This window comes from Desmodus rotundus, unplaced genomic scaffold (assembly GCF_022682495.2).
Source record: "Desmodus rotundus isolate HL8 unplaced genomic scaffold, HLdesRot8A.1 manual_scaffold_249, whole genome shotgun sequence".
Classification (NCBI taxonomy): Eukaryota; Metazoa; Chordata; class Mammalia; order Chiroptera; family Phyllostomidae; genus Desmodus; species Desmodus rotundus.
In genome coordinates, this window is record NW_026527312.1 from 13890 (window position 1) to 80049 (window position 66160).

The 66160-nt window shown below is 49.9% G+C and overlaps 1 protein-coding gene and 1 long non-coding RNA gene across 2 annotated transcripts; both read right to left on the bottom strand.

Moving 5' to 3' along the window:
- Window positions 1–2554: 2554 nt before the first annotated feature.
- LOC128780082 (calcium-binding protein 5) lies at window positions 2555–10913 on the bottom strand. The gene is made up of 6 exons (XM_053917777.2): window positions 10695–10913; window positions 9043–9073; window positions 8382–8525; window positions 7339–7448; window positions 5053–5200; window positions 2555–3100 (listed from the first exon to the last, which is right to left on the bottom strand). Exons 1-6 carry the CDS (start codon window positions 10755–10757, stop codon window positions 3075–3077), a joined length of 522 nt encoding a protein of 173 aa, XP_053773752.1. The 5' UTR covers window positions 10758–10913; the 3' UTR covers window positions 2555–3074.
- A 23163-nt stretch (window positions 10914–34076) lies between these two features.
- LOC128780081 (uncharacterized) lies at window positions 34077–37348 on the bottom strand. Its single transcript, XR_008426065.1, has 3 exons — window positions 37316–37348; window positions 34461–34601; window positions 34077–34194 (listed from the first exon to the last, which is right to left on the bottom strand). It is a non-coding gene; the product is annotated as an uncharacterized lncRNA (long non-coding RNA).
- Window positions 37349–66160: the final 28812 nt, after the last annotated feature.

The window sequence follows — 66160 nt, forward strand, 5'->3', positions numbered from 1 at the left end:
GGAATCAGCTGACCTAATCACTCTGTAATTCTGACATTTATTTTACTTACTTTGTAAAGATTTTATTTATTTATTTTTAGAGGGAGGGGGAGGGAGGGAGAGAGGGAGAGAAACATCAGTGTGTGGTTGTCTCTTGCGCACCCCCTACTGGGGACCTGGCCCACAACCCAGGCATGTGCCCTGACTGGGAGTTGAACCAGCAACCCTTTGATTCATAGGCCAGCATTCAAGCCACTGAGCCACAGCAGCCAGGGCTGAAATTCTGGCATTTACACATAGAGAGAAGCCCTTTCATCAGATGTGTGCACAAAACTCCCCCGGCCCTTCCTTCCAGGGTGGAAAACTCTGGCAGTATTTCCCCTTCTCCCCATAAAGCATGTGGCTTATGGATGACGCCAAAATCAGTGGCCATTCTTCAGTTTTGGCTTGGCTGTGAAAAGGCTCTCCCCTGCGTGGCGGAGAGGCAATGAGATGGGTTTGGAACTCCGGGTGCGATCTGAACAGGGTGGACATTCGAAAACACCCGCAGTGGGCCCCAGTCTGCGTCTGGGACTAAGAGCATTTTTAGGGCCATCCTCCAACTTCCACCCGCCAGAGCAGAACTCTCCTCTTGCAGGTCCCTCTCCCGCCAAACCCTTGTCAACGGAGGGGAGGTGGAGGCACTCACTGCTCATTGGCTGACTGGCTCCCATGAGTCAGGTGACAGGCGGGGGGTGTCTAAACCCTTATTGAGACTCAGGTGCTTGTGACGGAGTCTCGAAAATCAATACAATTGATATCACGCAGACCTACTGCTTCATCGCTGGCTTTTGATTTTCTTTTCAAGGAGACAAGAAACGTCTTCAGAGCAAGACGGACCCGTGGAGGCTGGAACCAGCCTCGTCTCTTTAATGGCCTCTTTCGAGCTTGGATGATTGATCCCCTTTCGAAATACCCTGTCCACAATCTTGCTTAAGCACGTGGTCACTTGTGAAACGCAGAGGGAGCATGGGGCCTAGCCACCAATAAAGGAGCCCCCAATTTACTCGGGCTGCCCTTCCGGCCTCCTGGAATGAGAGAGATGGTGAGGGGTGTGCGTGCGCGGGGACAGAAACGCTGGTGACGGTGACGGCGTTGGGGAGACTCCCGGTGGGCAGATCAGACTGGCAGCCCCGGGGCCCTGGGAAGGAAGTACAGCCTTCTACAACCACGCGGGGCTCCTCCCCCAAATCTCGTGGTACCTCACCACCCCACTTTGTCTTCCTCATAGTATCTTCCTGATCTGGGCTGCTCCCTCTCTCCTTTTTAAAGATTTTATTTATTTATTTAGAGAGGGGGAGGGAGGAGGAAGAGAGGGAGCGAAATATCAATGTGTGTGCAGAGCTAGCAGCTCCTAGGACGCGGTTGAAGGAACGAAGGGTGGACGGAGGGGAAAGGGAAGGGGAAAGGGAATGCTGGTAGGAAGCTTGACATGAAATGGACTCGGGATGGTGACGGTGACAATAAGGAGAGGCCACAGTAAGGGGCCAGGATGTACATTGGTCTGATCCCATCTTCTTTAAACTGAAGCTTTGAGTCTGTGGAACGCAGCCGTTGAACCCGATGAGCCACCCTATACATCTACCTCAGGGGTTTCAAAAGTGAGAAAACCTTGGAGGAAGGCATGAACTGAACTCTTGATTTGGGGGACCTTGGCATTGCTGAGGTGGCCTGCTCCCAGGTAGAGGTGAGGAGGAAGGTGGCCTCCAGTTGTGCAGCGCAGTCATTGGGGATGGAGTCGACTCCCAGGGACCAGGAGGAATCTCTCCCCATCCCCTCCTCTGCCCCGCCCCATGGCCCAGGCAGACAGCGTGAGGGCAGGGGGCTTCCAGCAAGGGCTTCGGGGAACCTGGCTGAGCCCAGGATTTGCATGCTCCCATCCCCTCTCTCTCTCTCTCTCTCTCTCTCTCTCCCTCTCTGCACAATGACATTTTGCAGGGGATTAATTCCCTGGGGATCAGCTTGTCCTAAACCTTGATAATCCCGATTTGTGGTTTAATTCAGTGGCCTGAGTATCTTACACGGGGAGAAGGAGGTAGGAAGCCAGAGGGGAAAGAGCAGACTGAGCCTCCAGGAAATCAAGGAGGAGCGGGGTGAGCTCCCTCTCATGCCTGTTGAATGAACCGTTTCCAAGCACAGTCTCACCCAGTACCCTGTGGCTCACCCCCTGGCTGGTGCACCTCCCTGCTGCCCAGAGAAGGAAACAGAGGGAGGTGTTTGAGGCAGATGGAGTAGGAAGGGGGGAGGTAGAACTATGTTTGGCTTTAAAAAAAAAAATCCTCACCCGAGGATATGTTTATTGATTTTAGAGAGAGAGGACAGGGGAGAGAGAGAGTGAAACATCGATGGGTGCCTCCTCGTGTGCGCCCTGACCAGGGATGGAACCCACAGTTTAGGTAGGTGCCCGGACTGGGATTGAACCTGCAACACTTTGGTGTAGGGGACGACGCTCCAGCCAACCGGCCCACCTGGCCAGGGCTGTGATGAACTTTTTTTTTTTTTAAGATTTCTTTCTTTATTTATTTTTAGACAGAGGAGAAGGGAGGGAGAAAGAGAGGGAGAGAAACATTGATGCGTGGTTGCCTCTTGTGCGCCCCCTACTGGGGACCTGGTCTGCAACCCAGGCATGTGCCCTGACTGGGAATGAACCAGTGAGCCTTTGGTTCTCAGGCCTGCGCTCCTTCCACTGAGCCAAACCAGCCAGGGCTGATGAACTTTTTGAATCTAACAGAATAGACTATTTTAATGCAAGAGGAAGCTGGGGAAGAGATGGACTGGTCATAGGGACTTACGATTACATGAACTCAAAAGATGCTGTGAGTCTTCGGGATTTTTGCAACAGCAACTGGACCCCAGTCCCATTCCCATTTCCATATGTAGATTCTTCCTCCTTAATCTAGTTCTAGAGATGTAATGCCCTTCCCCCGCCCCAATCCTGGCAAAGCTCTGTCAGCCTAACCTCTCCAGTCCCCACACCCCTCCCCCCTTTTAGGGGTTCAGTCCTCCACAAACGCTTGATCCACCAGGTGGGGAGAGACTGGGGTTTCCGAACCTCCTCAGCGAGACATCATCTTCACAAACTCTGTGAAGAAAAGCCCCTGGTGAGGTGTCTGTTCGTAACAGCAGCGACCTTACCTTTTTGTGTCTCTCCTACGTGTCGGGAAGGGCGGGTGATCCTTGGGAAATTACTCGGCTTCTCGGTGCCTTGATTTCTTCATCGATACAATGAGAAGCCACCTCATATGGTTTGTGAGATGGTTAAACAATATAATGCTTATAAGTCACAGTAAGTGCTCAGTAAATAATAATGACAAGTGCCTCATTTCACCATTGCAACCCATCCTAGAGGGGTAGGCACCACGTCGCAGATGAGCAAGCCAAGGCCAGTGAGGCTGACCAATGAGGTCGAGTGGGGGATGAATGGCGAGCCCCGGAATGAACGCAGGTTGTTCTGACTTTGCTGGGACCCCGCGTCCCCTGAACTTACTGGTCCCGCCCAGCTCTTGAGGTCGGTCTGTCCTTCCCCTGCCCGTGGTGGGCCTGAGGCTCTGTCTCCGCTACGGTCTATGTCCTGCCTCTTCCAGAGCTTCACTGATGCCCACGGCACCGCCGAGCCTGGCCAGACCCAGCAGCACCCACAACGCTGGCTACGTCGCAGCGATGCAACAAATGTGGACTAAGCATTGGGAGTTCTCGAGCAGAGACGGTTCAGGGAAGACCCCTCACGTCCCACCTCCCAGGATTTCACAGCCTAGGAGGCAGACACAGCCGACACACCCAGGCCTGCAGCGGTAGCTTCCTTGGGGGGAGGAAGAGGAAGATCTGTACGACCCCAGCGCTGGGACTAATACACCCAGCTAAGGACGAAGGGGCGCTTCTCAGCAGAGGGCTCACTGGCATCAATTCCCGAGGGATGGATAAGGTCCCGATGGCCTGGGAAGGGTGTGGTGTGTGGAAGGGACACACCGGGTAGAAGGGGACAGAAGCTGGGGAGAGCAGAGCACGTGCCCAGGGTGCACCAGAATGTGGGAGTTCACAGGGTGGTCACAGAAGATACGGTGAAGGGACGGGGTCGGGTCTCTGATGTACTTGAACCTCAGACTAAGAATCTGGACTTGGGTCTTCAGGCAGCCGTCAGATGCTACGATTTTTGGACCAGAGAGTGTCTTAAGGAGAACTTGATGTGCCCACCTTGTCTCCCACAAAAACGGCCTCCGCCCCCACCCACCTGGGTCTCCAGGCTTTTTCATTCCTCCAGTCACTCAATCCAGTTACTCTGGGCTGGGGACTGGGGACATGGTGAAAGACTGAGTCGGTGGCCCAGGAGGAAACAGGCTATAAACTAACATAAGCCATCGTGACGCCGTGGGTCAGGATTACTGCAGAGGCCTGCACGGGGGTTATGGGGTCACCGAGCCCGGTCTGCGAGGTGGGGACGCCTTCCAGGAGCACAGCTAAGAGTTAGCCAGCAGAAAGAGAAAAGGGTGCTCCAGACAGAATGGCGACAGGAGTGAGGACAAGGAGAGGTGGCATATGATTCCTTTCAACTTCTTCCAGAACTTCCGGAGAAAGGTATCGTCATTACCCCATTTTGCAGATGTGAAAACCAACAGTTACAGTGAACAAGCCATAGGTCAAGGCCACGGAGTTAGTAAGAGACTGAATTTGAACCCCGTGAATCTGACCCCAGAGTCTCAGCTACTAACCAGTATGATCTTCTGATGGGACATTTTGTTCCAATGACAAAGGTGCCTAGTGAACACAAAGGGACCAGGGGAGGTGGACGTGAGTCCTGCCCCAGCACGCACAGGATTGTGGTCCTGGACACGGTGTTCCCAGCAGCAGCCAGGGGCAGGAACAAGGCAGGGAGAGACCCTGAGGTCTTTGAAATGACGTGGGCAGAAAGGGCTGCAATAAAAACCCTTCCCAACCCTGCTGCCCTCCCGCCCCCCTCCCAACCTAAAACTGGAGGACAGGTGAGAAGGGACAGCCGACTTGGAAAGTCACACGGGGTGTTGGAGTGGAAAGCGTCACCTTCAAAGTTGACAGTGCCGTCCCCATTCACATCGGCTTCCTGGACAACCTCGGCGATCTCCCGGGCGGTCAGCCGCTCCCCCAGAAGTCTTTGCATGGCCTGCCGCAGCTCTCCCAGGGTGATCTCCCCGTCGCCGTTGGTGTCAAACTGAACAGGGGCAGAAGGGGGATGATGCGGTTGACCCTCGAATGACTCGGAGGCAAGGGGCGTCAACCCCCTGTGCAGTCAAAAATTAACCTATAACTTTTGACAACCCCCCCCAAACTCAACGATGAACTGCCTACTGCTGACCAGAAGCCTCACTGATAACATACACCAGTCCATTAACACGCATTTTCCATGTTGCGTGTGTTTTGCACTGTGTTCTTACCACGGAGCAGACCAGAGGGAAGAAAGTGGGTATGCAGAAAATCACAAGGTTCATCTGTGAGGTTTTCAAATTGTCACAAATCACCAAAAACTTTTCCAATATGTTTATTGAAGAAAAGTCGCATATAAGTGGACTCGTGCTGTTCAAACTCATGTTGTCCAAGGGTCAACTGTATTAGCAATAATGAATAATAATAATAACAATAATAATAATAATAATACGCCCTGGCCAGGCGGCTCGGTCAGTTGGAGCACCATCCCATACACGAGAGGACTGCAGGTTCCAGCCCCAGCTGGGGCACGGGTGGGAGGCAACCAATCGATGTTTCCCTCTCTCCCTCCCTGCTTTTCTTTATAAAGTCAATAAACATATCTCTGGATGAGTGTTTTAAAAAACAATTTTTTTAAGTTAAAAGGAACAAACGAAATTAATTTTAATCATTGATTTTATTTAACCCCATATTTCAAAAATATTACCACTTCAGCATGCAATCAGTTGTAAAATTATGAGTGAGTTGTGTTACCTTCTCTTCCCACAGACTGGGTTTCTCAGGCTCAGCGCACTTCCACACCGAGGGCGTACGCAGTGCAGTACGTACTTAACGTGCTTAGTCACCCAACTCGGCCCACAGGGCCTCCTGAGCTAAGGAGACTGAGCTGCCTCTGGAGTGTGCTGGGCGCTTATAGCCTTTCTCAGTTCAGACACCAAATGTTGTCAGAAACACCTAGTCTGTGCGTAGGCTTCACAAAATTTGTACTCAGAAGGGAGACGCGCACACCCAAGTTGTTCTCCGCAAATGTTTGCCAGTAATTGCATCGAGTATTCTTTTAAAATTGAAACAAATTGAATGTATAGTCAACTGAATCTACATGGGAATTAAATAAATGACAAGTGAAATTAATCAAAAGTAGATAAAATTAAAATTTCAGGTCCTCAGTCATACTCGTCATATTTCAAAGGCTCGATTGCCACAGTGAAGTGGCCGGCGGCTACCGGCTAGGACGGAGCGTTTCCATGACCACAGGAAGTTCGGTGGGATGCTGCCGCTCCAGGCCTTTCTGTGGAACTGGGAGAGCCGATCCCACAGCCAGTAGGTGGAGATCTCCTGGTTTCAGACCCATGTTTCCCTGGCTCCAAGGTCTTTCTTTCCAAACTCTGTCCTATTCTTTCTTTTTGTCTCACAGAGTTGGAAGCTCTCTGAGTGAGCAAAGCATTTTATCAGGGGATAGAAGTGAACCTCAGCAAGTCTCCCATCCCGCACTGCCTGGATCTCACTTTTTTTTAAGATTTCATTTATTTCGTTTTAGAGAGAGGGGAAGGGAGGGAGAAAGAGAGGGAGAAAAGCATCAGTGTGCGGTTGCCTATTGCATGCCCCCAGCTGAGGGGCCTGGCCCGCAACCCAGGCATGTGTCCTGACTGGGAATTGAACCGACGACCCTTTGGTTCACAGGCTGGCAATCAATCCACTGAGCCACACCAGCCAGGGCTGGATCTCATTTTTAAAGCATGTCTTCAACAAGTGTGTTAAACCACATGATCTTTGAGTTCCCACCTGGGATCTCACGTTTGGATTCCGTCTTCTTATTACAGGCTGGAAGGTGTGTGGCCCTAATGTGTTCTGGAGACTGCAGAATCTTGGGTGAGATCTGTAATCTCTGTGAGCCTCAGTTTCTTCATGTATGAGGGTCAGGTCAGTGAACACTAACCCCTACCCTCACTTGTGAGGGTCACATTGGATAAAATAGGGGGAGGACCCCGTCCATTGCAAGAGCTTGGCATAGGTTCTTTTCCTTTCCTACGAATGCCACCAGAGTGAGGAAATAAAGCTGGTTTGGGTGGGTGCTGCCCATGACTAATCAGGGACCTCTGGGTCTCCGTCAGCCCCCACCAGCATTGTGAAACTCTCTCAACTCACTTCCTTAAAGGCCTCGCGCATCTCCTGGACGCCGATCATCCCCGCCGTTTCCGCAAGCAGTTTGGGGGCCATCAGCTCCACAAAGTCGTCAAAGTCCACACGGCCCCCCACTGAGGAGGGGGAAGGAGGTCTAGTGAGATTCTGTAGGTCCCTACCCTCCATTCCCTCACTCTGCCCATCACGTCTGCTCAAGACATAGCTCTTCTCCAGGCTCTGCCTTCTGGGGCTTTCCCTCTCGGCCACCTCAAGCCCTCTCGTCTCCCGAATCTGAACGGGAGCGAGCACACGGGCGGCAGTACCTAACTGTCCGAGTAACCTGGAATCAATCCCGTCATTGGCTCACACCTACGCTCCCTCACTGTAGGTCTATAGAAGGAAGGGTATGAACTAAATGAGCACCAGCGTCTCTTCCAGATACGAATCCTACCCCGTCCTTGCATTCAGCCTTGTTCCCTCAGTAACAGGCCCAGAAGCAAACCCAATACAAATGTTATCCCAAATTTCATCTCAAAATCAGCTCTGGTTGCCGCTAAGAAGACCCATCCTCTGCAACATGACTCACCAACGTTACCCCCAAGGCCAAGTTTGTTTCCTGCATCAACAGCAGGTCTTGTGGTCCTGGTGAGTCTGAGCGGTGATGTTACGACCAACCTTTAACACGCATTTACTGGAGGCTAAGCCTTGACCTGCGTGAGCGCCTTTATCCCTTCCTTCCCACAATCCCCTTCAGTAAGGAGTGATATCGTTTTCACTCGACAGATGGGGAAGTTGAGACTCGAGAGTGGGTGTTAACGCCACTTTTTCAAAATGACCACAATTAGCAAATAATAGACCTGGGACTTGAACCCAATCTACCTCTGAGTCACCGTTTCAACCTCTTCAAATGCTGCCTCCCTACGTATATGCTGATCCGTTTCCTTCCAGACCTCTAGTCCCTCTCACCCTCCTCCCTGTCTCCACCTCTACTCTCAGCCTGTGTATCCTCACCAATTATACTCTTCGCCTTCCCCTGCCCCAGTGCTTCCTCCCACTCCCCGGCTCACGGTTCATGCGGATTTGCTGGCCCAGTTCAGCCAGCTCCATCTCTGTGGGCATGTAGCCCATTGTCCTCATGAGATTTCCCAGATCCTTACAAGAGATGAACCCATCTCGGTCCTTGTCGAACTCAAGAAACGCCTCCCGAAGCTCTGAAAGTTAGGAGAGAGCTATGGAGGAACTTGAAACCGTCAATGGGGAAGAGTGGCATCCCTTGAAACCACCGGTGAGGCACAGACTAGAGATTACTCACAGGAGAACACATTTTTTAAAATCAAAATTTCAATAAGGAATGATGTACGAAATGTGTTAGAAGACAAATGATTCCTGAGGCCTCCAAACAACAGCATTGAAGTCCTTCAAAGTGTTGGGTGAAAATAAGTTATGGGAAATGCCCAAACCATCGACAGAAAAACCAATAATCTTGGATTCATCTTAAAACTAACGTGTCCCTCCTGGGTCTCTGAGACACTCGGGGGTGGGCATGCCTTCTAAAGACTGGGAAGTGCCTACACCGCCATGAGAAAGAGTTCCGCAAAATCACGGTTGAGCGAAAAGAGAGCGATGTGAAATTTTCAGGTCAGGGGACTCACACTGAGATGCACAAAGGGGCAGAGACAGCGAGCGGGTGGGTGGTGATGTGGGGGCATTTGGGGAGGAGAGTGTTACCTTCGATCTCATCTTGTCCCAGCGGTCGTTCCTGGCGGGGAATGCGCGGGAGATGGAATTTGGAGAGGGGTCAGGGGTCCAACGTGCAGTTAGTTCTCCAAACATGTCCCCACGTTCTCCCACCCTTTCCTCTTCCTCCTCCAATCCTTGCTCCCCCGTACGCCTCTCACTTCCTCTCTCCCATCCCTGAGCCTTGATCCCTCTCCTCTGCCATCCAATCCACCCCCTCCTGCTGCAGAGGAAGAAAGTGAACCTCACAATCCCAGCGACAGGTTCAGAGCGCTGACCGAGCCGGGCAGCTTCCATAATCTTTCTGTTTAAACCTCAGCACCGCTCTGTGATGTCAATCCGAACACCATTCCCGTCTCATTTAAGAGGAAGCTGAGGAGCAGGAAGGCTAAGGAACCTGCCCAAGGTCACACAGCTCACAGTGCATGCAGCAAGCCAGCTGCAGCGGGTGCTGTGATTTGAACTCAGGGCCCCTGACTCCCAGGTCAGAATTCTCTCCACCACGGACGGAGCCCATGGAGTCTTTCTCCCAAGAGCTGGCGTCGCCCTTGTGTGGGGGCCAGTGTCAGCCGCATCCGGAGGGGTGGTTGGGGCCACACGACCAATTCCTAAAAGCTTTAAGAAGTTGCAATCATTTTTGCTGCCACCCACTCGTGGCATACCTGAAGGGACAGGCTTGGCTATGAGGCCCCACACCTGGGGAATTCCACCAACCTCCGGCCTCTTTCACCCGTTTCCCTTTACCCTTGGAGCCCTTCCCTAGCCTCTTTTCTTATTATCCCCGTCCCCCTATAGCTCCTCCCTCTATTGCTATAATTATTATTATTTAAAGATTGTAGTTATTTATTTTTAGAGAGGGGAAGGAAGGGAGAAAGAAGGGGAAAGAAACATCAGTATATGGAAACATCAATGTGTGGTTGCCTGGGGCGCCCTCTACTGGGGACCTGGCCTGAAACCCAGGCATGTGCCCTCATTGGGAATCCAACCCATGAACCTTTAGTTTACAGGCCTGTGCTCAATCTAAGCCGCACCAGCCAGGGCTAATTATTATTATTTGATTTAAAGACGGACAAAGATGCCCATTGCAACCAAACAGATCTGGCTCTGCCACTGACTAATCACATACGCTTAAAGCAAGCGACTGCATGGCTCACAGCCTCCGTGTCCTCATCTGTAACATGGGAATGACAGTGTTCCCGACTCGCGAGCAGTTCTGAGGGTTAAATGACATCAGAGCCCTTTGCCCAGGGCTGGGCGCACAGCAATGACTTCGTAAGTGGCAGCCATCATCGTCATCATCCCATCATCATCATCACCATCACCATCGTCACCACCGCCAGTACGGGTGGCTGTCCATGTAGAAAACTGATGACGGTCGCCCGTACTGATATCACCCCAGTTCCTCCTTCATTTTTTCACCCCCTTCACCTCCCTCCTTTAGCGCCTGACTCCCAATTTCACCCTCACCCGTTTGGCGGAGCCGCCAAGTCCCCACCGCGCTCCCCAGATTCTCCTGCCTTCCTAACTTACGCTCCCCCAGCCTGTTCCCCTCGTTCCCTGCGCCCATCCCGCCCCTTCTCTTCCTCACGGGTCCAGCTCCCCTGGCCCTGCCCGCCACCCGTCCCCAGTGTCCCCCACCTCACCCGCTGTTTCTCAGCGATGCCTTTCCGCAGAAAGATGCAGGCGGGGCCCATGGGGAACTGCATAGAGGGGCCGGGCAGCACGCACTGATCTCTAGATGGGTCCCCTCCTTCTCAGCCCCCTCGGTGGCTCAGCCTCCTTATCTCCTTCTCTTACCACTTTTCTGCCAACCCTTCCTGCCTCTCCTGGCCTCTCCCTCGGTCCCTGTGTCCCAGAGCTGTGACAGCTGGGCGGGAAATCTCTCCTCGGGACGGGAGGGACGGGGAGGGGTCACAGGGGTTCCTGCCTCCCCATCTGGCTTGAGCGAGCCGGGAGGGGCAGCCGGTGTCAGGCTCTGACGTTTTATTAGCAGCATGGAATTGGAAAGAGTTTAAAGAGTGGGGATTAGAGCGGAGGGCGTCCGTTCCTTCACTCGGCGCTCCAGCAAGGGTGACGAGGGCTCACTCGAGACCCGGCCTCTGCTGGCCTCTGCGGGCCTCTGCGGGCCTCTGCGCGCGCGGACACCGCGAGGACGTCCCACGGCAGTGACTTCGCAGAGCTTGCTGCGCGCCCTGCCCTGTGCAAAGGGCTCTGCGTTCCTGATGCCATTTAATCCTCAGAACTGCTCGCGAGGTCGGGATCACTGTCATTCCCATGTTACAGATGAGGACACGGAGGCTGTGAGCCGTGAAGTCGCTTGCTTTAAGCTTTTGGAATTAGGCAGCGGCAGGGCCAGGGCTGTTTGGTTCCAGTGGGCACCTTTAGTTAGGTCTCAAGGAGCTGTTGAGGAAGTCAGGAAAGTGCACCAATGAGCAGGCCGTGGGAATTAGGTGACAGTCTGACCCCAGGAAGGAGGCGTGTGTAGCGGCTAAGAGGTTGGTATTTGCACATCCCTGCTCATCTCTTCCCTTCCTTTCATCCCGAATGATCTGGGGTCAGGGGAGGGGAGAGGTGGGAGCAAGGCAGGCAGCTATGCTGGTGCGGGGGTCACGTGAGAGGCCATGCTGGTGTCAGAGCCCAAGGAGGGCCTGAGGGTGGGAGAGGACTGGGCGGGGGCAACATTGCGGCCAGCCAGAGCTCACATCAGGTTTGGAGTGAGGGAGGTGTCCCCACAGAGGGGCAGCCCGGCCCGCGGGTTGTGGCCTGGGAAGGATGAACCAAGGGCGGGTGGGCGGGCAGCCTGGGGTGCACACTGGGGCAGGAGCTGAGTGAGGGGGGCGCGACGCAGGTGTCCTCGCCTGGCATGGGGGTGTGTACGAGGACGTCCACTCGTGGGGGTGGCACGGTGGAGGGCGCTGAAGCCAGGTCAGGGCGAGAAAGGTGTCCCCGCAGAGGGGATGGCGATGGAGAAGGGAGGCTGGCTCCACGCGCGGATTGTGTTAAGGACAATGAAGTCCGTGTTCTCAGTTGGAACGGGAAGTCAGGAGCAGGGAAGGGGGGAGCTCCATGGTGCTGGGAGGTGAGGGTCAGGGATTCCCGGCCGCTGTGTGTGCAGGCAACTTGGACGTCTGACCTCCAGCTGTCAGAGGACACAGCATCCTGCTGTTGATGACCTCTCTCCTCCAGGTCTTGACCCCTGAACCCCACTCTCTGCTAGAAGGAAGCCAGACTCCTGGGAGAAACCTCAGATCAGGCATCTGGAGCAGGAAGTGGGAGGTGAGCCCAGAACACCCCGTCCTGCCATAAAGCGGGAATGCTGTTTCGGGGACAGAGGGCAGCTCGAAGGAGTGCCATTGGGCACGTCAGGGGCGGTTTGAAAGTCAAAGTAATATCAAATTATACCGGGTAAGGTAGGAAACCAGGAGTCCACACGGATTGTTTTAAAAATCAGTGGAAAGTGTGATGATATCTGCATAGCTCAAATACCCCCTTACAAAATACCAATTTCAAAGGAGAGTTGCTTCATAGTGGGGAAACCAGGCGGACGCTACCTGAATCAGGTGATCGAAATGAACACCATCAGCAACGTGTCATGTGGAAAGCGACTTCATTTATATGCACGTGTGGACTGCAGACACCGCCCCAGAGCCTGCGCCAAGCATCATCACCCTGGACTGGTTTCAACAATTTCTTTTCCTTTTTTTTAAAAAAAAGATTTTATTTATCTATTTTTAGAGAGACAGGAAGGGAAGGAGAGAGGGAGAGAAACATCGATGTGTGTTCACTTCTTGTGCGCTGCCAGCTGGGGACCTGGCCCGCACCCCAGGCGTGTGCCCAGACTGGGAATTGGACTGGTGACCCCTCGGTTTGAAAGCAGGCACTCAATCCACTGAGCCCCACCAGCCAGGGCACCGGCCACATTTCAAGTGCTCACCAGCTGCCGCTGGCTGCTGGCTGTCACACTGCACAGCCGGACGGAAGATATTTCCGTCCCTGCAGAAAGCTGTGCTGGAGGCGCTGGCTCAGACAGTCGGGCCTGGTGCTGTCACACGCTAGCTGAGCGTGAACTCACAGAGCGCACCCCAGGGCTCAGCACAGACCCTGACACACAGTAGGTGTTAATAATTATTTATTGACAGAAAAATGACTGAAGAACCCCCCCCAGCTTAAACCACCCCCCCCCTACACACAGACCCGCGCACTGTGACTGCACTCGGGGTCTGCTCCCCAGAGGGCTGTCCCGGGGGGCCCGCCCCGGCTGCCCTGCGCTGCCCAGGGTCTAGTAGAAGTCCTCCCGGTCGGAGTCTGCGTCTGCACCTTGCTGGTTGTGGATCTGACTCTGCTTCCTGTACAGACAGGCCACCTGGGGAGAGGGGCCGGAGGTGGTCAGAGCCAGGGGCTGCCCGCCCGCCTGCCATCCTGGGCCAGCGCCCACTTCTCCGGGAAGCTGGCCCCACCAGGCAAGCCTGCCCCCTCCCTGGGGCCTCACCTGGGCACTGGTGGTGGCTGCCTCTGGCTTCTTGTCTTCACGGACACGAATAAACCGAGGGAAGCGAAGGGAGATCCCCTTCTCACTGTCCACCTGGGGAGGCAGGGGGACGATGGGCACCTCCAGGGTCCCGCCCTCAGTCCTCACGAACAGCTCCCTGACAACACCCCCTCCCCGCTCCCGTACCTGTGATGCCCACAGTGGGGCCCACAGTGGGGCTCAGCAACGGGCTGCTGCGAGGATTACAGAAGGTAGTGAAGACCTCGGGCCCTAGCTGGCGCACGGGAAGTGTAAGAAACGCCAGCCGTGACAGTGGTTAGTAGTATTGGGGCCGAGAGGCACAGCAGCGGAGTCAGGGTGTGGACCCTGGAGCCAGAAGGGGGGGTGGGGGGTGTCAAGTCCCAACTCCCAACTCCCAGGGCCGTGAGGCCCAAGGCCAGGTGCCGAAGCTCCCTGGGACTCTGTTCCCCATCGTCCACCGGGGCTGTGCAGCGTTTCTGTGGGGACAGGCGCCTGTGCCCTGCTCCATGACGTGCGAGCCGGGGACCCTGACTTCGCCAATGAGAAGACACAGGAAAGAAATTTGATCCAAAACACGAGTTCTCCAAAACCTCTAAATGGAAGTCCGCTTCTAACCAGAAAAGCATCTGCTAGGTTTTGAGGGATGAGAAGAGAGCCCAGAGGAAGTCGGCAGGTGTGGCAAGTTCACCCGGACACTGTGTACAGCGGACACCCCCACGCCAGAATCACAGGAGACAGAATCTGAATGGCCTGCAAAGTCAGGTGACCACTCCAGGTCTAATCAACCCCCTCCAAATGTCTGCAGGTCACACCAGTCCTTGGAAAAGAGACCCCCTGATAAGAGTATATGAAGAGCCCTGGCTGGCGTAGCTCAGTGGATTGAGCACCGGCCTGAGAAGGAAAGAATTTCTGGTTCGATCCCCAGTCAGGGCAAATGGGTTGCAGGCCGGGTCTCCAGGGAGCTCACGAGAGAGGCAACCACACATTGATGTTTCTCTCCCTCCCCTTCCTCTCTGTCTAAAAATAAATGAATAATACAATCTTTAAAACAATCACGTGAATTCTCTGGGGGGATGAGCAGTTAAAGTTGACAAGTTCAAACACTCCCTGGTCCCGACTGTTAGTGCCCTACTCTGAGCACAAGAATGCCCTGTGCGTACTCCGCTGCCTTCTGAAGGAGGGCCGTTTTCATTGGCCTTTTCGAGTAAGTGATCCCTTCTTCCCATCTAAAAGCCAATTGGGCGGGAGAAAGTAACTGGATATCTTGTTTTTCCTTCATGACCAGGAAGGGGCTATTCTTGAGGACTAAGTTAACTTCTTCTGGTTCTAATGTCTTGCCCAGGCATCGGCAGATGTTCTGTAGAGTGCTTCTTGTGTCCTGGAAGAAGAAAATGCCAAAGAGAGGGTAGGGAAGGGAAAGGGCGAAGGAAAGGAGACGGGAAGGAGAAATGGCAGGAGGAGGAGCAGAAGGAGGGAGAGGAGGAGAGGGAGAGCACAGAAGTGTGGAGTTGGACGTGACCAGGAGGGAGAAAGGGAAGAAGGGAAACAGAAAGAGAACAACTATGGAAAAGGCCGAGTCCACATGAATTTCCCAGTGTAACTGAATTCGGGACACCTTGCCAGTAAAATATAGGGCGGCGTAGGTTTTCTTACGAGACTTTTAGAACGTCGTCTGGACAAGTACGAGGTGGGTTAAGCGAGGGGAGGTTTAGGGAGGACTTGACAAAGACATAAAGGGTTGATTTCAAATGCTGAATGTCCCATCAAGGAACATGGTTCGTCATAAGGAACATTTGAATACCAATGGAGGTTTATGAGATCTTTTTTAAAAGTATATTTTATTGATAATGTCATTAAAGTTGTCCTGACTTGTCCTCCTTGCCTCCCTCTACCCAGTGCCTCCCACTCCCTCAGGCAATCCCCCCACCATTGTTCACGTCCCTGGGTCGTGCATCGAAGTTCTTTGGCTTCTCCATTTCCTACTGCACTTTACACTCCCACTGGCTCTTCTGTAACTGCCTATCTGTTCTTAATCTCCTCACCTCTTCCCCCATTCTGCCCCTTCCCCCTCACAGCTGGCAACCTTCCAGTAACTAACTTCTTTTCTCTTGCTGCTTTTAAGAGTTCCTCTTTCTCTTTAACCTTTGGTTTTGTAACTATGATGTGTCTTGGAGTGGGTTCTTTGCATCCATCATAATTGGCAATCTCTGTGCTTCCTGGACTTGTATGTCTATTCCCTTCACCAACTTAGGGAAGCTTTCTTTCACTGTTTTTTCAGAGAGATTTCTAATTTCTTGCTCTTTCTCTTGTCTTTCTGGCACCCCTATGAGGCAAATGTTGGACCTCTTAAAGGTGTTCCAGGGGATGCTTACAGTGTCTTCAGGTTTTTTGGATTCTTTTTTTCTTCTTGTTGTTCTGATTGGTTGATTTTTTCTTCCTTATGTTCCAAATCATTGATTTGATACTTGGCTTCATCCACTCTACTGTTGTTTCCCTGTATATGGTCCTTTAGTTCAATTAGTGTATCCTTTGGTTCTGACTAGGTCTTTTTTATGCTGCTGGGGTCCTCACTGAGTTCCTGGAGAATCTTTATAAACAGCGTTTCAAACTCTGCATCTGATAGATTGCTTATCTCCGTTGCCCTTAGCTCTTTTCCTGGAGGTTTGCATATTGGGGGCAAGAGGTGGGTCAACCATGGGGGTTGCGCAGAATCCAGGAGTGCGCACAAATACCTTAGGTGTGTCTGCGTACATGCGTTTTTGTTTTTGTTTTTGTTTTTGCATGTGCTAATTAAATGTGTCCCTTCTCAGAAATGAGACATTACTCGCTGGCAACAACTCATCATTAGCGGTCACCTGGAGCTTTTCTCATTCTAAACAACGGAGTTAAGGAGCAAAAGTCTCCCAAGGACCCAGAACCCGCTGGAAACAGGAAGTCAGACCTCCTCCGCCAGGCGCACAGCCCAAACAGCACGCGGAAAATCTTCAGTTGTTGCTAAAAGTCCCTCCTCTCACGCCTTTTAACCGTTCATTAGTCTGGCGTTGCCAAGCATGATTTAATTTTTCTCTTGCTCCCGGACATGAATTAACTCAATGAACGCAGTTCACTGATATGTCGAAAAATGTATATTTGTGCCTGTTCCCAGTGGACAGGAATTCTCCCAGAGCAATTTTTTCTTTTGATGATAAATCTGTTGGGACAAAGATACTATCCACAGCTGATCCTTCATCACCCCTTAACTTACTCAGGCTCCCACATCCCTGAAGAAATTCCCCCACCAGCCTACACTCCATGGATGGGAAGCGAAGGCCACTCCCTCCTCCCGCACCCCGCCGGGTCTGCACGCAACCCATTGCTCTCACCCCGATCAGCCCAGTGGACAGGAAAAGGAGCGTGACGGCCGCTTTTCCTCGGTATTGGTACATGCCCCTGCCGCAAAAGCCACCCGTTTGAAGCAGGCAATTCAGAGTTTTTCAGTTCACCCGCAGAGTCTCCCATCCACCACCACCAGCAACGATAAGACGTTTCAGTCACCCCAGGTAGAAACCCAACCCAACCACACCTGTCACCAGTTACTCTCCACTTCCCCTCCTCCCAGCCTCCGGCAACCATTCCCACCCCCGCCTCTAGGGAGTTGTCCCAGGATTTTGTGCGAACAGAGCCGGACACTATACGCCCTTTTGTGATCTGTTGGAAGGCTCGCCCGCCTTGCGGAATCGGTCAGCATTTCGTTCCTTTTCATGGCTGACTAATATTCCATTGCACGAATACACGAGGCTTGGTTTCTCCCTTCCCCAGTTGATAGTGGTTTGGGTTTGTTTTTGCTTTTCTGGCGATTGTGAACTGTCAACTTGTCCATCCACCCACACCTTTCCCTGCCCATTACAGGGCTGCACTCCCGAATCCCCGAGGGCTTTCCCGCCCCTCCCCCCTCCAGCCTGGTTACAGGGTCATAGGCGTGTCAACCTGTTTGACGAGAACTGGCCATGGCTTGCGGAATTTGCCAGTATAGAGCGTGAGGTAGCGGGCCAAAATTAGGAGCGAAATCTCAATGAACATGTCTGTATGTTTTATTCAGTTTGAATTTGATCTCCCGGGAGATCTGTAGCTCGTCGACGGTGAGCCTTGTGAGCCAGGCTTAGCCTGACAAAGGACCCCTAGGCCCCACCAGGGTCCTGCCACAAGATGAGGTCGCCTAGGGGTCTGGCCAGAGCAGATTCATCTCCGCTGTCTTCCTGATAGTCGTTGGCGGACGGACGCGGACAGATACCACCGAGTCCCTCGCAGAAACAACCCACCCTCCAAATATGACAGAGGGAGGTTTACTGGCGCCTCCCCACCCCCTCAGCCGCCAAGCCCAGGGTGGACCCCTCTCCTCATCTTTGCCCATCGAATCAGCACGACGTTACACTTAATCTCCTTTCGACAGCAGCGAGAGGGGGCCTCTCGTCACACGTTGCAGACCACGGAAATTGCTCGGTTTTCCCGCGTTGCCATCAGGGCCCGCCTGGGGTCTGGCGACCAGCGCGCTCCCGAGAAGCGGGAGAACCGTGGGAGGACCTAGGAAGGCCGCCCTGAGCCGGGAAGCCGCGGTTGGGCGCGGGAGGTGACCCCAGCCACCAGATCGCTCCGCCGCGTCTCTCTCGGTACTTGAGCCCTAGTGAGCCGCCACTCGCACCGAGGATAGTAAAAGTCCCCAGGGGGTGAGCGCTGTGAGTTGAACTGTCTCCTGACCCGAGTCCCCAGCAGACCCTGGACAGGAGAGGAGCCCGGCCTGATGTTTCCACGCAGGTCTGCACCGCTCGCAGGGGCTGGAAGCGGTGAACAGAGACACACAGAGCAGACCCGGTTCATTCGTTCGCGGCCGACATCGGCTCACTCTCCACCTGGGCCCCTCGCACCGCCACCGGGGAGGAAAACCAGCCCCTAGGAATTCACGCCACGGTCAGGGCCAGTGTGTCTGAACCCTGCCCGTCTCCCGGGCCTGGGGACCACCGGACAACAGCGTGGAGAAATGCCCGTGGGCTCTGGGCACCTGGGAGGAGGCTGCTGAGTGGTGGGGCAGGTGGGACGCCCAGGACTGGCCAGGGAGAGGGTGAGCCCGCGGCCCTGGCTGGACCCCGGGGGGGACGCTTCCAGCAATGCCTACCCCCCTCCAAGGAATGGTTAGGTCCCCGCCACTCCTCACCCCACCTGACCCCACCCTACCTTACTCCACCCCCTTCCCGAGCTACAGCCCCAGGCTATCTGGCCTCTCAGGTTCCTGTCCCCTAGATAGGCCCCACACACAGTAGGTCCTCAATAAAAGGATTAGTCCAGGAATGCCGCTCCTGAGGGGGCGTGGCCAACGGTGAAAGTGGTTTCCGAGAACCCTGAGGTCCCACTCGGGGGTATTTAAAGCCCAGACCTGGAAGACAGAGCATCAAACACGGCAGACTCAGCAGCATCCAGGATGAAAGAACCCAGGTCTTCGGAGGGTGAGTCTGGACCCACCGAGGCAGGAAGGGAGAAGAGGCGGAGGGCCGAGGCTGTGCCAGCCGGCTCTTGTATGTGCAGAAGAGGACCCCTTGTCTGGGAGGGCTTAGTGAGTTTGGGGCTGGAAGGATATTTGGGAGCAGCGTGATGAGAATAGGGCCTGGATCCTGCGGCCTCCTGCACATGCGGGAGGCTCCCTGCAGCGAGTGGAGGGTGGTGAAGCGATTGAGGCAGGAACCCCCTAGCGCCAGGCTTCGTGAGCCTGGGTCCCCGCATGCTTGTGCGGGCTGCGGGCGCTGTTCTTGTGCCCATTTTGAAGATGTGGAGACTGAGGCGTAGACGGGTGAGGGGCTGTGTCAGGAAGATGGAGGGTCTGGGCGGCTGGTCTGGATGCCAGGCTGCACCCACAGCGCGGCCCCGACCTTGGCCTCGGCCCCCACTCCCATCCTCACCTGCTGTCAAGGGCCTGGCCCAGGTGGGGTTACCTGGGGACTGTCTGTGAGGCTCCTTTGATCCTGTTTTCCTCATCTTCCAGGCTTCTCGCTTCCCCTAAAGCCCCCAAAGCGGCGGCGACAACAGCGCTCGGTGTACAGCGTGGTACAGCGGGATGAGCTGGAGAGGTTCTTCCAGAACAACCATTACCCGTCCTACGAAGAGCGCGAGACCCTGGCGGCCAGGCTGAACCTCCAGGAACAGCAAGTGCAGGTACCACCCAACCCGCTCCCAGGGCGTCGAGACCACAGGCCACCTGCCCTCTCTCTGGGCCGCAGGTGGGGCGGACGAGGGGCCAGAGAGCCCAGTGCACCCAGGGTCACCCCGATAGCAAGGGATCACCCGTGTGGACCCAGGGCCCAGCCCCAAGCCCACCTCACCCTGTGTGGTGCAAACCGGCCAACGCAACTATCCCCAAAGCAATGCCCTGGAGTCTCCCCATGCCTGGGCCTCAGGGCCTCTCTGAACCCGGGGTGCTCTGGGGCAGACTTCATCCTGGTCCCTGGGTGTCCCCTGCTGTGGCCACTGAAACCCAGAGCCAAATGCTGGGTCTGGGGTTGGAGGGAGACGTGTGAGGCCACATGGCCTTCCTCACCTGGGCCACCTCACCCCTGGGCACAAGAGGGTCCTCCAAGGCCCTGTCCTCTTACACCTGCTCCTGTCCCCTCTCACCCCAGGTGTGGTTCAAGAACCGCCGGGCCAAACAGACTAGGCTGCAGAGAGGAACCAGAACCAGGCAGCCAGGCTCCAAAGCCCCCACCTCGTCCCAGGGCCCAGGAGTCCCCGGGCCCGCACCTGCAGCTGTGGGTCCTGGGTTCCCAGAGGAACCGGTACTGCCCTCAGGCCCTGGGTTCGCTGAGGACCCAGTACAGCTCTCGGGTCCTGGGTTTGCAGAGGACCCGGTATTGACCTCAGGTCCCGGGTTCACTGAGGACTTGGAGTCCTTTTGGGACCTTTTGTTTCCCGAGGGTCCCGAGTCCTCCGGGGGCTCTATGCTTCCTGGGGGCTCAGGTTTCCACAACACCTTGGGAGGTGTCGCAGCAGCAGAGACCAATGCCTCTAGCCCCCTGCAGACCTGGGGGGCTCCTGCCCAGGACGCCCAGATTCCGGTCCCTGCCGCATCCACTCCAGCTGTATCTCCAGCTCCAGTTCCAGCTCCAGCCGAGGTCCCAGTCTGTGCTGAGGACTCAAACGACGGGGATCTCTGGCAAGACCGTGATCTCATGAATCTGCTTTCCCTGTAAACCAATTGAAGGGACCCTCTTCCTCGCCTCCTCCATCTGGGAACCCAGGAATGGACTCTGTGGATGGGAAGGACTCTGACCCCAGGATGTCCCTGGATCTAACGGGGCATCTGTCCCAGCGAAGTCCTCCAGACCCTGTGGGACCAGAAGTGACCAGGGTGTCTGTTCCAGCACCGTGGGCCCAGGCAGGTGCGGGAAGCAGGGCTGGCGGGGCTTGGTGGTGGGTTACTCTGGTGCAGCGTGAATCCACTTGTATTTCTCTAACTTTGGGAGTTAGAGGTCCGCTGCTGAGATTTACAGTCTAAGTATCACATTCAGCTCTTGATGGTGTGGCTCAGTGGATTGAGAGCCTGCCTGGGAACTGATGAGTGGCCCGTGTGATTCAGTGTCAGGGCCCATGCCTCGGTCGAGGGCCACGTGGGGGCGTACAGGAGGCAGCCCACCCGTGTTTCTCTTGTACAAGGATGTATCCCTCTGGCTCCTTCTCCCTCCCTCACCCTGTGTGTAAAACCAAGTAAATGAAATAATTTAAAAAAATTAAAATCCAATCTAAGTCTATCGTTTCTTTCTTCATTAGAATTTTACAAAGGTTCCCTACAAAGTGTTTTGATTTTAATCGTCATGGGCTTAGGCACAGATTTATGTGGGTTCAGTTCTAGCGCTGGATTATTGCCTGACTTTTTGGAAGGTATTTTCAAATACGCCCTATTTATAGGACTCAGTTGACCGACTTTGTTATCAGTTGATACTATTATTTTGAGGCAGGGACCTGACTCCAATTGTTCAAGTGCTAATGGCTTACCTGGACATTGCGGGGGGATTTATGATTTGAAAATTAATAAAGTGCATGGTTACCTTGTAAACACTGTTTCCTGCAGGGACTGCGAGTTTGCCTCCTCCTCGGGTACCCCCAGTCCAGCAGGGGGGGAGCGCCCCTGACCCCTTCTCTCTGCTCCTTTGCCTCACCTCCCGCTTCCTCTGCCGCCTCCTTGTGGCCGTGCTGGCCCCTGCGTCTCCCCCAGCCGGTTCCCTGACCCGGTCCTGGTCCCACACAGCAAACGCTCCAACCCTCTCAGGCCAGGCCAGCCTCGTCGTCGGAGCACAGAGACAATTAGATCAGATTTGGCGGCCGGTCTCGGGCACACTGCCGGCGGGGAGTGCTGTGGGTGCGGGAGGGACAGGCGGACTGGCGGGATGCAATGAAAGCCCCTCCCGCTTCCCGGAGAGACCCAGGTAGGGTTCCGCGGGAGCGCGCACGGACGCACGCGCAAGGACACACACCCACACCCCCACACCAGTAGAACCACAACTCCATTTTGACCGTGACATCGTAGGAGGCGCAGGAAGAAATCTAAGAATTTCCCATCTATCCCTCTAGAGGGAGCTCAGGTGGGGGAGTCCTTGGGGAAGTTCTTGAGGGCAGGAGGTAGGATCTGAGTTTCGGATTTGCACCCTAGGCAGAGGCAGGGGTGGGGGTGGGGGAGGGAGGGTAGAGCCCACAGCTGGATGCAGATACACAATGACCAGGCGTGGATGGAAACCAGATTAATTTTCTAAAGAATGGAGATAGAGTTTGCAGAAGTCCGGGCTGACCCAGTAGAAAGTGAGTGGATTAAGTGAAACAGGGTACGTCCCTTGCTCATCTTCTCAGTTCCGTTCCACCTCCTTCCCCAATCCTCCTCTCCCCCACACACCCTTTTTCTGCACACGGGATAATACCAACTCCTAGGAAGCTCCACCCTGGGTCTCCTCACAAGCCCAGGCTGTGCCCCGACCATCCCCAATAGCAATGCCTGGGCTTCTCCCTCAGTTCAGGTCTTAAGTTCCCCATAGCTGTGTCTTCCAGGGTAGTGCCAGAGCAAGAATTTCTGTTTGTCTAGCTGTAGCAAAATTAATTAATTAATTTTAAAAAATTGCGCCCTCAGTCACATGGCTATGGGCTCCCTGTTGAAGTTGCTGACGCCTACCGGGGACCCTGCGCACCACACAGGTCCGTCTGTGATGGTACCCACGGCAGTCCTTGCAGACCTATTGGTGGTCTCCATGGCATCCGTGGTAAAGATGTGAATCTGTGCGTTTTGCTGTGGAGAAAGTGAAGCTTTTAGACTCAGGGCGTATAGGAAGAGAGTTCATTGTACCTTGAACGTACGGGTGAAGTTCAAGCTTAAGGCCGTTCTGGGTGAGTGGGGTGGAGAGGGCAGTGGTGCGGGTAGAAGGGTCCTTGCCTGGTCAGACGATCAGAGAGGGGAGGAGGAAGCCAAAGGGAAATCCGGAGAGCCCAGGAATGAGGGGGCAGAAGGGGCCAGAAGGGTCTCTGAATTCAGCAGGTCCGAGTCAGCAGAAATAGCTAGGGAACAGCGTGGTATGGACTGGGACCCGGAGATAGGGGGTGTCCCACTCTCCAGGTGGAATGAATCTGGACCAGACTGTAAGAAGGCAGCCAGATCCGAGGGACTGCAGGGCCAGGCAGGCAGATGATCAGCTTCTAGCTTGTGTTTCTCAGATGCAAAGATGGCACCTGGAGAAAATTGAAGAGGTAAGCCTTTTTCCAGCAGTGACAAGTGGGGTCCTTGAGTGGTGCCGAGGATGGAGAGCTGTTTGAAGTAGACAGAATCACTGTCTGAAACCCAGGGGTGCTTGCTTCTCAGCCTGGCGAGGGGGAAGGTGGGCATTGGACACCTCACCTGGAGTCTGCTCACAGGTGCCCCTTCCAAGCAGACGTATTACCTGGCACCTCCAAGCTCCAAGTCTGCCAGGCTCTTCCCTAGAGGACATGCACCCCACAGGGGACCTTCAGGTTTAGCCATTTGCTTCATCTCAGATGCCATGGGCTTTGACTTTGTCCTCTGTCTTTTTAATATTCTTATGCCCCAGGCCGGTTCAGCAGGGTCTCTGGGAGTGAGAATGAAGGGATTCCTTCCTACATGCAAACCTCAGTCACTGCTCTGCTGAGGAGCAGATGGACTCAGTAGACACAGAGCTGTCAGCATGAAGACCACACCAAGAGTGGAGTTTGTGAATAGAAAATTCAAAATTGCTTTATCAGGTTATCCCTTTGCAGAATCCACGGAGAGAGAGAGAGAGAGAGAGAGGGAGAGAGAGAGAGAGAGAGAGAGAGAAGAATCAAGTGTTGTAAAGAGAATGATTGTAAGAAATGGGCCCCAGCTGGTGTGGCTCAGTGGGTTGACTCCCGGCCTGCAAACCAAAGGGTTGCAGGTGTGATTCCCAGCCCAGGGCACATGCCTGGGTTGCAGGCCAGGTCCCCAGTTGGGGATGCATGTGAGGCAACCACACACTGATGTTTCTCTCCCTCCCTTTCTTCCTCCCTTCCCCTCTCTCTAAAATAATAAATAAATAAAATCATTTAAAAATCAATGAACATATTTTTTGGTGAGGATTAAAAAAAAAGAATGCGGAAAAATAATCTGTTGAGTTAGAAGTCAGTGGAGTAATCTCCTCTGTGGGTGAGCATTGACTGGGAAGGTGCCGAGGGAATGTTGTCGGGGGGCAACAATCTCCTAAACCAGCATCTGGAAGGGAGCTGCCCAGTCGTGCACACACGTAAAGATTCGACAACCTAATACTCCAGATTAGTGCAAATATACACACACCTGCAAGAACCTCGGCATTTGAACATTGAAGATACACCCTGGATTCTGCACCAACTTTCTTCCTGACATGATCCTAGGCTTCAACTCTCTAAGCCTCGGTTTCCTCACGCAGGGATTCAAAAGAGCACGGAGGAATCATGATGTGAATGCGAGTAACACTACAATAGGTGTGTTATAAATAAGCTTGAGAAGCGATGGGTTGTAAAAACCCCTCCATTTTCTTTATCCAATCTTCTATAGAAGGACACTCAGGTTGCTTCCCTGTCTTGGCCGCAGTGAACGTAGCGATTTGCGTAACTTTTCAAATTCGTGTTTTGGATTTCTTTGGGGATGCGCAGTACAGCTTAGGGAGTCTAGTCAATGTATTATGATAACTATGTATGGCGCCAGGTGGGTACTAGACTTACTGGGGGATCACGTCATAAATTACACAAATGTCTAGCACTAGGCTGTACACCTGAAACTGATACAATATTGAATACCGACTGTAATTGAAAAATAAAATTGACAAAAAATCTTCCCCGTGCTGTGACATATTGTGAAATTTCCAAGAGAAGAGAATATTATTCTAAGCTTGGCAATCTAATCGAAGCACAAAACACTTTTTAAAAAACCCCACAAACCAGTTAGCACCTTCCAGGGCAGTGTGCTTCTAAACAGCATCTGAGATGTGCTAAGATTTCCGAGATCCCTTCCGGGGGCATCCACAGCCCCAGGAGAGGCTCATGGGGCTGCTAAGCTCAACAAACAGCTAGGTCTAGTTTCTTGTCTTTGTCCCCTAAACAAAGCACAGTGCTGAGTGAAACCAGTCACGATGAAGAAGCAATCACCCTGGATTCAGTCTTGATTTTTGAATTTTCTGCTTCCCAAATGGCCAGCTCTATGCCTGCCTCATCTGCCTGAGAGGCAGGAGGTATTTATTTAATTAAAACAGGCTAATTATTATTATTTTTTACAGCAACAAAGGGGGGTTATCTGGTATGTAACACCGTTATAAATTCTGCTTGGGTTTAAAACATAGTTTTCTAAGACTCTGGCATTACCATTTCGCTTTGCTTCTGGTTTGGACCGTGGCGTCGCCCGATGCAGAATCTGAGGTCTGCGCCCCCCCCACCCCCCACCCCCGTCAGACCTACTGAGTGAGATTGCACCTCAGCCAGACCCCCAGGTGATTCCCAGGCGCATTAACATTTGAAAAGCGTTAATCAAACATATCTTAACCATTGTGCACTGACCTTGGTCTTGGACTTGAAGAGAGACTTGGGGAAGAGTTGGACGGGGCGTGGGAGGTGATGAGGCGCGGGCCTCCCTTGTCCTTTAGGACTTTGCAGCCGTGCGTGGTCTCCAACCAGGGAGAGCATTCCCAAATGGGCACAGATGGGATCTATGTGGAAACCCCCTTGGAGTGAATCAGGCAGAGAATTTCAATCAATCAGTTTGTTCCTGGATAAAGAAGAAAAAAGGATGGTCACTCATTTTTGGAATCTGACTTTTTTTTAAAAAAAGATTTTATTGATTTATTTTAGAGAGGGGAAGGGAGGGAGAAAGAGAGGGAGAGAAACGTCAATGTGGGGTTGCCTCTTGCACATCCCCTACTGGGGGGGACCTGGCCTGCAACCCAGGCATGTACCCTGACTGGGAATTGAACCGGCGACCCTTCGGTTCGCAGCTGAATCCACTGAGCCACACCAGCCAGAGCTAATCTGACTTTTTAAAAAATATCATGATAAAATGTAACATAAACTGCCTCCTTAACCATTTTTGAGCACACAGTCCAGGGGTGTTAAGCATGTTCACACTGGTGCACGACCGATCTCCAGAAACTTTATATTTGGCAAAACCGAAATTCTGTACCCGTTAAACAACAACTCTCCATTTTCCCCTCCCCTCAGGCCTTGGCAACCTCCACCCTCCTGCTCTTTAGCGTGTGATTATTCTCCAGAGCTCATGAAAGTGGATCGGGTGGTATTTCTCCTCCTGTGACCAGTGTATTTCACTTAGCTGATGTCCTCGGAGTTCACCCATGTTGAAGTCTATGTCAGGACTTTGCTCCTTTTTCAGGCCGAATAGTATTCCATTGTGTGTATACACCACGTTTCGGTCATCCGTTCATCTGCCAAAGGACATTTAGGTTTCTCCCACCTTTTGGCTATTTGCCTAAATCCATCACCCTTGACTTTCCACTACTGCGCCTCTTCCAGCGTCTCCAGCCTCAGTCCGTGCCCATCTTGCAGTTTTTCCTGCTCCCCGTTCTTCTCCTAGAGACACGATCCACACCCTTTCAGGCCCTCGAATTGGCCAGGCTCGTTTCCAGCTCCTGCCCATTGTCCATGCTGAGCCTTTACTGAAAATCCCTCTTTGCACTACACAGTGTCACATTCATTGTTTTCATCTCGACTGAGATGCTTTTTTTTTTTTTTTTAATCTACTCCTTATTTTTTGGCTCTGGTGGATGTGTTTCATTCACCCCTTCCTCCCAGGTTCATTCAGAGGTACCTGACCAATGAAAATGGCACACATTTAAAGAGTACGGTTCGGTGAGTTGGTGTTTGTATGTATACGTTGTGAAATGATTACCACACTCAAGCTAATGAACAGACCCATCATCCCACGTAATTACTTCCTTTCCTGTCTCTTCTGTGGGGACTTGGCTGGTCATCGCCCTCCACTTCTCCACACAAGCGCCCAGATCTGCCTTGGGATTTGCTCGTCCGGGTTCCCCAACACCTTCGATTACCCCCTCTGAACACTCCTCCTACCATGTAAGTGCCTCGCTAACTCCTTTTGTCTGAATGCGATTGGTATTAGGGCCCAGCTTTCGCCCCCCAAGCCCTGCACATGGGCTGACGAAGAGAAAGCACTCGCGAATGGATGGGGGAGGCAGCCACGGCCTGTCTCGGCGTCTGATCCGCTCCCTCACCTGATTTGGGGAAAGACAGTGTTAAGACACCTTCATCCTTAAACACAGAATTCTGCAGTGCTCTCGGGTGCTCCCCTGTGTAACCCACAACAGGGAAGGGGTCCCTTCAAACCACGTGTACCCGTGTGACATTACAGCGAGCTCTTTGAAACTGGCGTTCAGAGTTCCAGCCGTAGCCACAGTGAGAGCCTGCGGCAGCTGCCGAGACATCACGTTTTATAGTAAAGAGAAAATAACCATTAACCTCCCGGGTTTGTTGAGCAGTTGCCTGATGATAAAGAGGAGCGGATATTGTAACGAGGGGTGATCGCAAGGCCAATGAGATCGAGCAAGTGTGAAGACATCATGATGGGGTAACCTGGCTTTGAATTCATGGGACGGAAGCAGGAATTCAACAAGCCCAAGCAAGGATGTAGAAATGTGGGCGAATTAAAAATATTTTTAATGGAATTTATTTGTAGAACAGGGTTTTTTTTTTTAAAGATTTTATTTATTTTTAGAGAGGGGAAGGGAGAGAGACAGAGAGGGAGAGAAACATCAATATGTGGTTGCCTCTGGAGCGCCCCCCACTGAGGACCCAACCCACAACCCAGGCATGTGCCCTGTCTGGGAATTGAACCAGCGACCCTTTGGTTCACCGGCTGGCGCTCAATCCACTGAGCTACACCAGCCAGGGCAGAACGGTTTTAGATATGCAGAAAAATTTCAAAGATAGTATAGACAATTTGCATAATCTATACTTTACTCAGAATTCCCTAGCTTATACCAAATGTCAGTTTTCTGTCCCAGGATCCCCTGCAGGACACCACATTACATCAAGTTGTCTGTTATGTCTCCTTAGGCTCCTTTTGGCCTTTGAGGGAGAAAGACAAGAAACCAGACGATATTTAACAGTGTATTAACTTCCAGGAAGGTGAAAGTGAAGGGACCTATAAAAACACATGGAAGAGCAGCTCACTAAGACTTAGGAGACAGGCGAAGTGCCAAGAGGAGGTGATATTTATTTACTTAAGTCCTCACCCAAGGATATGTTTTACTGCTGTTGAGAGAGAGAGAGAGAAACATCGATGTGAGAGACAATCACCCATTGGTTGCTTCCCATATGCACCCCAGCTGGGGATGGAACCCACATCCTTAAGGAAGAAAATTCAACAAAATCAGGACAACGACACATGAATCCAGTCGGGGCAGATGCCTGGGCTGCAGGCCAGGTCCCCAGCTGTGGGCATGCGAGAGGCAGTGTCTCTCTCCTTCTCTTTCTCTCTCCCTTCCTCCTTCTAAAAATAAATACATAAAATCCTTGTTTAAAAGGGAGAGACAGAAGAGGAAAAGACAGACATGCAGAGGAGAAAGTCATGTGGAGACAGAGGCCGGGATTGCATTCACAAGCCGCGGAATGCCTGCAGCCACCAGAAGCTGGAAGAGACACGGACAGACCCTCCCCTCGGGCCTTCAGAGGGGGCACACACATGCGTGCACCTTGATTTGGGCTTCTGGCCCCCACCACTGTAAGAGAATAAGCTTCTGTTGATTTACGCCCCCAAGGTTGTGTCGATTGGTACTAGCAGCCTTGGCCACGGACACAGTGCTCTCTGATCCCACGCCACATGGCTCCCTCCGGAGCTACAGGCGTCTTCCTCGCCCTGTAACGCCCATCAGTTCCGACGTGCAGAGCCGAAGCTGACACCACTCAGAATCTCACACGACCCGGGTGGAGGTCTCGGAGTCTAGGCTGTGTAAGGAGCTGGGAGGGAAGGACATCCTCCAGGAACAGCAAGTTCTCAGTGCAGAATTCAGAGCTTCTATTCCATACGATCCTCAAACCGCACATACAAAACTAACACACCATTAACCTAAAAACAAAAGGGCTTTCCAAGTGGCGGCCAACAAGTGTTTATTTCAGATCAAACGAACAAAAAGAGGAACAGCTACTGGGGAAGCGTTGATTCAGGCAGAAGGCAAAAAAAAGTGTTCTGAGTAGGAGACAAAAGACAATGAGGTATCTCTTGGTATCGATAAGCTAAAAGCGATGCTAATTTTTTTAAAGATTTTATTTATTTATTTTTAGACAGGGGGAAGGGAGGGAGGAAGAGAGGGAGAGAAACATCAATGTGTGGTTGCCTCTCATGTGCCCCCTACTAGGGACCTGGCCCACAACCCAGGCATGTGCCCCGACTGGGAATCGAACCGGCGACCCCTTGGTTTGAAGGCTGGCACTCAATCCACTGAGCCACACCAGCCAGGGTGTAGTGATCTTATTTCTAAACAATGTTTTAAATATTCAGTCCAGTAGTCATCAGTCCAGGAGTCATAATATCTGCTTTCTTGTTACCTTTGCAAAGAACTGTTTGCTTCAGGCCCTGTTCTAGGTCGCTTTGCCCAGTTTTAACATCCAGAGGTTTGAGGCACAAGACCTGTTCCTCTAGGGTGGCCGCTCTGGCTCCATGTTAAAGTGGCTCTGCTTATATTGATGTTTACAGCACAAAACTGTTGAGTCTGAAAAAAAATCCAGATATTTTTACTCCAACAGCCCCGCCCCAGCACCTGCAGGATATGCGAGTACCCCTGTCGGGGAGACTGAGTGCACGCAAACGTCAGAGCAGGGAGCCAGTGGAGCAGAGACCAGGCCGGAGGCCGTCGTCCGCCCCCAGGGCACCGTGATGGGCCGTTCAATGGTCCGCGCAGAGAGAGTCCCATCTCTGAACAGAATGTTCAGGCCTCTGAGAGCTCAAACAAGGCATCAAACTGCTCCCTACCTTCTGGAATGTAAGGACATTCATAACAGCTCTCATCAGTACACAGAGCACCATAGATTCTTTTCAAAAAGATTTTATTTGTTCATTTTTAGAGAGACGGGAAGGGAGGGAGAAAGAGGGAAACATCCATGTGTAAGTAATACATCAATCGGTTGCCTCTCGCCCGCCCCCTACTGGGGACCTGGCCCCTAACCCAGGCACGTGCCCTGACTGGGAATTAACCTGGCCACCTTTCAGTTTGCAGGCCAGCGCTCAATCTACTCAGCCACACCAGCCAGGGCTACATCGTACTTTAATTAGAAATTTTAAGGATTATATGTATGAGGGGAAGCTTGAGTTTCTCTGAGAATTTTGTTGACTTGCCAAAGACTATCTACAGGGTCTGGCACAAATAACGCCCCCCTTTTTTTACAAAATCATAAGTGTGAAATTCTGTAACAACAATCATGTGACATTTTCGGTGAAATGTTCAAATGGAATCTATAAATTATTATAACCATCTTACCACCCTAGCAACCACACTCAAGCAGGCGGGACTTCTGCCGGACCCCGTATACTGGAAGCGATTCACCAGGACCTGGATTTGAATGCAAGTTCTTCCCCACAAATGCCCTGCTGGGTCCCCACCACGTCCAGCGCTGCATCGGTCACCATGGAGCTTTGGCTGCGCCTTGTTTGGAGAAAAGGCGTCGCCCACGTGAAGAGCAATCACTTCTTCACTGGCCAGAGTGGTCAGGGAAAGGCTTTGTTTTGACAGGCAGCTGAGGAATCCTATAACCTCTGACCCTTCAGGAATGCCAAGACTGATCTACAGACTGTGGAAGAAAAAACAGACGTGAGGGTCAGGACCAGTCTTTCAGCCTCCACGATAAGCCGCTCTCCTTGGTGGGAGATCTGGTCTACCCCCAAGGACCAACCATGAGTGCATGGAACAGGGGAGGGACAGAAGGGCGTTAGGGAGCAGTGGCCTGGGGACGGTGGAAGTATTTATTTCTCTCAAATACAACACGTCATTGTTGATTATTGTATGGCTTGGTTTTTAAAATGGAACATTTTAACATAAGCTATGCCGTCCGTTATTTGGAGCAAATTTATTAAATTTTCGTTGTCAGGGTCAAGGAAGTTGTTAAAAGTGGGCAGCCTCATATGTTGACTGAGGATGATTTAGAATAATTTAAAATCTAACGCACGTACACTTAACTGTACATATCCACTGACCTGGTGACTTCACTCAGATGATCAAAAATCAGACAAAAACACCCTCACACGGTTACTCAAAAATCAGTGTGGAAGGTACCCCTTTGGTCATGGTCGTATCAAAGTATTAAAACCCATCAAATTATGCTTTAAAGATTTTATTTATTTGCTTTTAGAGAGGGGGAGGGAGGGAGGGAGGGAGAAAGAGAGGAAAAGAAACATCAGTGTGTGGTTGCCTCTCACATGACCCCTGCTAGGCACCTGGCCCACAACCCAGGCATGTGCCCTGAGTGGGAATCAAACCTGTAACCCTTTGGTTCATAGGCCGGCACTCAATCCACTGAGCCACACCAGCCAGGGCGAAGTATGCTTTAATAGGGGAATAGTATATCCATAGTTTGAAATTTGGGGAAAGCATGAGGAAAGATGAGGTAGATTTCTGCATTCACATGGAAAACTCTCCATAATGAAGGTCAAAACATATGACAGCCTTGGCTGGTGTGGCTCAGTGGGATGAGTGTCGTCCTACAAACTGAAAGGTCACCGGTTCAATTCCCGGTCAGGGCACATGCCTGCGTTGTGTGCTGGGTCCCCTGTTGGGGGCATGGGAGAGGCAACCAAATGATGTGTTTGTCTCTCTCTCTCATCCCTCCCTCTCTCTTTAAAATCAACAAACAACTAATCCCCCTGAAAGTCTTCTCTACAAAGTAGGATTTCAACATTGTGGACAATGTATTTAATGGAACTAAACATGTATTCATATTTACTTGGCTGCTAGGAAGCTCAGCTCTGTACAGTCTCACCCTGTACAACGTGTGCACTGCTAACTTGACCTCTTGCTATATTACTCTGAATTTCCTAGATTTTTAATCTACTTATTTTATTATTGTTACCTAGTTATTTTCATCAGCTGCCTTAAACTTTCTGGGCCAAAGCAGTAAAAAAGAAAAGAAGGAGGGAAGAAAGAAGGGAGGGAGAGGTGGCATGTCCACTGCTGAGAATCCAGCGTGTGGCGGTTCTGGGAGCGGTCCAGGAGAGGAGGCACATGATGGGGACTCGGAGCTGGGTCACTCCCAACCTGTGGTGGCAAGGAGACCCCATCCCTGGGGGCAGGCAAAGGCCACACAGGCCCTGGCTCCAGGAGGTGGTCCAACTGTTAACACTCTCGCTGAACTTGAACTGGATGGTGTCCCAGTGAAGGGATACCCACAAGCTGGTCCAGTGTTTCCGGAAGTTGAGAAGTCCCAGGAAACGGCAACTATATAATGAATTGATTGCCTGTAGCTAAGCACCACTGATACCCTAAGGTAATCAAAGGCTTCAGGTGAGTAACAGGCAATCGAAAGGCATGTGTGGAGGCCACAGACCCTTCCTGGCGTCTTACCGAGGAGCGCATGTGCAGACCAGCTCAGGGCTTGACTATTGGCCAAGCTCCAGAGAAGGTTCAGGTTCAACAAAGGCAGATGTGGGTTGGAGGGTCAGGGTCAGGGTCAGGCTCCGGGAGGAAGTAAAACTGCTTGCCTGTACAGAACAACACAGCTGCTGTGTCTGGGTCCCTAATAGGGCTGAGACTTTCCTGGAAGCCCGACCAGAAAGGTTTCAAGGCAGAGAGGGAAGAAGCAGTTACTCAGCCCAGATTAGAAGAAAATGTCCCACAAGGGTCTTTATCTGGGTGTCACTGATGTTGCAGACAGTGACCCCAAAGGCGCTTCCGAATGAGTGGGCGTATGCGTTTTGACAAATGCTTACGTAGAGCCGTGGGGAGTGGGGCAGAAATGAATGCTGATTTTAGCCATGACCGAGTCGGAGCCGGGCTGGGGGCTTCGCGTCTCACTGGCGGATTGGCTACGATGCTCGAGTCCCCAGTGTCTGGTCGCACACCCACAAAATGGCAATTTTGATGGGGAGAGAGAGAAGGGGTGGGAAGTTCACCACAGAGCCTACCATCGGGGCTACTTAATGGAACTGGTTAGTAGGTGGTCTCTTCACCAAATGTCTTTAAGATGATAAAATGTGACACTGGGTTAGGACACAATCTAGCCTCTTAAGCCTCAGTTTCCTCATATCTCTATGGGCATAATGACGCCTACAATCACTTCCTGGGGTCATCACGGAGGTCAAACGAGACACTGCGTGTACTCATGAAAACCCTCCCTATAATTCAAGCAGGGAGACGGAGGAACTCTACAGCGTCTCTTGCCCAGGCCTTCTCCCCTTCCCACATCTTCTTTTCAAAGGAAACTGAACTCCTTTATTGGCACGGGGTCAAGGGCAGATCATTCAAGCCAGTGGCCGGCAAACCAGAGCCCAGAGTTTGAATCCAACCCGCACACCACCTGCTTCTGTACGGTCTGGGAGCTAATGGTTTTCTCATACTTTAACGGTTGACAAAAACAAAAATCAAAAGACAAGAACTATTCTGTGACACCTGAAATTTGACATGATGAGATTTCAAATTGCTATAAAGTTCTATACATAAAGTTCTGTTGGAGCACAGTAACGTTAATTTGTGGCGCTTTTTTTTTTTTTAATTGCTGGGGTCGCCTTGATGGCACAGGGCAGCGTTGAGTATGTGAGAGACCCCTATGGTCTTTGCAGCCTAAAATACTCACTATTGAACTCATTACAGGAAACGTTTGCTGGCCCTTGATCTAATCAACCCATCAACAGGTCGTCTAGACCCCAACTTCCCTTTCCGTTGATCCAGAGGGCCCCCCACTCGAAGAGATCTCTAAGATTCGCCTCCCACCCCGGCCCCCACTCAACTCCATCCTTCCCCAGCCAGCTTACTTGTAAGGGGAGCATTGTTTCCATTTTCCATCCGCATCGTAATTTCTGGTCAGCGAACACCAACTACGATTGAAAATATAGTGCTCCTTCGTGCAACTCTGAAAGTGTTTTCCTCTGAAGGTGAAAGGGAAGATGCACTTGGGGGGGTCTGCAGGGAACGAGAGGAGCAGAGGGAGCAACGTGAATGGAGAAATGTAAGTCTCACGGATGACCCCCAGGAAGCTAACAGCGCGTGCCTTTTCGACTGCCCGAAACTATGTTCGAAGCTGTTAAAACATGTGGAAAAGTCAGGATTCGGACTCAGGTGTACGCGGTCCCCCAAATCAGGTCCCCCAAATCAGGTAGGCCACCGCTACTGTCAACTGCTTCTCGGTCCGAGGCATCCCAGACACGGCGGCCAGTCGGAGCGCTCACCCTGCCCCGTGCAGTACCGCCACCGGCCTCGGAATTTCTCGTCCAGGGAACACCAGGCATAGTCGCTGTGGGCGGAGATGCAGTTGTAGTGGGTCGCGTCGTGGTACGTAAATGGAAAGACGCAGGGAGTGTAAACGAATTCTGGAAAAGAGCAAACATGCCGAGCGGGGGCAAGCTTACAAAGGGAATTGGCGTTCTTCTTCTTTTTTTATTTTAATCCTCACTCAAGGACATTTTTTCATTGCTTCAAGAGATGGGGGTAGAGAAGGAGAGAGAGACACCGATGTGAGAAAGAAACATGATTGCGTGCCTTCCCGAAAACATCTGGGCTGGGGATCAAACCCACACCCTGGGTATGTGCCCTGACCAGGAATCGAACCCTCAACTTTTTGGTGCACAGGACACGCTCCAGCCAAGCGAGCCACCCAGCCAGGGCGGGATGTTCTCTCTTAAATACTAGCCTGACCTTGCCACTGACCTGTTGTTCTCAGGACAACAAATAGCATTGAAGTGGCTATGATGCCCTGCTCGATCTGGTTCCCCAAAACACCTCACCAGGGAGCGCCTCTCCTTGTGTTCTCTCTGCTCAGGCCTCGGAAGGCTCCGAGTGTGTGGCCGTAATGCTTGTCTTGACGCACAGGCGGGACCTTCTCTGCCTGGCGGAACAACACCCACCTCCCCGCTGCCTGTTTTGCTCCTCTTCCCTTCAGCCCGCATGTGAACCTTCACGGGACTTCCTCGAACACCTAGACCATGCTAGATCCATTCGTGCTGAGCTTCCTCACTAGTTCCCTTTTCTTCCGCTTACTGAACGCGTGAGGACCTGTTCAGAGTTTTTCTGGTTTGTCAGAAATGACCACTGGCAACCTGTTCAAAGCTAAACCCATGGTATCGACTGGTAGGAACCGGTACAGAAACAGAAGCTTAATAAATATTCGTTGGTCCTTCCTAAGCCTGGAATCATTTTGATATGAGATTCATTTATTGTTATGATTATTTAGCAACTTTTATTACTTATCAGTATACATTAATTATTGAATAGTAATGGTATTATAATTTTTAACAATTATGTCAGAACTTTTATTCTTCTCTTATTTAACTATATTGTTAAAATAGTTATCACTTAATAGGTCAAATTATTATTTAATCATTTCATTAGCATCAGTTGTTACGATGTTCATTATTCATTAGCTATGACTTCTTCGTGGAAAAAGCGATTACAGGGCTTACTCTCCTGGACACTCTGTGCACAGCTTACAAACACTGGCACGTCTAGGGGTGTCCTTACATCAGTCCCCTGACTTGGGTGCTGTCACAGGCTCTTCCCAGGGACGACTTTGGTCCCCAGCATGTGGTCCTTATACACCGAGAAATCCTCACGTCCGCTGCTCTGAAAATAGCTTCCTTCTGACCCCAAAAGCAAGGGCGCTGACGTGCCACATTTCCCCACCATATGCTCCAGACGTTAATGGCCTAACTCCACACAAGTGATTGCTGATTGAAATAGCTTTAAGAACCAATCAACATATTTCTCCTTAAAGATCCAGGCCTATTTCTGGCACTCAGTGACCTCGCTACATGATACTCTGTTTTTTAAAAAGATTTTATTTATTTTTAGAGAGAGGGGAAGGGAAGGAGAAAGAGAGGGAGAGAAACATTGACCTGCGACTCAGGCATGCGCCCTGACTGGGAATCGAACCCGCCACCTTTCAGTTTGTAGGCTGGCGCTCAATCCACTGAGCCACACCAGCCGGGGCCACGCAACACATTCTGTAACCAAAGTTCCCCTTTCACTGGCTTGACTACTATCCCCATAAAGTGTTCCGACATCTTTACTTCTCTCTTAAAACTCCCAGCGTCATGAGAGCTGAATAGGTTAAAGTTGAGCACCAGCCGTCCATATACACATATCGCTCACGTCTTCCAGGAACAGATGCTGAGACACAGTAATCCATGGTGAACCCACATGAGCTCCGTGATTAACGTTTCGACTTGAAAAACAGACACCAAAGATCATACACATCCGCAGTGTCCAGAAAAGACCAATCCAAAGAAAGAGCGAGCAACCTAGCGGCTGCGTGGGGGTAGGGGTGACAGCAGATGAAGACAAGAGATCTTCCGGGGGGTGACGAAAATGTACTAGAATTGGACTGAGCTGATGTTTACACCACTCTGAGAATTTATTAAAACATCATCAAATGGTACATTTAAAATGGATGAATTTTATGCCACGTAGGTTAGACCTCTGCACAGAAGGCTGCTAGAAGAAACAACCAACCAAACAACAAGAGCCGCAAATATTGATGTTAGTACCACAGGAGAAGAGAGATCTTTTCTGAAAGGGCAGGGGAGGAAGTCGGGGGGGTGGGGAGCTGGCTGGAATGGGTCTTGAAATGCAGGATGTGGCTGCCTGGGCCAGGGAGGGCCTTTCGTTTGCCATTCCTCTGTTCCAGTCATTGTCCTCAGCAAAGGAAAGCGTAAGACAGCAGAAAAGTGCAAGCAACTTTCAGGAATATAAAATTGTTTCATCGGTGGGGGCTTACATTTGAAACGCTGACAAATAAAGAAATAGCCCTGGCTTGTGTGGTTCAGTGGATCGAGTGCGGGCCGGCGAACCAAATGGTTGCGGGTTCAATTTCTAGTCAGGGAACAAGCCTGGGTTGCGGGCCAGGTCAGGTCCCCAGTAGGGGGCGCGCGAGAGGCAACCACACATTGATGTTTCTCTCTCTCCCTCCCTTCCCCTCTCTAAAAGTAAATAAATAAAAACTTAAAAAAAAGAGAGAGGAAGATTTAGACAGAAGATATTCCCCATTATTGATCCTAAGTTAAAAAAAATAAAAGAAATATATTCCTACCTGGAATCGGAGGTTTTGAACGTTCAATAAATTCTGAAAGAGTAAAAAAAATGGGTAAAATTAAGACCACTCCCAAAAATACTCCATTCCTAAGCTAATGGCTATTAAAAGTACCTTGAAGTTCATGCAGCCAATTGTTCTCCTGTTGCAGAAAAAGTTTTGCTGGCACATTTTGGATGACTTATGATTCCTTCTAACTGGTAAAGGAGTTGGTGGGGGGGGGGGGAGCGGATCTCACATCCACCTACAACACAGCCCATTAGCTCAGTATGAGCTCCGACCCATCCAAAGGTCTTTCTCTGAGTAAGTCAGAATAAACCCAATGTCAGGCAACTCCCGCCGCCGCCCCCCCCACCCATGGTTGAAATGCCACAAGTCTGCACGTTAGAGGGACCGTCCTAGCTTTTGCCCATATCAACATTTCAGGAAAACAACCTATTTGTTCAGTGCGAGAGCCATTCCTCTGTCCCAGTCATTGTCCTCAGTGGACCTTCACCGCCGCACCATGGAGGAGAGATTATAATTGAGGGCTCTCTTCTCCTTCCATCCCTCAGAGGTTCACAGTTGAGAGGTCACAGGCAACTGAGAAAGACTGGAAGTGATGTGACCCCTGACTGGTGGGAGCAAGGTTGCATTCTAGGAGTCCGACTTCGGAGACTGCGATGGGAACGCAGCATTAACATGACGTCGGAACTGCCACACACCCGTGTGGTGACCGAAAGCCTGTGTCTCACTTTCCTCCTCGTCCATGTGACATTAATGTAGAATTTGCGTCAGACTTGAACTGGGAGCTACTAGGTGGTGATTAGGCATCGTGTTAGCTGATAGTGGCCCTGCTCTTGAGAAAGTAGCTAACAAGATGTCAACATTTATAAGAATTTTAAACATTTTTTAAAGATTTATTTAATTATTTTTAGAGAGAAGGGAAGGAAGGGAGAAAGAGCGGGAGGGAAACATCGATGTGTGGTTGCCTCTTGTGCGCCCCCTACTGGGGACCTGGCCCACAACCCAGGCATGTGCCCTGACTGGGAATAGAACCTGAGACCCTTTGGTTCTCAGGCCTGCACTCAGTCCACTGAGGCACACCAGCGGGGGCCGATGTCAACATTAAAAAAATTTTTTTTTCTAGCTTTGCCTGCCTAGCTAAGTGGGTTAGAGCCTCATCCCAATAGGCCAAAGTTGTGGGTTTGATCCCCAGTCAGGGCACAGATAAGAATCAACCAGTGAGTGCATGAATAAGTGGAACAAGTCATTTCTCTCACGCTCACTGTCTCTCTCTCTCTCCACCTTCCTCTCTCTCTAAAATCAATGCATTTTTAAAAAAGAAAAGAAAAGAAGTAGTTCAGTTCTTCTGGCTCCAGAAACTGAGCCTCTAAAATAACTCTGCCTTTGTTGGGGGGTGGGGGAGTGGCACTGTTTCTGACCCCGAAACTGTTTCAGCTGTGCTGCCGCCAAGCCGAGCCTCCTGGTCCTGCGGTTAGGGTCAGTTTAGGGTAAACGCATGGGCACTTACACCGTGCTATACAGGCTAGCCGGCTCTGGATGGGTTTCTGCTTTGTCCTGTCACAGCGGTGAGTCTTTAAAACCTCCGTCTCTACTCTCTGTATTCCCCACAGCCTTCTCCTCGTTTTACAGATGAAAGAGCAGAGAGATACTTCCACTGAAACGCTGTCTGCTTGGCCAGAAACGGGCGCAGCCTGGACTCCGGGGACCTCTGGTTCCAAGGAATGAGCTACTTATTTCAGACCCGGGTGCCCCCAGAAATGGTCCTTTGCCATTTCCTTTACTGATATCGCGGAACACGGCCAAATCCTCGCAGGTCTTCTCTCCTCGCCCATTATGTTGCTACCACATCACACCTCCCGCCAAACATTGCGATTTTTACCATTTGATTCTTTCCCTCCTCCCCTCCAGCTAACGAGGATGAAGAGACGCCACCCCCAGTTCTGACTGAGGATTAACAGCCTGTCCAATGCGTTCTGAGACAGATAACAGAAGGCAGCCCTCCCCCTGCCCCCACCCCCACCCCCATCCAAAAGCCGACCTGACACCCCAGCTGCTGGGCATAAGCTCTCCCCCAGAATCACAACCTGGACAAGCCGGCTCCGCAGGCCGTGAGAAAACAAGACAAAAAGCAAGTCCACTTCAGGGTTTTGCCTAAACACAGTCAAAAACAAGGTCGCCGTGTCACAGACTAGCAAACGCCTCCTCCCCGTCTGTGACTGCTGCTTCCTCACGGGTGGCGATGACGCCTTCTCCTTCTGGTCTGTCTTCCCCGTGAGACCCATGGAGATCCCGGGGTCACCCCCGCTTTCTGACCACGTCCATTGTTGAGCGAACCCGTCTTCCTTAAATTAATTACCCCAAACCTCCCAACCAGAGCCCAAACCCTAGAATCTGTTCTAACGCTGTCTGTTTAGAACCCCGAGGTGCTCCATGGCACCCCAAGATGCATGGTCTTCTTGACTCCAGGGAGGGGTAAACCCGACTTGCACCAATCTGCGTGGTGTGGGGCAGTGACCATCCCTGGGTTTGCCCACCTTTCCTACTCCGACCCTTCCAATGACACCGAGAGAGAGATCACTTTCTCTTGGCTGAATTTATTTGCCTTCTGGGGACGCAATTCACACAGCTCAAACTTCAGAGAAGTTATAAAAGGGAAATCATAAAAGTCCTCCCAGCCATACCTGACCCCCACCACCCTGTCCCCCCCCACACACACACATACACACACAGATAACAGGTGTTGTCATTCCGGTGAGACCCTCAGAGGCAATTTATGAATATTCAAGGAAAGTATTTTTAAAATTGATTTTAGAGAGAGAAAGAAAGGGGGAGAGAGAAAAAAAGGGAGAGAGAATGAGAGAGAGAGAGAGAGAGAGAGAGAGAGAGAGAGAGAGATGAGAGAGAGAGAGAGAGAAAGAGAGAGAGAGAAAGAGAAAGAGACATCGATTTGTTTCCCGCTTACTGATGCATTCGTTGGTCGCTTCTTGTACGTGCCCTGACCGGGAATTGAACCCCCAACCTTGGCGTATTGGGATGACGCCCCCACCAACTGAGCTGCCTGGCCAGGTCTGATTCACTCCTTCTATTTTACACAAAGCATAGCCCAGCCTCCACACTGTTTATTTTGAATCTTGATCCTGTAATGAAAGACCTTGGAGAACTTTCCCACACAATAGCTATCAAACTTCCTCTTCCTCTTCTTCTTTAAATTGTGGTAAGAACACCTAACAGATCTACCCTCTTAGGAAATGGGGCGCTCAGCGCGGCATCGCTGGCTCCGGGCACGCAAGTCACACGGCAGGGCTCTAGAACCTGCTCATCTTGCGTGCCTGACACGGGTGCCCCTTGCACAGCCCCCTCTTCCCTTCCCGCCTGCCCCTGGCCACCCGCCGTCCACTCTCTGCCTACGAGTTTGACTATTTGAGACACTCCACGGGGCTAGAGTCATGCCCTATTTGTCCTTCTGTAGCTGGTTAACTTCACTGTCATAATGTCCCCCGGGTTCATCTATGTTGTCACAGCTTTGAAGCTTCCTCCGTCTTCACAGCTACAACCACTCTATAGGTGAGAAGGCCGAGGCTTAAAGAGAGGCAAAGCGACTCATGCTCACCCAACCAGCGAGAGGAGGAAGAGCAAGGCTTTGAACTCATGACTCTCCAAACCCTCTGCTCCACACCACCCCCTGTGCTGTACTTAAACGATGTTAGGGACAGTGAGTAGAACCTGTTTCCCGCCTGTCTTGCCCCAAACCACTGCCTCCTAGATCTCCCTTTTCTCCTTCCCCTCCCCCCTCCCCTCCCCTCCCCTTCCCCCTCCTCTCCCCTCCCCTGGCCCTCTCACCTGCTCTCAGCCCATGCACACAGAGGACCAGGGACACCCAGCCGGCCAGCTTTCTCATCACCTCCATTTACCCACAGGTGGCCAGAGGAGAGGCTGCCTCTGACTTTATGCTCTCTGATCCCTGCCCCTCCCACTCTACCTGCTCCACCACGCACAGACTTACCCCAGATCGCTTCGTCCGATGCGGTGCCCCGACTCTCTGGTGCACACAGAAACTAGGGACAACCCTCTGAGAAGCATGCTGAGAGCGAGGCCCCTGGACCAGTTCCACCCCTCTCACCTGCAAACTCGCTAGAAATGCAAATACTGAGGCCCGGCTCCAGAGCTGCTGGAACTCTGGGGCAGAGACCGGGCCAGGCCTGGGGTTGTAAGGGGCCCTCCAGCTGAGCCCGATGTTCGCCGAAGTTTGAGAACCACCGCTCCGGCTTAGTACTTTCATGTCCACTTCATCTCATTGACTCCCTTCATTATTTTTTATTTTTAAAATTTGTTTTAAAGATTTCATTTATTAATTTTTAGAGTGGAGGGGAATGGAGGGAGAAAGAGAGGGAGAGAAAATTCATGCTCAGTCCATGAAGCCACACCAGCCAGGGCTTGATTAGTCTTTAAAAACAAGAGTCCGCCCTGGCCAGGTGGCTCCGTTGGCTGGAGCATCGTCCCGTACACCAAAAGGTTGCGGGTTCCATTCCCGGTCGGGGCACGTACCGAGGTTGTGGGTTTGCTGCCTGGTTGGGGTGCAAAAGGGAGGCAACCGATCGATGCTTCTTTCTCTATTCCTTCCTCTTTCTCTAAAAATCAATAAACATATCCTTGAGGGAGGACTAAAAAAGTAAAAAGGAAAAGGAAGTCCAGTGAGAAAGGCAAAGCCAGTGTTAGCTTCCTGGACACGTAAGGCCCAGAAAGGCCAAGCTCCGTGGCTGCGGTCAGCCGGTGCGTGGAACGCACAGAGGGGCCTGGGGAGAACAGAAGAGGTGAGAGCGCCTTATAGGAGAGAGAAGAGGTAGGGAGAGTGAGAACCAACAAACAGGTGGGGAACCTAGTGGGCCCCAGAGCAATCCCGTGGGTCGGCATCAGTGCTGCCCCTGCGAGAGCTGGGAGAAGTCCCCTACAGCTTCAAGACGTGGAATCGTGTCCCCCGTGTGCTATCTGGGGAAACTGAGGCTCAGAGAGGCCACAGCATCCGTCCAGGTTACGTGGCTTGAATGAAAGTGTGGCAGCGCAGACTCAATCAGGGGGTCCGATGCCAGGACTCCTGGTTCTTCTCACCGCATGGTCACGGAGGCCTCACAGGCGAAGACCCAGCAGAGGAAGCCGATCTTCTCAGGGTCACAGGCTCAACTCTCACTCCTACTGGTCCCCAAGACAGAACTGCCCCGGTTTCTGACACTTGCCAGCTCAGTGACTGGGGAAAGTTGCTTCTGATTTCTAAGCCTGCAGGCAAATCTCTAAAATGTCTGGGCTACAAGCATGGGTTTGAGCGCTCAGAAAATATTTTTTCTTTCTTTCTTTCTTTTTTTTTTTTTGAGTTAATTCCAGTTAATTATTTCCCGTCACGCCACAGTATCCAAGTAACAACAATCACTATATCCAGGGTGCATACAAACAAAATCGATGAGGATGTGAGACCGGTTTCCTGTGCCTCTTATTTAGTAAACTAAAATTTGTGGCTGGTGTTTGAGCTTTTGTTATTTAGTAGGAAAGATAGTGCATCTTTGATTTCTCTCTCTCTTTTTTGGTGAATTTTACACAATGTCCTTAATTCTAATTGTACCTTCTCCCGAAGACAATGGGAAGTTATATTCCTGAATATTCACGACTTGCGGAGGCGGCGCTGAGCATGTGCTAAGTCGGCGAGGCGTTTTGGAGATTCACCCACCCCGCACCCTGGAGGCATGGCCAGGACACTTCAAGCAGAACCCAGAACACCCTCCCCCCGGCAGGGTGGCCGGGGACATCAGAGAGAACCCATCAGTCCTTTCTCGTTCAACTGAATAGTCATTAAGTCTCAAGGCACTCAACCCACTGTGATAAAGTTTCCAGAACTGAAGTTGGTATCTAGCCAACAGTATTGGGAGGGCTGGGGGAAAATGGAAGAGAAAAATCTACCGAAGTTATAGACCTACCCAGTGGCAGAGTTGGATGTAGACTCCAGTGCTTTCCATGGAGAACATCAATCACAGGGCACTAGGCAGAAGTGACCGATGATTCCAGCAGAGAGGGGACTAAACAGAGCTCAGTTTTACCTGCTGCAAAAATGAAAAAGATAGACAGCCCTGGGTTAGGACTCAGAATCCCAACTTCTGATGCCGGCTCTGGAACCAGTGGAAAAATACATGAGCGTCGATATCAAATAGACTAACTTCCAAATCCTGGATTTCCTACTTACTCGCTGGGAAGGGTGGCTACATAACTTACCCACTGTCCTTTCAGGGGGGTGATTTAATGTCTAGATGCATAGCACAAGGTCATTACCAGGCATTCAACCTTCACTGGCCCTTGTCTTTTGTAGGAGTTGAGTGTTGCACATAAGATACATGTGCCTTCCCGAGACCCTTGCACGCATCCGTTAGGGCTGTCAGAACAAAATGCCACGGACTGTGTGGCTTAAGCAACGTGCACTGATTTCTCACAGTTCTGGAGGCTGGAAGTCCACGACCGAGGCGCCGCAAAATTTCTGGCGAAGGCTCTCTTCATGGCTCGTAGTCGGCCACCTTCTTGCAGTGTCCTCACATGAGCTTTCCTCCGTGCACAAGTGAAGAGTTATCTCTGGTGTCTCTTTGGGGGGTCAGGGTGTCAATATATGAATTTGGGGAATATATGAATATGTTGTTGAATATATTGTTGAATATGAATATGAATATATATTGTTCCCCAATATATGAATATATGGGGAACACAGTTCAATCCATAACACCCTGATTCATCTCTGCAAAATGAGATTGTTGATCTCAGCCTTGTCGCGTGTTTAAACCTTGAATCACAGGCATGAGTTGAGAGCCAGCATGAAGAGCCAAGATGTCTCGATTCTTGGGAAAGTTAAACTGCACGTACGTGTAGAAAACGTGCTCAGAGTTTTATCTATAGCTCACAGAGTTGAGGGTTTCAGGAGAGAGCTAGAGACGTGGAAATTCATGGGCACACAAAGAAGTTAACAAAGAGAGAGTGGATGAGCCTTTTGTTAAGGGTTTAAATTTTTTTAAACTTAAAATAATGATTTATTTATTTATTACACAGAGGGGAAGGGAGGGAGAGAAAGAGGGGGAGAAACATCGATGGTATATACCCTGACTGGGGTTAGGGTTAAGGGTCCGAACCCCCAACGCAGGCCTGTGCCCTGATTGGGAATCGAACCTGAGGCCTTTCGCTTTGAGGAACAATGCCCGACAAACTGAGCCACACCTGGGTTTAAATTCAATGCCCACCTTTTTTTCGCGGGGAGATTGTGGGCAGCTGGCTTAACCTCTGTCAATCTCGTTTTTCTCATCTAAGCCCGGGGGGCGGGGTGTCAAAATACTCCTTATTTCCCCACCAGACCTGCTCATCCTGTGGCCCTTCTCAGCAGGTGACACCACCATTCACCTGCATGCATGGGTCACACAGGAGTCACCCTTGGGTCCTCTCTCCCATCCGAAGTCCAGTCCGCCAGCCAATCCTACAGACTCTACCATGGAACTATATCCTGAATCCAGCTGCTTCTGATTTTTGCCAATGCTCTCTCATCCGACCACTATCCTTCCCGGGTACATGACACCTGCCTAACCCACGCCCCCCCTTCATCTTTGCCTCCCCTCCATCCTCTCCACGCGGTAGTTAGAGCGAGATAGCGTGGCTGCTCTGGTGAGGATCCTTGATAGCCTTCCCAACACCTGGGCCAAAGCCCCTCCTTGACCTGACCTCTGACATCCCACATTCACGCCCCTGTCTAAACCCATAGCTATGAACGTGGGTGTTTTATTTGCTTATTATCTTCCTCCCTGGGTCCATGGCAGACTCTGGCGGCGAGCACTCTCTCCCGTTCAATTCTTATCTCTGCTAACAGAAAACAGTTGCCTGTCCACTAGGAACAGTTAGTAGCCATTGTTGAGTGAGTAGGCCGAGCCTCCCTCGTGGGTGTGGTGTGAGGGTTTGTGAGACATGTGGGGAAGCCAAACGTGCCACGAGATAAACAATCTTTTTAATTAATTAATTAATTAATTTTAAAATATTTTAGTTATTTATGTTTAGAGAGAGGGAAGGGAGGGAGAAAGAGAGGGAGAGAAATATCCACGTGTGGTTGCTTCTGGAGCGCCCCCTCCTGGAGACCAGCCCAGGAAGGCTGTGAATGCAGCCCAACACAAAATCATAAATTTACTTAAAGCCTTTTTTTTTTTTTTGGCTCATCAGTTTTCATTAGTGTTTATGTATTTAATGTGTGGTCCAAAACAGCTCTTCTTCTTCCAGTGTGGCCCAGAGACGCCAAAGGTTGGACACCCCTGTTTAGCCATAAAGCAAGTCTCAATACATTCAAAAAGATTCAATTCATACAAAGCACATTCTCTGATGTCAAAGGAATTAAATTAGAAATCAAAACCAGAAAGGGATGGAGCTCTCGAGCCATGAAAAGATGTGGGGAAATGTTGAATACATATTGCAAGGTGAAAGAAACCCTGTGTGAAATGCTACCTAAGTCACCCCCGCCCCCCCAGATCTGTGGGTTCCACATACGCTGATTCAGCCAACTGCAGATCAAAAATACTCAAAAAATAAAAACAAAATAAAACGTTACATTGTCGCTGACGTGTAGTGTGCAGTTAGGCCTATGATGGGTGATGGCTGCATCTATGCCCAACATGTAGAGAATTTTCCCCTTGTCATTACTCCCTAAACTACACGGGCTAACAACCATTTACGTAGCATTTCCACTGCGCTAGGCGTTACAAGTAATCTAGAGGTGATTTAAAGAACGCGGGAGGATTGCTTGGGTTATAGGCCGATACCACAGCATTTTATGTAAGAGACGAGCGTCTCCAGATTTTGGTGAGGGATCCCAGGGCCAGTCCCCAGTGGGTACCCAGGGATGACTGTACTGTATGATTTAAACCCTGTAACGTCCTGGAAAAGGCAAAGCTATGGCGACAATCTCCGCCAGGAGAGACATCTCGCCCTGAGAAAATACTGAGAAGGAGTTCTCGTAGGTCAGAGAAGGGGGGCGGGATGGTTGCGGGCACTTAGAGGTGCGTGTGTGTGAGGTGGTTCACTTAGAAAGCACCACTTCTGTAGGAGAAAGGGGTAAACGGAAGAGAAAGATCTCCTTTGGAGGTTGGCTGGGAAGAGAAAAAGGAGGGAGACACGTTAGGACATTCCACAATAGGATAAAACAAACCTTCCCGTCCCAACGCACCCTTCCTCCCAACACAAAGCAAAGCTATCCTTGAAATTAACTGCCCTTCCCCACCTGGACGGCAGAGGGTGCGCGTGAGTTATGAATCTTACAAACTGCACACCGTCCACCCTGACTGTGAAATTCACAAACAAGCGCAGAGCAACAAAACTTTTGAGCTCTTCAGTGTGTATGTTCAGCTTTCATCCTGTGAGTAATTTGGTGTGGGAGGGAGGGCGGGGGGTGGCTGGTGCTTTTTGTTGGTGACTTTGCTGTTCAAGATGCCCCCACGGCACAAGAAGATGCCCCCAGGCACAAGAAGATGCCCCCAGGCACAAGAAGGCTGTGCTGTATCCGGCGGAGAAAATCTCCGCGTTAGAGAAGTTCCGTTCAGGCACCAATTACATGATGTGTTGACTGTGAGTTCCGTGTTAATGAATCAACAATATATGTATTTTTTTTCTTTTTATTGATTCCAGAAAGAAGGGAAGAGAGAAAGAGAGAGAGAAACATCCACGTGAGAGGGAAACATTGATTGGTGGCCTCCTGCACCTGCCCGGACTGGGGGCTCTGACCGGGAATCCGACCTGTGACCTTTCGGTTTTCAGGACGACGCCCAATCAACGGAGCCACTCTGGACAGGGCAAGAATATATGTTACACAGGTATCAGAAACACACGTACAAAGTTGATGCAAATGTTAAAACGCTGCTGGCAGGAGCCTAGCCCTGTATTGCCCCTACGAGCAATAGTTCAGTATTCACTAACTCGGTGCTCACAGCAACTTTATAGAACGTAACTACCCCAAGTAATAAGAATTGCACGTATTATTTTATCTGCACAAAGAGCCACGAGACGTCTATCATCCCTAATCTTATTTTACACTGGAGGAAACTGAGGCTTAGAGAGCTCGGGGAAATCACCTGTCATAAGTGAATTCAAAACATATCCCTCCAGCCCTGGCTGGGTGGCTCAGTTGGTTGGCATGTCATCTCGTGCACCAAAAGGTTGAGGGTTCGATTCCTAGTCAGGGCACATACTGGTACCCAGTGAGAGCCCACAGCAGGTCAGTATTTGTGCAAGGCCACGGGAAAGAACGAGACTGTTATTCTGGTGAACGGCAAGAAACTCTGTGCCCTTAAGCAATAACTCCCCATGCTCCCCTCCTCCCAGCCCCTGGTAACCTCTCATCCACCGCCCGTCTCTAAGAATTTCCCTATGGAAATGGAGTTATACAGTGTGTGGTCTTTTGCGTCTGGCTTATTTCACTTAGTGTAATGATTTCAAGGTTCATCTATGTGGTAGAATGTATCAAGTTCATTGCTTTTTTTAATTGATTTTTTTTTTTTAAGAGAGAGAGAGAGACTGGTTTCGTCCTGTATGTGCTCCCCCTGGGGATCAAACCCACAACCTAGGTATGTGCCCTGACGGGAAGCAAACCTGCTGCCTTTTGCTGTACGGGACTATGAATACTCCACCCAATGGAGCGCCGGGCCAGGGCTCCACTTCATTGCTTTTTTAAGGCGGAATAATACTGCACTGCATGGCTCTACCGCATTCCATTCACCCCCTCATCTGCTGATGGATATTTGGGTTCCCTCCTCCTTTGTCTATTGTGGATAGGGCTGAGAAGGAAACTGATGTAGAAATATTTGTTTGAGTCCCCGCTTTCCATTCGTTTGAACATGTGCCTAAAAGTAGAATGTCTGGGTCATGTGGTAATGCTGTTTAGCTTTTGACTTTTACCACCATTTTACATCATAAAAGTCTTTTTTTAAAAAGATTTTATTTATTTTTTTAGAGAGAGGGAAAGGGAGGGAGAAAAAGAGGGAGAGAAACATCAATGTGTGGTTGCCTCTTGCACACCCCCTACTGGGGACCTGGCCTGCAACCCAGGCATGTGCCCTGACTGGGAATCGAACCGGTGACCCTACGGTTTGCAGGCCAGTGCTCAATCCACTGAGCCACATCAGCCAGGGCTATATCATAAGACTCTTAAAGCTATGGACTCTTTAAAAGTTAGTTAATTCCCACCCCCTGCCCCCAAATTAGCTAATCCACCTGACTCATAATTTCTGAAAATGGCGACAATGTTTATCTCATGGGGTTGCTAGAAAGATTAATAATAACAGCCTCGACTGGTGTGGCTCAGTTGGCTGGACATCGTTCCACAAAGAGAGAGGTTGCTGGTTCGATTCCCGGTCAGGGCACATGCCCGAGTTGCAGGTTCGGGCCCCGGTCAGGGTGTGGCCAATCAATGTTTCTCTCTCACATTGATGTTTCTCTCCCTCTCTTTCTCCCTCCTTTCCCCTCTCTCTAAAAATAAATAAATAAAAGCTTTAAAAAAACAAGTCTTCATCAGGGTAACGCATTTTAGAACAGACTTTATTTTCTGTGGTTTTAGGTTCACAACAACATCCAGCAGGAGACACAGCTCCCACATCCTCGCTGACCCCACATGTAAGCACAGTCTCCCCGTGATCGATATCTCCCCACCAGACCGGGACATTTGTTAAAGTCAATGGCGTTGGCACCTCCTGATCACCCCCAGTCCGTACACTATTTTTTTAAGGGCCAAATTTTACACAGTTAAGAAGTAAGAGTGCCGAGGCTAGAAACGCTATAACCATAATCAAAACCCAAGTTATTTACAGCCAGACCACCTTCAAACCCTCCCTCCTGCTTTCCCAATAAAAACTGAGGATTCTTTGCCACAAGAACGATGCAACCCCTTTAGCCCCGCCCCCCTGAATCTCATCATGGATCACAATATTTCCAAACTTTTTCCTTGTTATAATTCTGGGTCAGCGAACACCACTTTCTCCCAAATGCCTCTGAATCTTCGGTACACAAACAGTAGATCATGCGTCTGTACCAGAAGGGAAACACGCATTTTGCCAAGTCTACACAGAAGAAAGAAGCAGTCAGAAGAAGGCTTTCCTTTCTGTGCTTCTTCGGCATCTCTCACACACACCTGTTTCTCAGTCTGCTGTATTCCACTAAAAGCATACGGCAACAGTACTGGCGGGGGATTGAGGTTCTGCTGAAAGATTTCTTTTCTTTAATATTTTTTTGAAATCTGTTTTTTTAAAAAAGATTTTATTTATTTATTTTTAGACAGAGGGGAAGGGAGGGAGAAAGAGAGGGAGAGAAACGTCAACATGTGGTTGCCTCTCACGTGCCCCCTACTGGGGACCTGGCCTGCAACCCAGCCATGTGCCCTGACTGGGAATCGAACAGGCGACCCTTTGGTTTGCAGGCCAGCGCTCAGTCTGCTGAGCCACACCAGCCAGGGCTAAAAGATTTCTTTCAAGGTCATGTGGTGGAAGCACTCACAATACATCTTTGGTGCGATGGGATGTTCACGCCTGCCCTGACCTATTTTTGAAGTTTCATGGACTGGGCACTCCATTTGCTGGGCCCCCGGAAGAGCCTCAGCGAGCCCCCAGGACGACCACCTGGAGGGCTTCAGAGGGCGGACACTCACCATCTTCAGAACAGTACTTCCAACGTCCTTTAAAAGTGTGAGTTAAGGAGCACCACTTGTGTTTGGCCTTGAAGTTGATGCAGTCGTAGAACACGCCCTTGTTATAGTGGAAGGGAAAGACGCACTTGCCATCTAGGGAAAAACAAAATCTCCTCCAGCTCTGGGACTGCTGGGCGGGACGGAACAAAGCTGCCTCTGTCCCGAGGGCGGTTGCTCGCTGCCGCCAGAGCCACTGCCTGGGTTCTACCGAGCGCTATGGGGGGTGGAGGGGGGTGTTGCGCGGGAGCAGAGCTGGGGGCCTCCGTCCAGAAAGGCTTTGGGGGCAGACTCCCAGCCTTGTCCCATTCTCCCCCGGCGTGCACGGCCTTAGCATTTTGCTTAGTTAGTATCTGGCCCCCGTTCCAGAAATCTACCCTCAGCTTAGACACATAAATGTGGGCATTTATCTATTAAACCATTTCCCCCTGTATTTCTTCTCTTCACTCTCTTCCACCGTCATACCCACCCACCCACACGCCACACACGCGTGCACACAGAGAGACATGCCTGCCACACACGTGCACACAGACACACTGAATGTATATGGCCTGGTTTGCAGCATCCCACACGTTTTTCCAGATAGATGGGCATCTCTGTCTCCCATCTATTTCTGTAATAGATGACATGTATCTCCATCCCTGCAACATATATTGCATGTGTAATCACACATAATATACACGCATACAGATTTTTGTTCTCTCCCCAAATAAATCCTCCTTTACATCCATAACTTCAGTTTCTAACGTAATATATCATAGAGATCCTTTTCCACGCATGCGTCTAACTTCTGTAGCTCTATCTCCTTTCTGATGCTGGGTCCCCTTCTGTGATCTGGGTCTTGCCACAGTTTACTCAATACTTGTCACATTCAGACTTTTTCGATCTGTAAACATGGCCGAAACGAGCACAGTGTACGTAAGTCCTTCTGCACGGAAGCATTTGGTTCTATAGGCTGGAAGCCCCAGAGCCAAGGTTATGGGGTTAAAGCGCAGGTGAATTTGCAGCACCGGCGGCATTGCTCTCTCTAGGGATCTAGCCGTTCCTCTTGCCCACGAATGGGCTCTTTTACCGGAGTCTTCACCAGCATGAAACATTTACACACTTTTTAAATATTACTTTGATAACAGATGATTCTTGTTTTGCTTGAAAAGCTCTCCTGGTCCTAGGACACACCCGCATTTCCTATATTTTCTTCTTAAATTCAATGATTTTGTTTCCTTCACATTGAAAATTTAATTAGAGAGCAACTCAGTTTTCCATACGATGCAAGAGGGGAATGCAACTTAATGTTCTTTCGAGTAGCTATTAGGTAAAGATAAATTGGTGCAAATTAAGTAAAGATAAAGTAACTCTTCATTTACATGTCCATACATTTAAAACCGTGATTAGATTCCAGTACCTTATCCTGAGGTCCATCCTACGTTTTCTGTCAAGTCTATTGAAATTATTGGCAAGAAAGAAATGAAAGGTGGTGAAACGAACAGGGTCAGCAGCCAACGACCCGTCAGAAAATATCACTTATTATTCTTTGAATCTTGCTGGGCTGGGACCATGCTATTTAATACACTATATTTCTGGTTGGTTTAAATAGTGCTTCTCCACCTCAGCACTATTTTTCCAGAATTTCCCTGATTACTATTGGACATATTTTCTATGAACTTCCACATTAAGTATTCTCTAACAGGTTGGCAGAAATTAAAGTGTAGAAACAGCAACAGTGAGATGCAAGAAGATTTCTACTTGTCAGTTCTCTTTATCTGTTGACACGGTATGTCTAGTACATTTTGTGAAAGGAGAAAAAAGATATATACTTTTTTTACTAAAAAAAGAAAACGCACCGACCGATTTCCTCATTTTCACAACATGAAAAGAAAGCGCATTTTAGCAGTAAAAGTTTTATGATCAACTTACTTTTGTCTTCTGGAAAGAAAACCGTAATTTCTGAAAAAGAAAATTGGAAGCTGACATTGATTTTACTATTCTTATGTCCTCCATCCAAGAAGACGGCACGATCTTCTTTCAGAACCTGCTGTAAGTTCTTCAACTCGACTTCATCGGTTACTTCACGGAAGTCCTGCACGTTTCTCGCTGACTGAACCCCCAAATGGTTTTTGTCGCGGGTGTGAAGTGGAACGCTTCCCTTTTCGTCAACGTGTGGTAGGTTCTTACCAGCAGAGAGAAGAACTAGTGGCTGTGTATACTTGTCTTAGATCCAGCCACACAGTCAGATTCTTTCATTCAAACTAGTTACTGCCCTGGCCGGGTGGCTCAGTGGGCTGGAGGGTCGTCCACACACCGAAAGGTTGCAGGTTGGATTTCTTGGTCCGGACACTTACCTGGGTTTTGGGTTCAATTTCCGGTTGGGGTGCATATGGGAGGCAACCAATCAATGTTTCTCTCTCTGTCTCTCAAATCAATAAACATCTCCTCGGGTGAGGATTAAAAAAATTAGTAATCTTTCTTAGTGTTCCTAGGAATTTTTAAGTTTATAATCATAAAATAATTTGTCTGTTACTTTCTGCAGGCTTAGGGATTATTTCCTTTTGCAATATCACATGTGTCAGAATAGCTCCTCCCCCAGTAATGTTAACCTGTACTAGTCAAAATAGATACCTCTGACCTCTGTACTTTCCTGGTTTTAGAGGTTAAGAATGTTCACTTCAGCATGGTCCATAATAGTAAAATAATTAAGATCAGTCCAAAAATATCTATGACCCAGGGAATTTTGAAATAAACTATAGCTTTATAATATCACATAGGCATTCATAACGATGAGATATGAATGAACATGGAAATTTCTGCATTTCATCTGTAGGCGACAAAAGACATTTTCTGTTTCATTATGTTCTATGAGGACTATTTTTTGCAAAGAGGAAATCCCATTGTAAAGTTGTGTACAATGAAATAGTTGCTCACTCGAAAATAGTTACAGTAACATTTACAGGGACATTATACTTGCTCTCTTCTTCTTTTTCTTTGACTATTTTAACATAGGATGTACTTTTTCTTATATACAAGGACATAAAAATAGCAGTTTTTCATGAAAAATATGATTTCTTACCAGGAAAGGAAGGATAGTATTCAACACCTTCACATTTTAGTCTAAAATTTAAAAAGAAATTATAATAAAAGAGTTTTGATCGACTCACCTTCATTTGACATACCATCACCTGAAAGACATAATTTTAAACAAATATTTATTTCACTAGTTTTAGCCTTGGAAATAAAATTGAAAACTTTACCAAATTATATTCTAGAAACAATAATAATATTTTAAAGGTGGTGCATCCAGATTTCATTACTGCTTCTTTTTAATAGTATGATTGGGGGTGATTTCTAATTTTTCCTTTTGCTTCACCTGTATTTTCCAAATATTGTCATTGAACAAAAACAATGAAAATCATTTTAAAAACAAAAATAATTCAGCAGGTCAAAGTGAGTGATTTACTTTTTTCCACACTTTCCTGCAAAATTAATCACACTATAATAGGGAAGACTTTTTGTTTTTATCATTTCACCATTCTTTTGTTTCATTTTATTTTATTTCTTTTCAGTCTTATGTGAAAGGTACAAGTTGAAGAAAAGTTTATTGATGTGTCCTTGACCTTTACAATAAGATCGAATTAATTTCGCACCTGTTAAAGAAAGCCTTTGCCATTCAAGGCTCCACGGGTTTGCTGTGGGGGCTCCAGGAAACGGTATCTCGGCCCTGCGCATAGAAAGCGCTCAGCGTGTGGTCACGATCTTATTGCAAAGACAAAGATTTCTCTTCTTAAAGTGGCTCAGTTGGTAGGAGCGTCTTTTTCTCTCTTAGAGCACGTGAAACTGGGGTGACTCTTACCCTCCACAGCATCTCAGACTTGATGACAGAGGCAGCAGATGTGCCCAACCCCAGGCCAAGCTCCTCACCTCCGAAGTGTTGACCGGCCACGCAGAGAAGCCGGCAGAAGCAAAGCAGCAGGAGCCCGGAGCGCAGCCCCATGCTCCGCCTTCCAGCGACGGGGATGCCAGATCTTCCTCAGGGCTTTATAGCCACGGCCACGCCTCCTCCTGGTCCCCTCCTCCCTCCTCCTTCCACTTCTCCCCTTCCTCCTGCTCCTCCCCCCTTTCTCCATTGTCCCCGGGCTCCTTCTCCTCTACCTACTTTTGAAGGTTTGGTGTTTTGTTTTGTTTTTTAGAGATTTTATTTACTTAATTTATTTACTTATTTTAGAGAGATGGGAAGGGAGGGAGAAAGAGAGGGAGAGAAACTTCCATGTGCAAGAGGCAAGTTGCCTCTCTCACGCCCCCAACAGGGGACCTGGGCCCGAAACCCAGGCATGTGCCCTGACTGGGAATCAAACCAGTGACCTTTCGGTTTGGGCCCTCAATCCACAGAGCCACCCCAGCCACGGCAGCCTCTACCTACTTCTAATGTTCTTTCTTCTCTTCTCCTTCCTCCTCCTCCTGCTCTCTCTCCTATTCTACCTCCATCTTCTTCTCCCTGCCCCTCCTCCTTCCCTCTTTCTCCTCTTTATTCTTCGTTTTCACCTTTCCTCCCTCCCCGTCTCTGCCACAAAGCTAGACACCTACTTCGTGTAGGAAGAAACACAGAAAAAAAAAAACAACACCCTTAAGGTAACTGGCATGTAACATAGATGAAGATAAGAACAGTCCCAATGAGGAATTTCAGGTTGTTGCCAAGACAATGACCTTCAAGGGTCACAACGGCAGTCCTAGGTCTGTCTGTGTCTTAGACCTCCTCAGTGTCTGAACGCCGAGGCCGAAGTCCCCTGGAGAGGCTCCGGAGGAGGACGCAGCCTGACCCGGACCCGAGCGTGCAGACCTGGCCGCCCTCGGAGATTCTCCTCCCCAGCTGCAGGCGGGCTTGCGGTTCTCAGCGCTGAGTGAGGCAAGATTTCTGCTCACTGGCGTTTCCCAACTCGGCAGAGGAAGATAAATCGTGAAGTCTGAAACGCACTCTCCTGTGCTCCTAAGATTTTTAAATGTTGAAAGCATGTCTATCATTTTGTCTCTGTCATTTTTAAATGTCAGGCAAGAATTTCCTTTGGAAAAATGGCAAAGCGACTGATGTTACGACCACGCACACGTCAACAGCTGTCAAATCGGATGCTCTCCCCTGCAGGACTTCGGCCCTGGCCCAGCAGATTTTTCCTTTTGGCTAACCTACCTCTGGGAAACCCAAGACATTGGAGGAGTCGGTGCCTTCGCTGACTTCAAACATTTCTGTGGGCGTGTGCTGCTCCCTACAACTACGTGGGCAACTTTGTCCCTAAATCTTGCAACTACAGATGTGTCCAAACACAGGGCAACCGGCATTTGGGACTTCCTGGCAGCATCTCGGCGTCCATTCTTGCGACCCAGGAGAACTTCTGTGACCAGCAAGGGCTGTCTGCCCTACCCGCGCGGAAGCCAATTCTATGGCGCCGGCCTTTGGGAGAAGGCAAGTCTTTTATTGCAAAGTCCACCAGTCAGGAGACAGGAGGCAAGATGCCATCCAGCAAGTCTCCTCCTGGGCTCGTGTTGGGGTGCGTTGAAAGAGAGGAAAAGGGAGTCTGCTCGTTCTATAGAGTTCCATTATTGTAACAGAATGAGAGTTTACTGCGCAGGCGCCAGGGGATCAGGGCTTTTCTTGCAAAGGCGGGTTTGGGGGCGGGGTGTTAGTATGTGGTCCCCTGTGCTGTGTGTGGGTTTTGACTGGTGCCATAGGATAGACAATGCTAGGGTGAATGCTTTCTTTCTTTTTTAAATGATAAACGTCCATTCCTTTATTACAGTGAGTAGTGTTCTTTTGTTCTATTTTACTTGTCAGTTATAGTGGACATTCCATTTTACATCAGTTTCAGGTGTATAGCACAGTGGTCAGACATTTATATGATTTGCAAAGCGTTCTCCCCACAAATCTGGCACCCACCTAGCACTCCACATAGTTACTACACTACTGTTCACCGGATTCCCCGTGCTGTACTTCACATCCCCGTGACGATGTTGTAACTGCCAGTTTGTACTTCCTAATCCCTTCACCTTTTCCACCCAGCCCCCCGCCCCTCTCCCATCTGCCAACCATCAGCCTGCTTGCTGTATTTATATTTCCGATTGTTACTTTATGTAGCTCATTAGTTCCACACTTAAATGAAATCACACGGTGTTTGTCTTTCTCTGTCTGACTTATTTCCCTTAGCATAATACCCTCTAGGCATTCATTCACGCTGTCGCAAACGGTAACATTTCATTCTTTTTAACGGCCTAGTAATATTCCCTTACACATATGTACCACCTCTTCTTTATCCGGCCGTCTGTGGATGGGCATTTAAGTTGCTCCCTTAACTTGGCGATTGTAAATAATACTGCAGTGAACACAGGCGTGCAGAGCGTCTTTCAAATGAGTGTTCAGGGCACGTTTTGACTGTCTGGCTGCACGATCTGTGGCCTTGTTCTGCCATCAGCGAGGATCTGGCAGAAATCCTTCCATCCTCAGAGTTTAGTGCTTCTGCGGCCTTTCCGTGCACAGACTACGCTGTGCCAGCCAGCCTTCCCCCGGTGACCCAGGCAGCCAGGGCACGCCCCGGTCAAGCATCTTCACTGTTCACAAAGCCTTCCACCATCAGAGCTGCTTCCCCTTCTTGTCTGAATATCTTTCACCCAAACGGGATAAGGCAGGTCTGGGATACATTCCACAACAGAACCGTTGGTCCTTGGCTCACGATCTTTTTGCTATTCTGGTCGATTCTTTATGAGCACAAAACCAGGGCCTGTTCCACTTGCAATCCCTAAATCACCATCTTTCTTCCACATCAGTCGCAATTGGAAGGCACGTCACCAATTCCCCGTTCTGCAAATGTGTCCTTAATCGGGTTCACTTTGTTATTAGGCAGAGGAGAGCCAAGAGTCCCTTAGAAAGCAAATGAAGCAGAAGAGAGTTAAATTTCTCATTCGCCCATCTTGCTGTTTATTTTTAACTTCTTTTATTCATGCTGTGCAGAAATGCTATTTCTGCACGCCTGCGTATCGACGAATGGGTTAAGGATGAGCATATCTAATCGGGTCACCAAACTTTTTGTACACACAGGGGAGTGTAATTCAGGGGAAAGGTTTTTGAATCCCATCCGCGCCCCCCTCCCCCCGCCGCCCCGGAACATCGTATCTCGGATTTATTTGCGCACATCTCAAAAACCTTCAGCTACTCAAACCTGTTGGCCATGCGGAGCAATCATTGACAAATTGTCTAGATTCTTAGCTTTCATAGGTTCACAAGAATGCTTTTCTCAAAATATTTTTGGTAAAGTCTGCTGTTTGGAGGTTTGATAAATGAGAAGAAAATGGATTAGCATATCCTACTTTTCTCTGCCATATTTTTCTTTCTTTTTTTTCATGCTCTTTGTATTCTTGAGGACATCTAGAAGAAAAGAGGGTCTCGCGTGATTAATGTGAAGAATGGCAAAATTATAGTTATGCTTTTAACTTATGCTCACAATACTGGAAGAATTCTAAAACAGGATTTTAAAAAAAAGAGAGAGAGATCCATGGCCTAAGTGTAATAAATAGGATCCCTAAAGATTCTGTGTAATAGCAGGAATCTGAAATTCCGCATAACTGCACAGGCACGGGTGTAGGTACAGGCAAACTCTTAATCTCCATTATTCTGCCTTGTTTATGATTTAAATCACACCCGTATTTCACCCTAAAGGGATGTAATGTTCTCCTGAAAGTTGACTGGTTAACTTTCACAATTTTCATACAAATTATTGATCCATTTCCTTATCCCATATAGCTGAGACTTCTCCATAACTCACTTTTTCATGCTGCTTTCACAATAGCGTTGACTACTGCTGCGTTTTGCACAAACTAGTTGGACATATCATGTTACTGACATAATTTCTACATATAAACTGTGTAAGATTTACCTGCCAATATATCTAAAATACAGACTCGTATTTAAAGGTGAATATTAACCTAATAAGATGAATTGAAGACATGCCTTGTTAGTATTACTGAGGTTATGCATATAAAAAAATGAAAACAGCTGCCCCTGGCAGGTGTGGCTCAGTGGATTGAATGCCAGCCTGCGATCCAAAGGGTCACAGGTTCGATTCCCAGTCAGGGCACATGTCTGGGTTGCAGGCCAGGTCCCTGGCAGGGGGTATGTGAGAGGCAACCACACATTCATGCTTCTCTCCGTGTCTCTCTCCCTTCCTCTATGTCTAAAAATAAATAAAATCTTTTTAAAAAAGATGGGAAAAGAGACAGGGGCAGAGAGGGAAAGACGGAGGGAAGAGACAGGGGCGGAGACAGGGGCAGAGAGGGTAAGACGGAGGGAAGACAAAAGACGGTACAAGAAAGGCAGAGAAAGAAGTAAAGCAGAGAGACACATAGAGGCTGAGAAAATGGGGGTGAAGAGGAGGCCACGTGAGAAAATTCAGCCTCAAAGCCTCTGGTTCTGAAACCACCCAAGCCTGTGAAATGGCAAGTGGCAGGGAAGGGACAGTAAAATGAGACCCCAAAGGCATTGCTGCAAGTGCCACTGACTCCACCAATTGGCTGTGTGGCTCCTGACAGGTCCCTGGCACCTCTGTGCCTCACTCCTCCTCTGTAAACCAGGGAGTCGTGTTTGGGCTCAGGGGCACAGGTGGGGAAATCTCTGTGCCCACCCTGAACGACACCGAGAGGGGGCCTAGGGACGTTTCATGAATTTTTTTCAGTATTTCAACATGAGGAAAAATCAGACGATGTGTTTCAGAGAACGAGTCTCGATTCTCCCACGCTTCCCTTCTCACTAAAAATTTCCCTGGGTCGTGGACGTTCGTCCTGCAGCTGAAACCTGTCTGTTCCTGGTTGCTGGCGAGGAGGGTGCGCTTTCCTCTCCACTTGCTCATCAGTATTCTCGCCTTGACTCCAGCCCCCGCAGGGGCCCATAGCGCACACTTGATGGAATGTCGTGGGCCTCGCGGAAGCGCCTGAGCGCACCTTGGGCCATCCTCGACCCCGGGGCCCTGCCATCCAGCCTGCGACGATTGTAACCACTCCCCCCAAACCCTCCTTGGGGCAGCGGCCGCCTGGGCCCACAGGCAGGCTGAGGCCCAAACAGTCGGGCGGATCCCCAGATAATCCAGAGATCGTGGGAGCAGAGCCTTAAAGTGGGCCGTGGAGACAGGTAGGGTCAAGCAGGACTCCCTCAAAGGTACAGCTCAACCTAGAGACCTGGGAGGGGGTGGGGAGCAAGGCCTGGGCGCCCCCTCCCCTGCTCCCGCCCCCAGCCGGGAAGGAGGGTGTAAAGCGGCTGCTCCACCAGAGAGAATAGAAGGCAAGCCGTCTGTATCACTCACTGTAAATTTTATAGTAGCCACGGTTTTCAAAACGTAAGAAGAAACAGGTGCAATGTGTTTTAATAATGTATTCTGTTTTATCATGATGTCCCAGATATTATCATTTCAACATGTAATCAACACAAAAAATCATGGTATATTTACATTCTTTTTTCAGGCTTTATCTTATTTTTTTAATCCTCATCTGAGGATATGTGTATTGACGTTAGGGAGAGAGGAAGGGAGAGAGAGAGAGAGAGAGAGAGAGAGAGAGAGAGAGAGAGAAAACACATCAATGTGAGAGACAAACATCAATCCGTGTGCCCCCTGACCGCGGATCGAACCTGCAACCCTCTGGTGCGCTGGGCGGCGCTCCAACCAACTGAGCCCACCGGCCAGGGCTCCAGTAGGTATTTTACACTCATTTGACACATCTGACAATTAGAATTCACCGCATTTTAGGTGCTGGCTGCATGTTAGTGGCGGGGGGTCAGACTTCGGGCAGCGCGGCTCAGAGGTCTGGGAAGGAAGGGCCAGAGGAGGCAGGAAGGCAGCCTGGGGCGGACGGGTCCCTTTCTCTGCTAAGACCCTTGAGGGAGTGGGAGGCTGCCTGTACCCTAAGTTTGGGGAAAGAGATGGAAGGAAAGAGAACTAGTCTGGGCAAATTGCCTCTGGAGTTCTGTTTTGAAATGGAATCTTTTGGGGTGACAAGGGTTAATACAATGGTATAGGTTTCAGGGGCACAATTCTGCTTCTACAACACGTCATCTGTACACTGTACCATGTGTCCCAAGTCAAGTCTCCCTCCATCACCATTCACCCGCCCCCTCCCCCGCCCCTTTCCCTCTACCTCCTCCCATCCTCCTTCCCTCTGGCTGTTAAGTTCCTGGTGGTGGACTAATACTTTTGTGGTTCTCAGAGGCTTTGCACCAGCCCTCTAAGGCAGCGATTTTCAACCTTTTCCATCTCGAGGCACACATAAACTAATTACTAAAATCCTACAGCACACCGAAAAGTATATTTTCTGCCAGTCTCACAAAAAAAATAGGTTTAATTGTGATTTGTTCACACTGGACAGCGATTTTTGTATTGGCTGTTGTCATTTTTTTTAAGATTATAATTTTTTCAAAGATTATTTATTTATTTATTTTATGGCAGAGGGGAAGGGAGGGAGAAAGAGAGGGAGAGAAACATCCATGTGTGGTTGCCTCTCGCGTACCTCCCACCAGGGAACCTGGCCCACAACCCAGGTATGTGTGTGCCCTGACTGGGAATCGAACCGGCGACCCTGTAGTTCTCAGACTGGCACTCAATCCACTGAGCCACACCAGGCAGGGCAGCTCACAGCTTTTTTCAATATCACTTATCTATTAAATGGATCCTTGTGGACTTAAATTACTTTTTTAAAAGATCTTGAGGTGGGTTTTCTTCTCCCATATTTGACGACTGGGATGCTGCAGCCATGTCTGACCGTGGTTTGGCTCCCCAGCCGCAGCACCCCTCTCTCTGAGCCGCCACCAGCGAGGTGACAGTGGCAGGAGGCCAGCCCCAGGCACCCCACAGCCTGGGACAAAGGCTCCTCCGAGTGTCTGAATGTCCTCAATCCTAAACGGAATGTTCCAGACGTGGGTGTCTGGCTATGGAGCCTCACTTTGCAGTTCAATCTTTGTCTTGAACGCCTCCAGAATATTTTCTATTAACACCCGTGACCTGATCCAGGTGGACTCATTAGCGATGCAGAACGTCAGCCCATACCAACTCCTCGCGCTTGCACAGAACCCTTTATGGCACAAAGAAGCAAGCCATGCAGACATCCGGGGGTTGGGGGGTGAGATCCCAGGCGGAGAGAAGAGGAGGTGCAAAGGCCCTGGGGTTAGGGCAGCTTGGCTTGTACAAGGAACTGAAAAGGCGGTGTAGCTGGGGCAGATCAAGGGAGGAAAAGAGAGAACGGAGAGGCTGGGAGAGGAAGGCCATGGTGTGGACATGGGTTATATTATCATCAATTTGATGGAGAGTTTTGAATTAGTGAAGGCCACCTCTCCCCACTTTATCCCTCTGTAGTTGCCAGTTGAATTTAGAATGCGAAGGCTGCTCTGTGGGGTCTGGCCTACCCTCCTCTCCCCCCCACCCTCAAGCACCTTTCACATCTGCCCCATCCTTCTCTTCCTCCAGTTCACACATCATTTCCCCAGAGGCACTTGCCCAACCTCCCAGTCAAAACTGACCTGGACACAGTTATTCTCAATTGCAGCCTCTGTTCGTAGCCTCCGGGACAGTGGTCACAACTAAGAGTCACATATCATATTTGTCCCTGGTTCATTCACTTCCTGCCTGTGTCCTTCACAGGAAGGCAGCCCAGTGAAGGGAGGGAGCAAGCCTGGTCCACATGTTGCTCTACACTCAGCATCTAGCCCCGAGTGCATAAAAACACGCTCCAAGAGAGATCCTATCAGCGCTCAGAGGACCGGACAGGGGAGAGGCTGGAGGCCAGGGATCCAGTGAGGGGAACAGAAAGCAGCAGAGGCAGAGATGGGAAGAGCTGGGCTTTGGTCGGTTAGAGGGAGACAGAGAGAAAGGAAGGGATTCACCAAGCAGAGTCAACTGGATTTGGTGACTGATAGGACGCAGGGAGGGGACAAGAAGAGCACAGCTTTGTTTCCGAGGTGATGAGAGAGCGGGGAACACATTGTCTTAGTTGTTTCAGGCTGCTGTAGCAGAATTCCGGTGGACCAGGTGGCTTATAAGCAACAGGGGTTTCTTTCTCGTGGTCCTGGAGGCTGGGAAGTCCGCGAACGTGGCGCTGGCAGCTTCGGTGTCTGGTGGTGTCCCGTGCTCATGGACGGCTGTCCTCTCACTGCACCCTCACATAGCGGATGCGCGAGGGGGCTCCCTGGGGTGTCTTTTCTAAGGGCACGAATCCCATGCAGGAGGGCTCCACCCTCGTGACCCAATCACCTCTCAAAGGCTCCACTTTTTAAAATTTTTAAAAAAATGTATTGATTTGAGAGAGAAACATTGATTTGTTGTTCCACTTATTTATGCATGCATTGGTTGAATCTTTCCGAGCCCTGACCAGGGATTGAACCCACAACCTTGGTGTATCAGGATAAGGCTCTAACCCACTGAGCTACCTGGCCAGGGGAAAGGCTCCACTTTTTTTTTTTTTTTTTTTAAGATTTTACTTATTTGTTTTCAGAGAGAGGGGAGGGGAGGGAGAAAGAGAGGGAGAGACACATCAATGTGAGAGAGAAACATTGACTGGTTGCCCTCGGTACGCACCCCAACCAGGGACTGAACCTGCAACCTAGGCATGTGCCTTCACCAGGAATCGAACCCGTGACTCTTCAGTTTGCGGGACGATCCCCAACCACCTGAACAACATCAGCCAGGGCAAGAATGTCATTCTTTGTTCCTCTCTGGCAGTAGAAAGAAAAACGGCATGTGTGACGTCAAACTTGGGGCTTAGTGGAAGAGTCCCAAGGGATCCACGGGAGCACAGTTTTTGTCTTCCTTCACTACAGAAAGAAGAGGCCAGCGGGGATGAACCAACGGTCCTTTCACCTGTTGCGATGGATGACCTTCCTCCTCTACCTCTGCGAGATGAGGGGAAGTGAGTATACCGGAAAATAATGGGGTGGATTTGGAAACTGGAAAGAGTGAATGGGCCAACGTAACGACTCCTGGATCCAAGATGGCTTAGTAGAAATCTGGGACAGACCTGGGGTTTGGACCCTTTTTGTCTGGGTCGCCTTCATCCAGGAATGCAATCCACCTGGAAGGAGGAACAATGGCATTGACCTCTTGCGGCTGTTGGAAGACTGAATAGAGTAATGGACACACGCATCTCCCGTGATGCTCAGCACATGGAAGGGGAATGCCGGTACTATGTTCATTAAAAGGGGGGCTCACAATTTCAGTGCACTGAACCCACAGACCCCAACTTGGGCTCCCTTTACACTCTTTTTTAAAAAATTGTGGTAAAATACACAGAACATAAAGTTTACCACTTTAATCATTTTTCAGGGTACTGCTCACTAGTGTTAGGTGCATTGACATTGTGGGGTAACCAACACCCAGGACTCATTTCATTTTGCAACACTAAACCTCTGCCCCATTAAACCACCTCTATTTGCCCCTCCCCACCCCAGACCCCGACCACCGCCACTTAACTTTCTGCCTCTATGAAGTCGACTACTCTAGGTACCTCATATAAATGGAGTCACGCAGTATTTGGCCTTTCGTGACCAGCTTACTCCACTGAGAATGATGTCCTCCAGGTTCGCCTTTGTTGTAGCCTGTGTCAAATTTTTTTCTTTCTTTCTTCCTTCCTTCCTTTTCTCTCTCTCTCTCTCTTTCTTTCTTTCTTTCTTTCTTTCTTTCTTTCTTTCTTTCTTTCTTTCTTTTTCTTTCATAGAGGGGAAGGGAGGGAGAAAGAGAGGGAGAGAAACATCAATGTGTGGTTGCCTCTCGCACACCCCCTACTGAAGACCTGGCCCGCAACCCAGGCATGTGTCCTGACTGGGAATCAAACCAGCCACCCTTTGCTTAGTAGGCCGGCACTCAATCCACCGAGCCAAACCAGCCGGAGCTCCCTCTGCACATATTTATAACTCATTGATTTATTTTTTAAAACATATTTTATTGATTATGCTATTACAGTTGTCCTACTTTCCCCCTTTTATTCCCCTCCACCCTGCACACCCCCTCCCACCTGCATTCCCCCCCTTTAGTTCATGTCCATGGGTCATACATATAAGTACTTTGGCTTCTCCATTGCCTATACTATTTTTACTCTCCCCCTATCTATTTTCTACCTACCATTTATGTTACTTATTCTCTGTACCTTTCCCCACTCTCTCCCTCCCACTCCCCCACTGATAACCCTCCACGTGATCTCCATTTCTGTGATTCTGTTCCTGTTCTAGTTGTTTGCTTAATTTGTTTTTGTTTTTGTTTTTAGGTTCTGTTGTTAATAGTTGTGAGTTTGTTGTCATTTTACTGTTCATATTTTTTATCTTCTTTTTCTTAGATAAGTCCCTTTAACATTTCATATAATAAGGGCTTGGTGATGATAAACTCCTTTAACTTGATCTTATCTGGGAAGCACTTTATGTGGCCTTCCATTCTAAATGAAAGCTTTGCTGGATAGAGTCATCTTGGATGTAGGCCCTTGCCTTTCATGACTTGGAATACTTCTTTCCAGCCCCTTCTTGCCTGCAAGGTCTCTTTGGAGAAATCAGCTGACAGTCTTATGGGAACTCCTTTGTAGGTAACTGTTCTCTTGCTGCTTCTAAGATTCTCTCCTCTTTCATCTTGGGTAATGTAATTATGATGTGCCTTGGTGTGTTCCGCCTTGGGTTCAACTTCTTTGGGACTCTCTGAGCTTCCTGGACTTCCTGGAAGTCTATTTCCTTCACCAGAGTGGGGAAGTTCTCCTTCATTATTTGTTCAAATAAGTTTTCGATTTCTTGGTCTTCTACTTCCCCTTCTGGCACTCCTATGATTTAGATGTTGGAACATTTAAAGATGTCCTGGAGGTTCCTAAGCTTCTCCTCATTTTTTTGAATTCTTGTTTCTTCATTCTGTTCTAGTTGAATGTTTCTTTCTTCCTTCTGGTCCAAACCATTGATTTGAGTCCCGGTTTCCTTCCCTTCACTGTTGGTTCCCTGTACATTTTCCTTTTTTCACTTTTCATAGCCTTCATTTTTCCCTCTATTTTGTGAACACACTCAACCAATTCTGTGAGCATCCTGATTACCAGTGTTTTCAACTGTGCATCTGATAGGTTGGCTCTCTCTTCATCACTTAGTTGTATTTTTTCTGGAGCTTTGATGTGCTATTTCATTTGGGCCATTTTTTTGGTCTTGGTGACTGTTACATAATAAGGGGTGGAGCCTTAGGTGTCCACCAGGGCGGGGCAACCCAGGTTGCTGCATTGTGACTGTATGTGGGGGAGGGTCCGAGAGGGAACAGTGGTAATTGCTCCATCTCTGCCGGTTTTCAGTCACTTCCCCTGCTACCCTCAATCAAATTGGGCCCTTCTGGTGCTGATTCCTGGGTGGGTGGGTTTGTGAACATTCTAGGACCCTGTGGGTCTCTTCAGAAAACTCTCCTGTGAGGCTGGGAGTTTCTCCCCCTGCCGCCTCAACCCCCTAGGGGTTTTCAGTCCGGGGTTTGAGGCTTCATTTCCCTGCACTGGAGCCCTGGGTTGTGGGTCTGTCTCACTCCCCAGTTGTTCCTCCTGGTTCATCTGCCCGTGAATGTGGGATGGCCTGCTCTGCCAGATGCCACCTTGCTGTGTGTCCTCTCCACCTGGCTGCCCATCTCCGCCCCTCCTACCGGTCTGGATGAATGTTTCTCCTTTAACTCCTTGGTTGTCAGACTTCCATACAGTTCGATTTTCTGGCAGTTCTGGTTGTTTTTTGCTTTTAAATTTGTTGTTGTCCTTCTTTTGGTTCTACAAGGACCTACGCGTCCATCTTGGCCGGGAGTCCTAAACTCATTTATTCCATATGTATCTGTTGAGTGATTCCTAAGGGCCTGGCACATAACTAGGGTCCAGAAACATAGCAATAAATAAAACCCAAGCCTCACACTCAGAGAACTCACAGTGACTTGGAGTGACAGATATGCCAATAGGTAATTATATTCTTTTTCTTTTTTAATCCTCATGCTAGGATATGTTTTTATTGATTTTAGAGGGAGTAGAAGGGGGAGAGAGAGAAACATCGATGTGAGAGAGAAACATCAGTCGATTGCCTATTGTATGTGCTCCTACTGGGTGTATGGGATGATGCTCCAACCAGGTAAGCT

Excerpts from the sequence above, each read along its gene's own strand:
- LOC128780082 (XM_053917777.2), bottom strand. The coding sequence starts at position 10,757 with ATGCAGTTCCCCATGGGCCCCGCCTGCATCTTTCTGCGGAAAGGCATC. Across the intron at positions 8,526-9,042 it reads GGGACAAGATGAGATCGAAG|AGCTTCGGGAGGCGTTTCTT; the intron begins GTAACACTCTCC and ends CCTAACTTTCAG. Across the intron at positions 5,201-7,338 it reads TGCGCGAGGCCTTTAAGGAA|TTTGACACCAACGGCGACGG; the intron begins GTGAGTTGAGAG and ends GCCCCTGTTCAG.